The sequence below is a fragment of the Lepisma saccharinum genome, chromosome 2, assembly GCF_977018435.1.
Source record: "Lepisma saccharinum chromosome 2, izLepSacc3.1, whole genome shotgun sequence".
Taxonomy (NCBI): Eukaryota; Metazoa; Arthropoda; class Insecta; order Zygentoma; family Lepismatidae; genus Lepisma; species Lepisma saccharinum.
The window spans coordinates 16,163,967-16,236,055 of record NC_139230.1 but is presented as its reverse complement, the minus strand read 5'-3'; the positions used below and the strand labels follow the sequence as shown (position 1 = coordinate 16,236,055).

General features: G+C 36.6%; 1 protein-coding gene across 1 annotated transcript; it reads left to right on the top strand.

Annotated features, from left to right (window-relative positions):
• The first annotated feature begins 15,096 nt into the window (after positions 1-15,096).
• Positions 15,097-59,248, top strand: MAPk-Ak2 (MAP kinase-activated protein kinase 2). Its single transcript, XM_083117103.1, has 8 exons — positions 15,097-15,444; positions 29,978-30,117; positions 37,083-37,147; positions 37,928-38,035; positions 40,952-41,050; positions 43,807-43,882; positions 44,655-44,865; positions 48,252-59,248. The coding sequence occupies exons 1-8, from the start codon at positions 15,295-15,297 to the stop codon at positions 48,483-48,485; spliced, it is 1,083 nt and encodes a 360-aa protein (XP_082973229.1). The 5' UTR covers positions 15,097-15,294; the 3' UTR covers positions 48,486-59,248.
• The last annotated feature ends 12,841 nt before the right edge of the window (positions 59,249-72,089 follow it).

Below are 72,089 nucleotides of genomic sequence, written 5' to 3'. Positions count from 1 at the left end.
TCAGCAACCAATTTTATAAGCAATATTTTTCGCATGGCCTGAGAACACACACGCAGCTGAACCCTTTAATTTATCTTGCACGGAGCAGCATGGATATTTCATAGAAGAATGATCATTACAAAGCATAGCTTTCCTTTCTCCTATCGCTCCTTCTTCCATTATTTAAATCGGTACAAATTTGTAAAACTGCTGCACGTGTTCGCTCACCGTGGGCTACCCATCCGGAACTGGACGCTCGAAGCAGACGACAAACGAGCTCTCCCTAAGGAGTGACGTAGTAACATGGCGGCGGCGTGTTTTCAGCGCAACGCTAGCCTCGCAACTTTCGAAGTCTCGTTTCTGCCTTAAACTGGACGCAGAGAAACGCAAGAACTTGCAGAGGTCATTTTTCCAAGGTGTACTTTTTAAAATTGTTGTAAAAAAAATTGAGTGGAAATGTCCATTCCACTTTATGCATTGAGGTTAATCGAAACATAACTTTAGACTTTTACATGGAATTGAAACATAGAATGTTGCCTCCTTTGATTGAATCGAACCTGTGACTCCTCTTTGATCACAAAACAATAGTGACGGCCATCTTGCTTATTTTACCTACTCTTTATGCATTTAAGCTAATCGGTACTGGGGCCCCACACGGCAAAACAACAGATTCTAATTTATCTTTATACATTAGCGGTAAAGTCTTGCGTTGTAATCAAAAGGTATTTTGTTTTGATTTTAATATCTGTTCCTGCATAAATACTAATGGGGACACAACACACTTCTTTTTTTTAAAATTTAAAAACAACATCATTATCAGCCAATTTGACATTGTGAATCGAAACCGGGACCTTTTCATTACAGCATAAACATCCTATTTCCAATTAGTTCATTTTCTCTTTGTGCATAAAAAGCTAATCGGAACTTTTAAACAAATACAATTGAATATCCAATTTTCACCAACATTGGGAATCGAACCCTCAACCACTTGGTTAAAACATCTCGCGGAATAAAAAACACCCCCCGCGCCGCGCCGCCCCGCTCCGCCCCGCTCCGCCGCCGCCGCTGAACACAAAACGCGGCCGCCATATTGATTTTATTCAAATACTATTTATGCACAGATGGACTAATCGGGACCTATAATGGCGGGACAAAACAATTGGCCTCATTTAACTACCTAGAAAATCGAACCCGCGACCTCTTCATTACCAGGCGACAACATTAACCACTAACCCAAGGCCGCCATAGTGATTTTATTCAAACACTATTTATGCACAGATGGACTAATCGGGGACCTATAATGGCGGGACTAAACAATGGGCCTAATTTAACTACCTAGAGAATTGAACCCGCGACCTCTTCATTGCCAGGTGACAACATTAACCACTAACCCAACTCGATTTTCGAACTCAACCATTTTGTTGGCTTTATGTACACACAGGCTAATCGAGACCATTCAATATTGACATCGTCGCCTTGTAATCAAAGGGTCCCAGGTTCGATACTCGGTGGAGGCACATAGTGGTCCGAATCACCACTTTTCAACTGTAGGTCCAATCCTGATTAGTTTTACCGTGCATAAAATGGACTTATAAAAACTAACTCAATCTATCAATCAATCAATATTGACTCTACCAGGAATCGAACCCTCGACGCCTCTTGTTTTACAGAGCAATAACCTTAGCCGCTAAGCTTTCGGGGTACAGCAAAATTCGGCGCCATCTTTAAATCATTTCTTCATGTGTTTGCATCATACGCAATGGTTGCGCGCGCATTTCCTCCACAGACACACACACACACACACACAAACATACGCACGTGTTAGGTTAGCATACATCAAGAAACAACGTGACAAATCCATTGACCCCCCTCCCTCACCGTTTCCGATGTCTTCAACGTGATCAGACACGTTCTGCTGACTCAACAATAAAATCGCTCGTACCCCGCTTCGACAGGATGTAACATAACACCAGTCGCATCGAATTTTTGCTGACGCGTAGGAACGAAGTGCTACCTCTCTACTGAGGTACTCCAACAACATGTGCGACTTTTCAGAAGGCGCAGTCGGCTCAGACTTCAACTTCAAGTATGAAAAGATGATAATACATGTGCGCATCGAACCAAATTGGTGGATGACTTTCTTGTAAGTGAATAAATCCACCGCATGGACTGGCCTCCAAGATCTCCAGACATAAATCCTCTAGTGTCTTAAGGAGACGAGTAAGCTAGGGATACTCCACTAAGACATTTCCAGAGCCCCGCACTCCTCTTCATGGGAAAGGGAACCAGCTGCCTGTAAAACTCTTGAACCACCTTGTAAATAGCGTGCTACGTCGTTGCAAGGTTGTGTAGCTGTTAGGGGTAATTTCACCTTGACTTTTCGTCAAGGAAGTATCTTCTATTTTCTTATTTTTTGCATGTGTCTTTGCACTAAAAAACAATTGTTAATTTCATGAATTCTACTCTATTGTATACCATATAACGTTTTGATTAATTTTCAATATGTTTTATGCAGATCTATCACTTTTTTAATAAAACATTTCTCATATCTTAGTTATGCTTAACTTTTGAACACTACTGTAGTTATAAAAATTACAATAATACTTTTCATTTTTCAATTATTAACAGAAACTGAATGTGGAAAATAGAATTCTAAATCAGGATATGGACAGAACCTCCAAGGCGGCCATCTTGGATTTCGGACGTCATGTATGGTTGTGACACATTGTAATACATGATTGTATGCCTCCAAATGAAACATCCTCCATACACATGTCTTCCCTTAGTGTCAAAACCCAACAAACTTACAAATGGTCAAAATTGCTCCTAAAGGAGTTAAGGAGATAGGGTCGTTTTGGTTTGATAATGTCTGCAGAGGATGTATGATGTCACACAGGCAATACGCCACAATAGTAGACATCAACAAAATATCACAGGCAGTAATGTTCTCCCTTTATATGCCAGAATGTCAAGTAAAGTGTAAAATATGCATAGAATCCTTGCAGAAAAGGGCAAGAAATAGTTTTACTAGATATATCTCCATAACAGTGCGAGATATTAAAAAAAACCTGCAGGAATTATTTTTGTTCCTTTTTCAATTCTGAACAAAACATGTATCTATAATTTTTTTTCCAAACCACTATTAAAGGAGTTATGATGGATGTTCTTAGTTAGTGCAGGAAGCGGTAGCCATCTTGGATTTATGACGTCACACAGGCCTTCTGCCACAATTGCGGGCAAAATACCTGGTAGTACGTTATTGTGTACCACACTAGCAACTTATTACCGGTAGTCATATATCCCTTCATTCAAAAACCCACGGACTATAGATTTATTGACATATGCCCCTGGACTATAAAAACCTCTGCATGTATTTAAATTTCATCACGGTCGGGCCACAAGTTTTTCATTTACAGAATTTCAAAGAGAGCGATCGTTTGGAAAACACCAAAAACACTTTTTTTTGTTCTCACGACGATAAAAAATCGAAGGCATACTCGATAAAACATTTGGTTACCATAGCTTAACACACAACTGAATAAGCTAAATTTTGATGCTTTTATGTGGGTCTGCACTAGTTAATTTATAATTGAAGTCCAAGCTCTATGCCTCCCCGATGGCGAAGTGGTATCGTCGTCGCCTTGTAATCAAGGGGTCCCGGGTTCGGTAACCGGTGGAGGCACATAGTGGTTCGGAGTCGACTTTAAACTGTAGGTCCAGTCCCGATTAGCCTTACTGTGCATAAAGTGGACTTAAAATACCAAATCAATCAATCAATCAAATCAGCTCTAGTATCCATAATTTTTAATCCGATAGTAGTGGTTTACATTCGTAAACCAAGTCTAAAAAACTTTATTTTGTTCAGTATTGTCACCCAAAAAACCGCGAGAATACGGCCTTGCAAGTCAGAATAGTTCGGCGCCAGTGTGACCGCTCACATGTATTTACTTTATATTGTTTGTTCTGCCGTTTTCTGCCGTGTACTCGTGTAAAAGTTTGGCGAAACGAGAGGAGGAAAAGTACAAGGAAAAATATATTTTCTATTTTTAGCCAAACAACCGAAGAAGTCAGCTGTAAAGAGCACACGGCATCTACACTTCTGGTATGGAGCATTCGGCCGAAAATAAAATATGGATCGAACCGGCGGTCGGTGAAACACGACCTCGCACGCCAGGTTAGGTTAGTGCGGTACCAATTTATACTATGTACTTGGAAACAAACCATGGCCAGTTAAAGGGTAGTGGGAACTCAAACCCCTCCCCTTCAAACTTCTGACGTGTTGGATTAATACAAAATGGGCAACTCATTTTCAAAAACTTCTTCAGGAAAAAATCAATGGGAAGACCCTTCCTTGAGACAATCGAGCTAGAGTTTTCAAACGTTTGGAATTTCTAAGACTTCTGCGAGATAGGTTCTCCTGAATCACAGCAGATCCGTGACCAGTGCCGGATCTACGCGTACAAGCCGCAAAGCACCGCAGTGCGGGGGGCCCAGTAAGCCTTTAGGGGGCTCTCAGCCATTGACATATTAGAGGGTTCGTATATGCGTATGTAAGAAACAAACTTAGTTACTGAGGGGTACAGAAACAAATATAATATATACAGGTAAATGTAAAGGTCCCTTACATATAGCACCGTGCCAAGAAGGCACATTTAGGGTATGTACGGGTAGGGCCCCACATATTTTCCATGTCGGCCAACTTGAAGGTGATGTGATCAGCACCACGCTGCGGCTGCGTTTATCCCCCTGGGTACCATTTGATTTAAGGCTGGGTGGGCCAGTCACTTTATGCGGGGACAAAGCAGGAAAAATCCGATCTTAGATACCCACCCCGGGTTTCCCGTGTGGCAGTCAGACTAGAATCAAATGAGGCTAGAATTTCACGAGAAATGTAGAAGTGAAGGTTTCTTCAAACTATATTTAATCAGGAAAAAGTTACGACTGCATGATTGTAACAAATGTGTCATTTTCTAAGTGTGAGAAAACAGTGTCAAATATATACCACATTTTTTTTAAAAAATTGAGTTGAATTCAATATGGTGACCACCAATACGGGAGGGGGGGGGGGGCTCTACTTGGAACACACCAATGTGGTTCCCCCTAAGCCAGTGGTTCTCAACCTTTTTCTGTCCGGAATCCACCTTGAAGGATATTACACTTCATGGGGCCCATAAGCATGGGCGCCGGCAGAATTACTTGTAGGGTTGTTTGCTAACATCGAGTACTTTAAGAAGCCCTCTTTTACGCTTGCTTATACAAATTACACATACTTCATTCTAGAAAAGTAAATATGTAATTTAAAAGACTAACCGTGAAAAAAAATCCAGTGAACTCTTAAAACCGCCGCAATCCATTTGTTCATGGGCGATTAGCTTTGTAATCTAAGCAATCTCGATAGGAATGTGAAATGACAACAGTTGACACCTCTAGGCAACCGCATATTTATTATATACGAATATACAACGTGTTTGTGTGTGTATAAAGGTAGGTAGGTAGAGGGGGCCTTTGGCAATATTTTGCGGGGGTGGGGGGGCAGAGAGCTGCACAACGGCCAGAATCGCTTACTAGGCCCGCCTGGTTGGTCGGGCGGGCGAGTAAAACTATATACCTGGGTTTTGACCCGTCAAGCATCGAAAGCCCACGGGTAACTGGAAGGCCTTGCAAGACGAAGCTCGCTTATCTTCAGCGAACGCTGATTCCGGTTTTGCACCGTCTCCAGATACATGAGTCACGCAGTCACCGTTGCCAACTTTTAGATTCTAAACTGTTCTAGGAGCACTTAAAATGTTCATCACTTTTATCAATTTGAAATTGCAGACATTTATTCCTTGCTAGAAAACATTTGTATCGCTCACACCCAGTGGCGGCGATTGGGTTCCAAAACTAGAGGGCCAAAGTGCAAATGTACGGGGGGGGGGCAAGGATAATTAATTTCCCTTGGTACATGAGGTTAGCGTGGTGCAAAAGTAGCAAAAAGTGGGGGGGCAACTGCACTCTCTCGGCCCCACCCCTAATTGCTGCCACTGCTGACACCTGTACAGGAGTACGAACCAAGTTTCGCAAAAAGTGCCATCGTAAATACTTTGGAACTTTGTGTGACTGGTGGTTGTTCTACATTATACTTTTTTCGGGGTGCTCCCCTATGGCGCAGTGGTAGTGTCGTCGCCTTGTAATCAAAGGGTACCAGGTTCGATACCCGGTGGAAGCACATGATGGTTCAGATCCCACTTTAAACTATAGGTCCAGTCCCGATTAGCCTTATTGTGCATAAATTGACCAAATAAATGAATCAATCAATCAAACAGATTTTCTCTCTGGTGTAATTTTGCCAATTCAATATCCGAATTAGTTGCTCAAGATCCCCCCCCCCTGAACACTAAGGCACGATGGTCCATAAAATGGAACATGAAATCAGAATTTGCATTATAAAAGGTTTTTGAATATTGTCATCTCTTTCAACAAATCGTCGTTCGCTAGTGTTGTTGCTAGTTATCTTGTTCTCAGACCGCATTGATAGTAATACGATACAAAATATAATTGTTAGCTTGTATTTTCACACGGGTGCAAATAACAGGCAATGCTATTTACACATTTCAACAAACAAACAACGTAAAAATGAAACCGACAGAAGATTTACGATTTCAAGACCAGAAAGGTGACATAAAATGAACAAGACACACAAACCTATTTCAAGACCATCGAAACAAATTTAGAAAATATGTGGTAGTTGGTTTGACATAATAATGACACTAATTTGAGAAGTTACAAAATCTTAGGTGCAGTGGCTTAGCAACATATCGCGAGGTCCTGGGCGAGATTTGAATGCAAGGCCCCATCGTTCTTTAAGTTTGAAATATCAATGTAAATCGATACACAGTCATCAAGGAAACGTCAGCAAATTATCATATTTATATAATAGCCTACAATAATAATTAATTTCTGACGAAAACTATATTTAATAGTACGCGACAGAGAAATTTACACTTGGCAGAGCTACAGTAACACGCTTCTGGAATTTTCATTAACCAAAGTAGTAGTAATAGTACGTTTTTTAAGATGTTCTTTAGGCAGTAAGATAACTGAAATATCCTTAAGTGTGCTAAATTTTTTTTTAAAAAAAATCAGAAATACAAAGTAAGAATCTTGAAATATAACCTATATATTATTTAATGAGTCGTTCTTTGTTTCCTCATTTCGAAGTTTGTAGGATGTAAATGTCACAAACCATGGCTTAAGTAGAAAATATGGAAGGACGCACATAAAATGTCAGTGCTTGATAGAGCGGGGGGAAGGGAGTGCGCTAAATCACAATCCTGTCTAGGGGCCCAATGTATCTACCTACAAGCTCTTCTACACAATCGGTTTCAACATCAGCAAATCTTAAAACGATAGTCATTTGCACAATAAATGTGAAATGTTTGGTGTAATCAACTGATACAGCTAATTTGACTTTTTTTTAAATTAGCAATTTTGACTTTTTTTAATTAGCAATTTTGACTTTGTTGCACATAAATTGTACCAGTTAACTTTGAATTTTAGGACATAGATGATAATAATAACTGTGAATCTCATTTTGTTGTTACGTCTTAATGTTCTTGTAATATTAAATATTTGACGCAGTGGCGTAATAAAATCGTAAAGTACGCGTCCGCAAGAAATAAACTTGGGTCCCTCAAGTACAGTCAGCTTCTTCCAGGAAATTTACGTAATTACTTAGAATGGCTGGTTGTGGCTGCACTTACATTAATAACTATACAAATCGATGCTCTAACTCTGAATTTTCACATATTACAACATATCTTTCTTTGACATTTATGTATTCAAAAGAAGAAAATACAAATACTTACTTATCCCTTCCCCCAAACAGAAGGCGGTACAGGATACAGAGAACACTGGAAGTTAGTGTAGAGCTATCAAGGAGAAGAAACTTTCCTAAAGCACTTGATTTCAGATTTGAACACATTCCTGAAACATAGAACTTGATCAGGAAATTCGGAAGATAAATCATCTTCGTGCCCGTTACAGAGGGCAATAGCTGCGTCTGAAGTTGTAGGAACGAAGGAAGAACTGCTAATATTATCCATACCTTTCTTGAGTTTAAAATACCAGAAGCATTTAAATGCCCCATACTTTGCTCCGTGGCAGTTTGAGGTGCTTTACCATTAACATATTAAAATCGGGTAGGCTATGCAAGGTCACGACACAGAAGAAAAATGGATAAAATTGTCCAAGCAATTTTTGCGTTGATGTTTCACATGAGAAATTAGAATTATTTTGACTTTTTCGGGGCCCCTTAGGCTTAGAGCTCCCGCCCGCCTCTGATTTGACGTATTCATTCAAATTATAACGTTAAACTAGAATATAAAGCCAGTTAAAAATGTCTTAATTTTATTGCCCACAAAAATTAGCCTTTTCTATCTTTCTCACTTCCATTTATTACGTTTTTCGTATCAACCTCATAGGACGCGAGGCCCCTATATGCGCGAGGCCCAGGTTGGTCGCCCACTTCGCTCACCCCTTGCTACGCCAATGATTCTACAACCTCAAGGCACCTGCGCCTAGCAGAAATTCAAATATTTCCATGCGTAGTGAAATATAATGGCCGTTGGCAACACTGACAGTAGTGCTCGCCGTCTACCTGCAAGAACTACATCGAGTCTCACGGGTCTTCTTAAGACCCGGGTAATAGAAAAACCTGGCAGGCATCGAAGCCTGTGCAACATTGTGACGTGAAGCTCGCTTGCGCGATGTCGAACACCTGGGCTTGATGTGCGTGTTGCATATTATTGTAGGCGCGCCTCCTCGCAGACGGGTTTTCTCCGGGTCTTGTGCAGGCCTGTGGGGGGGGGGGGGGGCAAGATTTATAGATCCGGCACTGCTCGTGACCCCTTGATCTTCCAATGTTTTCGTTTCAAATGAGGCTGGTCATGCAAAGCTAATTGTAGATGGCTGTGTCCTTGTGATTCAGACAGGCAACTGTTCTGTTTTAAAAAATTAATAAATAGTAATACATGGGGAATTCCATGCTATATTATATTAAATTGCACGTTCAATTTTATTTTTACCTGCGCTACGACGCCAGGGGTCCCGGGTTCGAATCCCGGCCTGGGTATGGATGTTTGTGAGTGTCCATTCATCAATTACACTATATCATCACTCATCTCATCTTCGCAAATTAGAAAAAAGTTGCACAAAAAAGGGTAGTAAAATAAAGCAAATCAATCAATCAATTTTATTTTAACCTGAGATTGATTCATTTAGTTTATTTTACTTCGCGTTTTGTGCTTCTTGGCTAATTTGCGAAGATGGGGATGAGTGATGAAATGATGAAATTGATGAATGGACATTCACAAAGAACCAAGTCCGAGCGGGATTTGAACCCGGGACCCTTGACGTCACAGCGCGATGTGATAACCACTTTTTTATATATATATATAAAGGAATACCCCTATTCGGCAGTATTCCCCGTCATTCACACACTTTCACACATGTCAATTTCCACTTTATTCACATTGTTTCTCATTATTCGGATGAACACAAACATCCAAGCCCGAGCGGGATTCGAACCCGGGACCCCTAGCTTTGTAGCGCTATGAGCTAACCACTCGGCCACAGGGTCCGGCTATTTTAACCTGAGAAATTATGTTGGAACATTTATATGTATGAGTAATGAGGTCTTTAAAACTAGGATTGTTGACAACTGAAAAGACATCGGAACTTTAAAAAAAAACGTTAAAATTTGCATTGCATTTATTTACGTCATTTGCGATTTTCACAATTTAAGTGCTTTATTGTTGTGAGTGGGTGCACAATACACAATAATTCCGTACGACTGCACCACTGCTATCAGCATTAGATTTGCCTACGTGGAAATTTCAGCGAGAAATGCAGGCTCTACCAGAACTTAACCGGCGTCTTTGGCATACCGTACCAAACCCGTGCTCCTGTGTGTGTCGGTCGTTGCATGGCAATGTAAAAGTTCGACAGAAACCGGATCCAATGTGACCAGTGATTTATCCTCACACCCCAACACCCCCACCTCAAATTTCATGAACATCCCCTAAAGTTTTCAGGAAGGCCGAATTTATGGAAATTTTGGCTCTAAATGTACACTTATACCCGCTAGTATAGACTTATCCCCCCCCCCCCGATGGAAAATTCTGAATAAACCCTTGATATATCCGAAAGGTCAAAAAAAAAAAAAAAAAAAAAACTTGAAGTGCGGTCTTGTTGGACGTGATGTAACTACTATCCGTGACAAAAATATTGAGCCCTCGGTTTGTGTGCTTGTAAAACTGTACTCCTTGGGAGGAAAATAGTCAAATATACCTAATTGGAAAGCTACAAGTATCTGCTTTTAGACAAAAGCAAGACAAAGTGATTTTAACTCTGTCTGTTTTCTATTCAGACAAAAATGTTTGTAAAAGTGTAGTTTTTCGTGTAATTTTTACATTAGTCGAATTCAATTGTGTGTAGCTTCGTGTAAAACCGTCGTAAAAATATGATTTTTTTGTGATTGAAGCTTGGTTATGTGGAAATATCTCAGCCAAATATACTACTATCAGCTGTAGAACAGCCACAATTAATTATTAATTATGATGTTGCAATCTCGGAAATGGTCAGTGCAATGGTCATGAAATGCATATCAAAATGATGGCCGTGGAATAAAAATCAAATTTCCATATCTCATTCTTTCACACTGTGCGAATTGAAAACAACAGAGCGAATCGTTTTTCTTGGCAACCGGTTCCCGCGCGATTCACATCGTTGCTAAGAACGCATGTAGAGCAAGTGAGCTTTGTTGCCAAGCGTTTCCGCTTGCCCTTTAAACCCCGCGTCCAAGCAGCTTTGACACGGGAAATGAGCCGAACCAATGTGTTGCGCAAAGGAAAGTATTGTAGAGATGCCGAAAGTTTATTTTGTCACTTCTGTGTTTACGTTTCTGCCATGAATTATTGCCTGAACACCCACATAGCCATAATAATTCTTAATTGCATTCTGTCCAGGCAGTCGGTCTCTCACAACTTCGCGCGTTTGTTCGTACGCACAGTATTGAGTGATAGCGGTTCTGCGAAGTTATTTTTTTGTTGCATGAAAATGGCAAGACGGTAATATCATAGTGGTGCAAAAGAAATTATAGTCAATGCCAAGAGATATTTCTACCAGGAGAAACGAATGGGTGCATCTCACGACATAAGCCACGTGCACGGCGGAGTTTTTGGGGGTTACGTCAGCACAGTGAAAAATGTATGTGAAGAAAAAGGGAAGTACAAAAATTTGCATCGACCCAATATTTTATTGGGCGAGTTTTTGCAAGATGTGGTGAGAAGGAAGAAACACGACTTTTATTATAATTATCCAGTTCAACAGAACAGCATTTTATACTTTTACCTTTCATTCACTCATTATATTTATTTAAAATGTATTAGTTTTTAGTCCTTCTGTTTCTCTAAATGAACCCACAACTCCTTGCTTATTACAACATTTGCAGCTGTGTAAGAGACCAAAATATAATAGCAATATTTCACGTGGAATGTATAGCAACGCGTTAGATGCTAAAAACCAGCACCACTACTCGATACAATGCTTAAGTGAATTTTGCGAGATAAACACAATTTACATGTGTTTTTGCTCGAAATATATTTTAAAATGTTATTAGGCGTGAAGGCTTCAAATGCGTATTATTTTTAATATAATTTTTATGCGTTGCTATCCCTATTACGCACCTCGCTCTGTTTCCCTTGCTTATGAAATCGCTGTGCGTTATTATTGTATACAGAGAAGACTGGATCTCTCATCGACTTCATTCAAATCGTCCTCATTGAACATCTTTGCACTAAATATACCTGTTTAAATGTGAGACATAAAATAATACTCTGAAAACGACGTTCATATATAGCTGAGTGGAGTTGTTTTCTCTCTCTTTTTTTAAGTTCACTTTATGCACAGGTAAGCTAATCGGGACTGGGATCCGAAGTACCTCCACCGGGTATCGAAGGAGACGACGTTCATATGCAGTACAGCAGTACTCCATTTGCAATATGAGAAATATTTCATTCATTATTTTATGCTGCAACAATACTTTGGATCGGCTAGACGGAAAGCACTTGCGCGATTCTCGAAGCGAAGTGCAGCTAAACGGCAACGCTGTGGAAGTCGCCCACAGCCCGCGGAGTCTGAGATTGGCCGCACCAGGGCATACGTCATGCACCAGGGCATACGTCATGCACCCGTGCGGAAGAATAATTAATATCTGGAACCATATTTGAGGTACACACGCCAAACTTCTGGAATTTGATCATATGCGTTATATCAACAGTTTTTTTGCAATTTCATTGAATTTGTAATTATGCATTTCAAGTTTGCACGTTTCCCTAAAACGCCAATTTTTTAAGCATCTAGTAAAAATATGCATTTGATTTTTTCTACAGAGGTGCAAAAATAATCAAACTTCAAGTACACAAAATCTTAAAATTATATGTACAGTCGATTATGAACTGTATGGTGTTAAGTTCCCCGTTCGTGAAAATTGGAAGAAAAAACTACACTTTTCAGTATTTTTTTTTTATTATTGTAAGATAACAAAATTAAGATTATTTTTCAAATAACGCTTATTAAAAAGAAGATACTTGAAGCTTTCCAATGATGTATATTTGAATTTTTTCCTCCCACGGAGTATAATTTTACAAGCGCGTAAACCGAGGGCTCAATATTTTTGTCACGGATAGCAGTGCAGTCGAAAACGCCAAATAAACGAGCAATCGAGACTAGCATGGAGCACGCATCGTTGCAGGCTTGAATACTTGCGAAGTGCACTTGTTCATTTGTTTGAAATCACAGAAGTCGAAAGTCAGCCAGATGTTGAGTGAAGTTCTTCTAATGTGTTGAAATGTAATTTCCAGGGGTGCCCACAGGGTGGTATTATGGCGCAGACTGCGCAATCGAAATTTGGGGGGGGGTTCCTTATTGTAATATAAAATTCAACATTTATATATTTTTCCAAAATAAATGTAAACACCTTGGGTACACCATATTTAATCCATCAGATGAAGAAAAGTAAGTATTTTGAGGTAGCAATGACCACAGGTGGGTCTGTGGACTCTCGTTATGTCCAAGCAACTTATTCTTTTGGGGGGACAATTTTTTGTGATGAAAATTTGATGTGAAACAGTACAGCATTTGGCACAAGTTGAATTACGTTATTAACTATCCATTGCTGTTACATAAATACCAAATTATAGACTGCCAAGAAATTGTAACGGGTAATGTTATTATTAAATAAATCCAATTCTTACACACTGGGTCTTAAATCGACACGTGGATTCTGGTGGGGGATTGAGGATTAAACGTTGGGAGAGGGAGGCAATTTCCGACTATTGAATATCTTAGATTATCCTGGGAATTTTAGTTAGGGGGGCTGAGCATTAAATTTGGGGGGAATATCCAACTCTTGTGTATTAATATTACGTCTGATATTGTAGCGGAAAATGTGGTTTGTCGACAGAGATTTTATTTTTATTTTGGAAGGGCTAATAACTAAGTATTCTTCAATATAAACAGTAAGTCCAAAATTTTGGTTGGAGGATTGAATATTAAATTTGAGGGGAGGAGATATGGAGTTCTTAATAAAGTGTAAAATCTTAGATTGTCAAGGGATTTCTTTAGGGTTCGAACATTATATTTGGGAACTATATTTAGCGATGTGGTATGCGCACGTTTCGACGCCGAACATGGGAAAAGAGTAAATATCGAGGGATCCTATGAAAGTATTGACGTCCCATTAAATTAATATTCTTGCAAGCCTGCAAAGAAATGGATATAAAAATTTTCTTGCTCGCTTCGCTCGCAATATTGCGTTACACAAATGTGTGGCTGGCATTTTCATGAGACGATTGTGAAGAATTATACTGTACCTGCATTACAAGACAAACAATACTCTCGATATTTATTAATACTATAATTACTTAAAATATAATGTTTAGTGTCGGTATACTGCTTCATTTAAAACAGGTGAGTCATTTTGATGGTATGGTTCTATTAGCAATATTATTGTATTATTGATTCCCTGCAGGCTATGCTGCAATAGTTGTACTAACTGTGTATTTCGTAGTAACGTCTTGCACATTACTCGATAAAACAGGAAAATAAATAGTGTCAAATTCGCATTTCTAACTTATAGTTGCAGGGTAATTTTGCTTTAGCAAGTTAAATTTGCACTGAAGATGAAATCAATGTAATTATTGCTATGGATTACTAAAAATATTGTAGTTACCCCAAGCAGAGGAGGTGAGTTCTTTGAAGCAGGTAGTGTTGCCCACGAGACGAGACTTTGGCCTGTCTCGTCTCTCGTCTCGTGGAAATGCTGTGAAATGCTGTCTCGTCTCGAATTTTTAAAAGCCTGTCCCGTCTCGTCCCGTGGGCAACACGAGAAGCAGGCACCTTATTATATTTTCATCCCGGCCTTAGGAATTTCTAGCTAGGGTTCTGTAATTCTCGATCTTAAGTTGTGTAAGACCTTGTGTTAAATACCCAAATTGTGGGCTATTAAAATCTTGTCCTCCAACCACAAACACTGTTTAAATACATATTTATATAATTATGACACTTGAGATTGCTAGCTTTCAGTTATTTCGAAAATTCGAACCATTAAAAAATATGGACAGTTTAACAGGCTACTGTATTCAAATAAAAAGAATTATTACGTATTCACCCAAAATATTTTGAGGGGTAATGCATCCACGGTCTAGCTGGGGGATGGAAACCTCTGTTTAAGGAGGAAGGGCAGATCAAGGGCACCCTTGGTAAGTGCTATGTGATTTCTATGGTGAAAGCAAGTATTTATAACGCGGGAAAAGCAATGTGTTCTTACTCTTGCTAGTGATCGTATTTGGAGCTGCAGTAGAAGTGCAATTCGAAAAGCTTTCACTTCCAGTGTAAGGCTTCAAGACCGCACTGCGAGACCATTCTCGAATGATGTTGGCTTCAAATACGGTCTTGCACCGTCCGGACACGGCCTGCTTCATTGCAGGCTACCTGAATCGTTTAGCTTCATTTCAAGCGTGATTTTGTTGTTTTCTACTAACTCGTTTCGGCAACACTGAATTTTTCAAGGTGGCTGCCGTGCGAGTGCGAGAGGTTACGAAAGAGTTGCAAATGTGAACTTCATTGACACATACAATTTTGTGTTTACGATTGTGTGGTTAAAGTGAATGGAGACGATCTTCGAATGTATTTTACAAATAATTAATTCTGAGTGCTCCGTTCGTAAGATATTTATTGTGCGGCGTTTCACGTGAAAAAAAGAAATCTTCAGCAATGAATGAACTAGGACCCAAAACAAGAACACCTAAGACAACCCCTATAACTGAAGACTACGAGATATCAAACACAGTTTTAGGGCTGGGAATAAATGGGAAAGTTGTGCAGTGCTATAGTAAAAAAAATAAAGAGAAATATGCGTTAAAGGTAAGGGCTTGAATATACCCTGTCAATATAAGTTGAGGGTGTGGATAGAATTTTTAGCCTAGAAATGATGTTGGTTAAGAAACCAGTGTATTACGTATTGTTGACTGAGTACCTGTTTGGATGAAGACCTGAGTTACGGTCTGAGTCACTCAGCAAGCAGTGTTGCAAGTGTAAGGTGAATGACTCATTTGTGTACAAATTTAGCTTATGCTGTATCGACATACCTAGACATATTCTTAACTACTGGACTATTCGAACAGTTTTAAACATCCCTATTAAAAATATATATATCCATGCTTACCCTTCCTGATACATATATGTCCAACTACAAGAAAAAATCAATTTTTAATGTAGCCAGTTGTATATTGGGGAGTAGAAGTAATGTAATATTTTATTTTCATCATAAAATTGAAAAACCAGCCCAAATGTTGGCACAGGTTCAGATTGTGTAATACTGATATACTGTACAGGAATACTCGCTACGTTTTTTGTGCAAATGACTTTCGGCCCAAGTTCCTTTTGTTTTATTGTGATTTCATCATGCTATAAATGCAATTTTGGTAAAATTTTCGGTAAAAATTCAGTAACCACCAAACGTCTGAAATACCGGACCACTCTCCAATTTCTATGAAATTTCGCCTACTCACTAATTCTGAACTCCTAATCACGAATCTGCATGTAATAATTAGCGGTCGAGTATGGAAATCGAGAAAAAAAGCAAAGGAACTATGTTTTCTTTACATTACGTTACCCTACCATAAGAACAGTAGCTCCACGGAAGACGCCATTTTCCCAACATGAAATCAACGTGCAATACACTGTTGCCAAACTTACCAAATGACACGAGTACGCACTCCACATTGTCTTCTCCCTCACTGTCACTTTTAATTTAATCAAACGAGTCCACACTCCACATGGTCTTCTCCCTCACTGTCACTTTCAATTTCTTGGTTATCGTCAGGGGATTGTAGAGCATTCCGACGAGCCTGAAGAATTCTACTGTGCGATCCAAATTTGAATGTAGGCACCTCTTTAAGAATATATATTTCGCTAGATATCCTGAATAAAATACTTTTTTTGTCCCTGAAGAATTCAAAGTGTCCTTTGCATGCCTCCAAGTCGACTCTATGCTATTGGTGTGAGCGCCGGTATCTGCATCGACGAAGTTGATACTATGGTTAACTGTGAAGTGCTTGACATCCTTCCTTTTGTAGGTGATCGTAAGCTTTCCAGCAATCGGAAATGATTGTAGTACCCGGGAGAATCCACTGCTTAATTAAATATATCAAAGTTCCCGTGTCCCTTCACTCGACGGGAACAAGAAAACACCGCCTCCTTCCTCTTTCAATCCCACCAAAAACCCATTGTCCCTCAACACGGTGACCGCGATGGTATTTTCTGCGGCCAAACTTGGACTCGTCTGTTTCTACAACTTTGCCTTCACCTCCAATCTTATCCCCATTATCGTAGAACGCATGTTCCAAAACCTCCCGACAAAAGGAAGCGCAATCAATACCTGTCTTATGTGAAATCTCTGCCTCCTCACAAGTAATGTTCAGTGCACAATTGGAGAACCACAGTTTGATGAACACACATATCTGTAGCATAGACAATTTAGATCTAGCGAAGAAAGTTCCTTTTCGAACCGAAACGGAGTAATTGCACGCCAGACTTTTTTTTTTTCGACAATACAAACCGTTTCTTACACTTCTACGTGTAATTGTCAACCGACGCACGATCCTTGCACAATTGTAAAACGTGCCCGCGTGGACACATGTAATCGCCTTCCTGCGGCAAAACACCTAAATCCATTAACTTGTTAATGAGGCCACGTCCATCCTCCTCCACACTCCATCGAAAGAACTGCAGCACATTAATGTTCTTCTGTCCCGCCATTCTTGCACAACTAAGAATGCAACAGTGTGGCAACGCTGTAGAGAACGTAATGAATATGTGTCATTTATCGCACAACACTTTAGCAACATTGTGTTCTGATGTCACGGAATAGTTTTTGATGTTAGGCAAGACAAGGTATAGTTCTGTTAGCAAAAATATTAATTTTTCTTTGTATTTATGCTAATGGAACCTAACCTAACCTCGTAGGCATTCCTTGTCTGACGTCCATACACATGGTAGCAAGATTGTTGTGCGTGAAGGAAGACCATTAACGAATTAGGAGAGAAAGATGGTTCCGAATTGCTTTGTATAGACAATCACCGTGGTAAATCGCATGGTTATTTTACAAGTTCTACACGTAAATGTACAATTTTAAGAAGTTACCGCCAAATATGAACTACAGATACGTCATCAGGACACCGAAATTAGTAAGTAGGCAAAATTTTATAGAAATTGGAGAGTGGTCCGGTATTGTAAACTCATGCCGAAATTCCTTTATTTTCTTCTTTTTCACATTGGTACTTACGTATTCTGCATTCCTAAGGATTCTTCAAGGTGGCATTTTGTTTTTTTCACGCAAATAATCTCAACTTTCGACATATTGAGTAATTCTTGCTTGTTCATTTTCGTTTGTGTTACATGCAATATGGCGGAGAAATCTTGACTAGCGTTGTCGATGATCAGTGGTTATGCAGTGTTGCAACCTCCTTCATCGAAAAATACCTACTTTCGTGTTACTGATTTTGTATTTTTTTCCAGGTTCGTAAACCCCACGAACCATTCATAAATAGCCCCACAAACCATGCACGGATAGCCCCACAAACCATTTCCGGTAAGGTTAGGTTAGGTTAGGTAGGGTCACGTATAGGTTACAATAGTTAAAAATTGGTTTTGAAAAAAATATGTGTAGCCCCACACACAATTCTCGCATAGCCCCATGAACCATTGATACACAGCACCACAAACCATTTGCGGAAACGTACCTTCTTCAGTTACAAAAACAAGTACCACCTGTAAGTAAATGGATGCAAGTTCTTTCGTGCATCGGTCACACATTTATATCGAAAAATAGATGATTTACCGGCAAAATTCAATGAACGATGCGAGAAAACACTTCCCCAAACTTCCACAATTATAAATAAACTGCATTCGGTAAGTAATTTCTCCTGTAAAATTGAAGAAATACGTTTTGCGGATACGAAAATTTGGTCCCATTAGCACTCACATACAAACATGAATTAACGGTGAAATAACTTGACCGATGAGAGAGAACACTTGTACGACCTATCACAAGTCTACAGAAACCCAATTACGTAAGTACTTTCTCGTGTATAAAGAAATCAGTTTCCCGGCTTTCAAAAATTTTACCGCTTTTGGTACTGATTTACTTCTACATTCATTCCCACTAGTCTACGATACTTACTTTTGCTTTTCAACGGAAAACCCATTGTCCATGGGAAGCGTGCATGCTTGCGTAACGTAATTTTCAAGTTATGTTTTTCAACATAAATAACTTTTTTCGAAATCCAAACAGTGCTCATTACTTTAAGGAAGGTTCATATTTTGTGTGACAATGATAGCCAAAATTCAATGATATTTAGTCTTCCTGCTAGGGGAATTTGGAAAAAAAAAAAACAATCTGGTCTTCCATGAATTTATATAGTGACGTTTTTTTTTCACACTTGCAGGTGCAACTTGCTTTTCACAAGGGACATGTGGTATGGAAAGTTTTTGAGGGTGGGAAATTGCTTCAATCCCACCATTCAGGATGGGAAAATATTGTTATTTCCTCATTGTGGAATTTTTCGGAACAGTAAATGCTCGAATTTTCCCAACATGTCAAATTATCGGGCCCGAGTTCATTTTGTTTTCTTGCGATTTCATCATGCTACATATGCATTTTTTACATGGTTCGATTTTGATTTATGCCTGTTAACACACACTGGTTTTTCACTTGTATATACTTCTATGCAATTCTGTACTTGCCAACAATCATTTGTTTACTATAGTCTTAGTTACGAACTGCCCCTCCTACAGGGTGGCAGGAAAGTCCCTTTACATTAAACTTGAATTATGTGGTTATGTACACAGCTTGCCTCCTGTGGATCCAAGACGTCCGTTTGGATGTTCATAGCATATCCTTATGTATAGCCTTATGTACCTCTATGTCCGATTATTCATCCACAACAGCATATCGCGGGTGACATTTTGAAACGATGCAGGAACTGCATCTTTCAGCTGGTCATTGTCGGAGTTTCAGCATTTCCTCACCTCTTCTTTCACAAGACCCCAGAGTGCATTGTCAAGTGTGCTTGATATCAGGGCCAATGCAATAAAAAAGGTAAAGTGTTCCCCTGTGCTTAGCACCATGCCATGAAGGGCTGTGGGGCTGACGCCCCACACTTTCTTGATCCGGTCGTGAGTGGGGGTGATGTGATCAGCACCACACCCCTGACCGCTTTTACCCCCCAGGCTTCCCCCCGGGTACCCATGTTATTCGACACTGGGTGGATGCCGGGGCCGCTTCCAACGTTAGAAAAGTTCCCGGATTTGAACCAGACGGGGATCGAACCCGGGACCTTTAGCATGGTAGTCAGACGTGTTACCGACTGAGCCACCGTGGCCAATGCAATGGAGTGACTTTCTGCTGACCCACGTCTGATGCAGCGATTTGCAAAAATTTCATCCAGGTGTCTGTGGACATTCAAAGCTAAATGCGTTGGATGTTCATAGCATATCCTTATGTATAGCCTTATGTACCTCTATGTCCGATTATTCATCCACAACAGCATATCGCGGGTGACATTTTGAAACGATGCAGGAACTGCATCTTTCAGCTGGCCATTTTAATTATAGCATTAATGCTTTCATTGTTAGTTGAGGCAGATCAGGTTCAGTTCTCTTAGCATTAAAATTATATCGCTAAATGCTTACGTAGTTAGGTTAGGTGGGTCAGGTTTAGTTCCCTTGGCATTGAAATAAGATCCCAAAATGCTTTCTACTACTAGTCTCTAACACGAAACCCCTTTGAGCCTCCTGTAAACATTCAGGAAGAGGGGAATATCGGTAGTAGTCTGTGGAATGTGTGTGAAACTGGTAGCTTTGCACAAGGTACCTCTAACATCTTATTTTTTTTGCCCATAAATTGGGCTTTTCGAAATGAAAACTGTACTGATTAGTTTCAGGAAGGTTGAAATTTACTTCTACATTCAATCCCACTACTCTATGATACTTACTGTCGCTTCTATCAACGGAGAATGACTTGTCCATGGGAAGTGTGCATTCTTGCGTAAGGTAATTTTAAGTTGTTTTTTTTTTTCAACTTAAATAACTTCTTTTTTTTTTCCTTTTGCAAAATCCAAACAGTGCTTTTTTTACGTTAGGGAAGGTTCAAATTTTGTGTGACAATGATTCCCAAAATTCTATGTTAATTAGTCTTTCGTCTAGGAAAAAATTGAAAAAAATCATAAAACAATCTGAATGATTACCAATTCTTGAATGCTACACACTATTTCCCACTCAAGTTCTTGTTTTTACATTTCTGGAATATATTCAAGAAATTTCAGATGCTTTTGAAATATGATAATTTAGAATTTTCCTACTGTTCAGCAGGTCTGTAGGGAGGGACAAGCTATAGTGGAACCACAAGCAAAGAAACCTGCGCAGACCCGCAACTCCTGTCCACCGTACTCCCATGTGGAGGGGAGGGGCAGAGTGGAGCATGCTTCCTTATGTCTCGAGTTTAACGGAGGAAGGGAAAGGTGCGCGAAGACTTTTCATCGAAGGTTCTTTTCAGTGTGGTTGCTCTACAGGGTGCTGAATTCTAGAGCACCATTCAAAGATTTAAAATAATAGACAAGAAAGTTAAAATTTATGATGGAGAAATTTACACTTGGAATTTTCTGTTCCCAAAGTAGTAGTAATAGTAAGTTTTTCAGATGCTAAGACATATTTTAAATATGCTAAACTTTTTGTTTTAATCAGAATGCAAACTACGAATCTTTAAATATAACCTATATTATTTTTTTAAGGAGTTTTTTCCTTTGTTTCCTTATTTCAAAATATGCCAGTGCCTGTGACGGAGTGGTTTGTGTATCGTGCTATGAATACAGGGGACCCGTGTTCGAATCCTGGCCTGGGCATGGGTGTTTGCGAGTGTCCATTCATCAATTTCATCACATCATCATTCAACCCCATCTTTGCGTGGCACAAGAGCGAAGTAAAATAATTCAAATTAAAAAAAATATATTTCAAAATATATAGAATGTAAATATCAAAGGATGTACATAAAATGTTGGTGCTTCATAGAATGGAGGTGTGTCGAACAGGGTTGGCATTTCAAACAAACCCAACCCGGGTGGGGTTTTCAGATAAAACCTGGGCAAAACTTGGTTTTATTGGTTTTTTTCATGTTATGTTTATAAATATATATATTTTAAAAATGAAATACATTTTCCCCTGATATTAATATATTGGAACATTCAATTTGTATTGTTTTAGTTCACTGAATCAAAAACTATTTCATATTTTCTGTTAACATAGTTAAGAATTGACAATCAAGGTCTCGCACCTTGAAATGATTAAACTAAAAACATGCATAACCCATGCCGCAATAGACCATTGAGAGTCCAGGCATACCTACTGACTGCCGGCCACACTCCCACCTGTTCCTACTCCGAGGTGGGAGATCATACAACCAATTACGGTGTGATGTGTGGTCAGCACGACAGACCCCCAGTCGTCGTCGTAGGTTTTCATGACCGGGTTACGCTACTCATTCATAGCTCCCCAATTTAAACATGATGGTGAGTGTTCACCAGTCTCATACACAGGCCGAAATCTCAGGAGAAAGGCTGTTGCTTTTCCCCAAGGAGAGACAATCCCGCACGCATCCCATAGCATAGCCACACAGCCACAGTGTGGGACAAATGATTAAATTATCTAAAATATTATTCATAATTGGGAAAAGAGAGACACGGTAGTACAGTAGACTCACGATTATCCAGGCTAATTGGGACAGAGATATGGAAAAACTCGGATAATACGGAGATAATGTGCTAATAGGTTGTAAATGATGAAACAACACTTAAAACTGCATAGTAATTATTTATTACTAGTACAACATAAATGAGAAGATTACTTTTCCCGCTTAGAATAGGCCTACACAGACTTAAACACCACCGTAACAATCGGATACACCAACAATGTATCGAACACGTGCAGCATGGACGGTGACTTGACTCCATAAACAAACAGGGGGTTGCATTATGAAGCACGATGTATTCCAACAACTCCCTTGGTTAACCCGGAGCCTCCGTTAATCGTGAGTCTACTTTATATAAATACGGAGAAACTAGTACTCACTTTTATCTAGTGAGTACTAGTTTCTCCGTATTGAAAATACTATGTTCTGAAATATTTGACCAACAATTTGATTCTGTTCTTGCTGGATGGCGTAACAGTTAATAGATCTGTGATCAGTTCCCAGGACTGCGCATTGCAATACTATACTAATACTTGATAGCTGTGGTGGTTTAGTCACCCTCCGTGGCAGAGTGGTTAGCACAGCATGCTGCAATGCCAGGGGTCCTGGGTTCGAATCCTGATTCAGACATGGATATTTGTGTTTGTCCCAATGATAATACAGAGAAAATTGATAGAAAAAGGGAGATACTACTGCTTAGCAGTATTACTTTTATTACGTAAAAAAAAAGTAGACAGGCTGGCTGACTACCATGCAGAAGACCCAGGTTCGAATCTTGGGGTGGGTGATCTAAGGTCGGAATTTTTCCAGTCTTGTCCCTGCATAAAGCAGCTCTGGAACTCACCCAACCTCAAATCAATGGTTTCTGGGGGGTAAAGACAGCTGAAGTTTGGTTGTGATCACATCACCTCCAGAATGGCCGAGATCAAGAATATGTCGGGCCCTACCCACATATCCTCTGAATGTTTCTTCATGGTGCGGTGATATATCAGGGTGGCCACTCTAGGACCATGATAAAATTCAAGTATAATTCCTAGTTTTGAAGGTGAACTTTCCAAAAAATCAAGGTCATCAGAAGATGTTTTCTCTTCTTCAACCTTACGTATTACCGCTTCTCACCACCCACACACATACACACACAAATATATTAACAATATAAAGTTTGTGTGATTCCAATGTATCCAAAAATTCTAAATCAATTCAAATAAATGGCACATATGTATATTTCAAATATTAAATTTAAAGTGCGGGGTTTACATTTGAATTTCAGATATTCACTCAAAATACATCTACAAACATAAGTTACTAATGTTACGGGATAAACTAATGTACAAAAAATTGTTAATTATATAAGAATTTTAAGCTGAAATTTACCTATTCAACTTCGGGATATATTATCTTGCAATAATCTTCCATCTATCAGATAGATTGTTCTACAAAGGACAATAAACGGATCAAGAGAATTCAATTTTACTTTTCACATAGCTTTCTTTTCCTTCCTCAATAAAAATAAAATTGGTTAAAAACTTGCCTCAGAGCATTTATAAATTCAATGGGATATGGTTTGATTGATTGAGTTGGTGTTGTAAGTCCACTTTATGCACAGAAAGCCTAATTAGGACTGAAGCTACAGTTAAAAGCTGGATCCAAACCACCATGTGTCTCCACTGGGTATCGAACCCAGGACCCCTTGATTACAAGGCAACGATGTTACCACTGCACCATCGGGGATGCCCTTAATGGGATGTGAATTTAATAAATGTTGTAATTTTTTAACATTTACTGAGCAAAATTCACGGAGCCAATTGTTCACGCATAATTCAAGGAATTACCGGTGAGTAGCCACCCAGGATATGCCAGAGGAACTTTACCTTTACCTACTATACAACATGGATAGCTACACACACACTTTTAAATCTGCTTCAATACAGTTTGTTCACAGTTGTGTTTTCTCATTATTTTTGTGGATGTTTCAAGTTTAAATATCTCCTCCGTGAATTAACCATGCCAAAATTTTGGTTGACATATTTAATTGTCTAGACTGATTTTATCCAAATGCAATATCGTATCCATCCTCCAAAATATCTGGTTGCTATGAAACTAACAGTTCCCATGGACAAAACATTAGTGGCCCTTATTTGGATCCCAACATACATATGCACTATATTGTTAAAAAAAAATATTTGTCACACCATAGCTTAAGAAATTCCCTAAAATATTTATCTTTTCTTAATGTCCAAAAATGTAGTTTAGGCAGTTATTTGAAAGTGGCATCAGAATTTGGGAGCTACCTCAGAATATGAAAAATCAATTTTTCATCCACCATCTTGAAATACTTTCAACAAATGCAAATGCAAAATAAAATCATTCCCTGGGTGTATCTATTTGCGACATAAATTTCAGCTTAAAAAAACTAAAATTGCTAGATACTGTGGTCTCAAAATTGGTGGCCCATCCAAAACCCCACACTATATTAGTTTTTTTTATTAAAAACTTCAAGCTCAAGTAATGTCCTAATGTAGCTGAGACTTGGTTTCCTTAATCTACGAAAATCTAACCTCAAATATTTGCATAACTTAAAGCTCTCGCAAGGCATGTTAAATCAGTCTGTCGTCCACCATCTTTAAACATGGTGACAAATTTTTCTCAAATACAATATAACACCAATCCTTTAACTTATCTTGTAACTCTAAAAATTGCAACTCAAAAGGTTTACATTTATGGCAAAATGTATGTTACCACCACTCCTCTCCTAAACTATGAAATATAATTTTAAATGATTTACTGCAAAATTTCGGGCTGACAGATTATCTACAATGACTAAGTTTAGTTCCTTATACTCCAAAAATGCATTGTAGACAGTTTGGGCAAAATAGAGAGCATGGTATAGAGCATGTGTGTAACATGAGGAAAATCAGTTTTTCATTCACCATCTTCAAACACATTGTTCAATTTCACTCACATGTAATACCATTGCAGTTCTATTTGCAGAAATGTGTTATCATGGTCACTAAATAGATGACTTGTCTTTCTTTGCCCATCCAAGGCACCCATGTACCTCCTAAATCGTGCATTATGTTTTGATAATTTTATTGTGAATTTACAGTGCAAGTAATGTCGCACACAATGCTCCTGAAGGTTTTATGCACAAGCTCGAAATTGTAGTCTCTAAAAAGGTTTAAAAATGTCAAAAATGGCCAAAATATGAAAGTATACGTATGCATTGTATTTACTCAAGTAAGTACCCCACACCCTCTATATTTAAGATTGTTACTATCCTGCCCCCCACACTTTACCTCCGCACTCGAGGTTCGGTGCACTTCGTACTCTGCTCAGATTTGTCTAGGGGTATCTTTCTTTGTACGACAATGCACGTGGGTTGCTACAAGTCAACATAATTATATAATTAACTACAAGAGACAACGGAAAACCTTTTGCGAAACCTTTATGATCAGGGGGATAAATTACCTTGTCCAGCTTGTGTGAAATTAAAAACGGAAATTTTTGGTATTTTCTATAAGTTTAATTAACGTAAAATTTGAAGTATATACAAGTCGTTTCCGAACGTTCATTTCTCTAATTAATTATCGGGCCAAAACTCTAATTTTGATGTTGGAATCTCTATTGTTTGTACCTGGATGCTTTACATTTCATGAATTACATCTGAAGTACGCTTGTCACAAGGTAGACTCGCGTTACTCCAAGAAACGTCTTAACAGGCGCTAGGCCGCTCGACGTGTACATTTCTCAACCTCCACGGTGACAAGGCACTAGGCTGCCCAGCGCACCGTAATTACTTCAAAATAACATCCAGTACAAACTACCTTTTTACCTGTAAATCGGACACCAAGGCACTAGCTTGCCCGGCAATCCAATTTCTACAGCATCCGTTTCGGGAGATCTGTCCTCCGGTCCTAGCTAACCGAAGCAAAAACAGCCTCTCCCTTCCAAGTCTCAGTTCCAACAGCCGACCTCCCCTACTCTCATCTGGGAGTTTATATACGTTTGGTTGGCGTCTGTTGCCAACCGCCCTTCTTTCAAAATTTTTAATCTTTAACAGCTAAACTGCCCGCCTTTCTTTTGAACGCTCGAAACACGAAGCAAGAACAGAGAGCTACATGGTATTTATACATGGAATAATACGAACCTAAAAATGCATAATAAATTGATTTACACTAATCACACATATATATGTTTATACACTTGATTACCCAATTAATTAACATATTAATAAATATTTCAATAAGGAAAAAAAACACGGGGGCAGGGTAACAAGATAAAAAAATTGTGGTAGATTATGAGAGTGCTAGACTTCTTGGGTATAGATCTCCTAAGCACAAATAAAATTTATCCTACATAGGCAAGCAACCCATTACATTCAATCAATGCACTGAACTGGAGGGTGGGAGGGGTCACTGTCTCAATGGAAGTCATTAGAAAGATAACAGAACATTTGCACACACTAAATTTTGAGAAATGAAATGAATCATTTGAAAAGTGTTTGGATTAATTATACCACAATTAACTTTATTCTACTTTCATGACATTTCAATAACATGCACTCAATTCTTCTTTGTAATGTTTTATTCATGGGAAATATTATTGTAAAAGTTGATCGTCACAGGTGAAACTATGTGGCTTGCGCACATAAGGATGTGACTGATATCTAAAGTGCTACCACATTTCAAAATTGTAAGCTCTGTTCGTTCAATGTCTTATCTAAATATTTCAGACCTTTTGATTTTTTTGTTTCTTGGATGTAAGTTCGTATTATTTCTGTTAAAAGTCCATTTCTAGCATGATGTGAGAGCAATAAAAGCAATAATTTACAACATTTTCTGAAAAAACCTGCATGGGGAAAACTGGGCAGGGCCAACCCTGGTGTCAAACCACTATTCTGTCTAGGGGGCTGCTGTTCGGGATTCTGAAAAGTTGGAAAATCATTTCCGTAACTCAGGATTTGATTTTTTTTTCCTGATCACAGTACCAGCTTTTTCAGGATTGAGCACACCCCTACTTTTCATGTTAATAGATTTATTTATGAGCTTATGGTAATGTGTGAAATATGTAAACATGTACAAGTGTCCACACAGATACTTTTCATAATGCCTTTTAAAACACCAAATCTTTCCAAGGAAAAATCATCAAATATTGGAAGAGGAATGTTTTTTCTATTTCATGAAATAATGATGTATACATATACGCATAGAGAAAAAAAGATGCAGGAATGCTAAAGCACCTGGCGCCTAATAATAAATCTCCAAGAGCTTATGAAAACATACATGCAACCATGAAAAAATAGGCACTTGTAATATGCAGAATGCATAATTACTATGCATATAACCATGTAGCATATTATTTTAGCATAGGATGGGAACATATAAATGTTTAATATATTATGATGTAACATGTATAACTTAAACCAAAGAGATATGATGTACAAAAACATTGCAGACAGGCAACCATACCCTGTAGATATTCCCCTCCCCTCGAAACAGAAATGTTCACTCTAATGCTGAAAGGAATGAACAGATTTCCTGGTGATGTGCCATTGGGTGAAGAAATAAGAAATAAGAAACAGTCACAAAATCTCTTGTTTGAAGAAGGCCAATAAAACCAAACTTACATATAAATGGTTTGTGTTTCCCACACCTCAAATTAAAACTCCAAAAATGGGGGGAAGTAATTTTCACCACCATCTTCCATGCCAGAATCTCTCTAGAACCAGTACAAACACGAATTACAATGTAATCAGAAATTTCCATCCGGGAAAGTCTGGACTAGCAGAACATTAAATTAACGAGGGCCAAAGACCAGATTTCAGCAACACAGAAATTATAGCCAAATCTTTAAACTACTGGGACCGCATCATAAAAGAAGCAATAGCTATTCATGGGGAAATGGAGAATCTCAATCTCGACAAGGGGCTCGAACTGGACCCAGCTTGGCTAGCACGATAGTCGACCAGCAGCGCGGATGTAGCAGAAGTGGTATCCGATTGGTCTGCCACCATCACCCTCCACGAATGTATATACACCGGGTTGACGCTCAGGACTGCACTTCTACCCTGAAGATGAAAATGATGTTAGCTCTCAAAAGCTTGGAATCTTTTCCACAACTCACCTGGTCAATAGCCCGAGAGAATCTTTTCATCATTCATCACCAGGAAAGCTTCAAGACTTGCACCAATTATAAAGTCCATAAAAGATTTTTAAAAATTGGTATAATTATATGGTTTATTTCCATGTAATGAATCATACACCAAGTGAAAGACAAACTTTCCAAGATTTTTTTTAATGCCCTCATAAGTTAAGTGTTCAGTATGTCCAATCTTTGTCACACGACACAGTTCTAGTTCCTTGTCCATTTCTGCCCACACCCAATCCGCCATATCAGGAGTGACTGTGTTAGTGGTGGTAGTGATTCAGTGTCAGATCATAGAGGTCCTGTGGTATGGGTGGTACATAGATGGAACACCTCAAGAAGGACTCACATGGGGTTAGGTCCACTGACCTTAGTGGCCTGCAGAATAGTGCCTTCATAACTGGCAATCAATTTGTTTCTGAACCCATCACCTTCCTTTGCATTTTGATCCAGAACTGCTCTCAAATGACTATCATCTGGAATTATGGCTTGCAGGAGCTGCAATTTGTCCAGCTTCATTAAATGTTTTCAAAGGATTTTCTATATTGTTGGCTGCAGGGTGTTTAGCACCTGATTTAGGTCAATATGTGGTGGACTTCCTCAGACTATGCCAAATTAGTCTCTCTCTCACAACCCACCCCCCTCTTCTGACATGCCAGGTGGTCACAAACAACCATCCTTCTCAAATTTTCAGTACTCCATTATGCTGTTGTGCACTGGTGGATTCTTCTGGTACTTTGCACAGAAAGCTCTTTGCAATCAACTGGCTGTGGGCAAACTGAAGCTCATGAATACATTCTCCACCTGGTTTGCCACCATGGCTGCACCTGTGGCAGTGGTGCGTCTGTTGGTTGTTTTCCTAACTATGCCGGCGTAACATTAAAAAAACTGAGTTTTTCTGTTTGGTGTATTATTTATTGCATGTCCCAATTTTTAAAAACCTTTCATGGACTTTATAATTACTGTCAGTGTTTAAAGAAAGTAATTTTGATCCAGGTAATTTTAGATTTTCCTATTTTTATAAGAAAAAATAACTAAAGTTATATTTTGCAGCAAGCCACATGAAAAATCACGTGAGTGCTGTAAAAGTAATTCTAAGTAAATGTAATTTTTAGAATTTGTAACATTATTGCGATTTTTCAAAAGCAGAGGTATGTTTGAAAATGTTGTGGCTGTGTGTCATTCTCTTCACTGGGATAGTAATGGTATTGACGTAGGACATACAGTGAGATAAATGCACACTGTACATACGTGGCTGTGATTGACAGGCATGTTGCACTTTTTTCCCCCAGAGAGTTTAGTATTTTGCCAGCAGTAAATTTCAAATTCATCCTTGATTTCTTACACTTTCAACAGGGAAAACCATTATGATAGACAAACAAGTATTGCAGGACATAATATTATTCTAAGGTAAGTCTGAAGAACAATTCTATATGTAATCCAAAACCATGTATATGTGCTTTTTATGACTTTATAATGTTCTCACGCAACTTTCTCTCTTTGCTATAGGTATTGCATGATTCAACTAAGGCACGTAGGGAAGTGGATCTCCATTGGCGAGCAAGTGGATGTCTGAATATTGTTAATGTAATTGATGTTTATGAAAATACGTATAATGGAAACAAGTGCCTGCTAGTTATAATGGAATGGCAAGTTCTCATTTATTTCCTCATTTCACAGCTAGTTATTATTTAACTTAGTGCATGACTGATTGTGCATGATGCTGGTGGGATTGTGCTCGTATAGAATTAATGAAATCCTGCTAGTAACAAGACTTACTTTTTCTCTCATATTTTCAGATGTAAGTCTATTTACCAATAGAAATGAAACCTCAAATAAGTCTTTTGGTTTAGAAAAAATCATGTCCTATAAAAACATATGTGAATAAGAGTATACATAATTAAGTGCTTGAGATTAATTTTCTTTTGTGTTTCATGTGTTGTTACTTGAAAGAAAGGCCTTGAAATTTGTTCTTCACTGTTGTGAAGATGCCTTGGCGATGTAATATTTTAATAAATTTAGCCTTGGTGATGTAATATTTTAATAAATTCATGTAAATAGTTTTATCCCTAATCAATCTACCTCACTTCCACAGTCTGCTAGGTAAATAAAGGATAACTGAGAATGAATTTATGATATTCCAGGGGAAAGAAAAGAAATAACTAATATGTAGGTAATAGACATGATGGTGTTTCAACCATTGACAGTTTGCCCTACAGGGCAAATTATCAGTAAACCCCAGCAATAAATGCTTATTAGAATGCAATTTTTTGATTTTCAAAACATGGTTCTTTTATTAATGTGGGATAGACATAGACATGCCCCCTCTTAAATGGTGGTCATATTGAAAATGGCACCAAAAAGGTGTTATGTTGAAATGCACCTGGTGATGGGTTTTTAAATAGGTTGAGCCAATGCCATTTTCCAATACCAGTGGTATTGCCATCAGGGTATCAATTAGATTTACCAATACTGGCTGATACTTTTTCAGCATTTTAATTGTTTGCAGGGTCTGCAAAAATGCTGCACAACACTTTTGCAGAGACAATTTTCCTGGAGGTCATGCAAAATTGAAAGTTTGCATTAATTTTTTACCAATATTATGTGAGAAAACTGTATTTTGTGATTGCATAGCAGGTATTTTGTATTCTGATGTATTTTTTTACTATTTTAAAGCAATACTCTGGTAAATTGATGCACTAATGATAATCACTATTTTGAACAACTTTAATTATTGCAATTTTCAAGCATCAGTATTTGTTGGAAACTGTGGCGAGTATTGGTATCGGTTCAAAGATGTATCAGCTTAGCCCTAATTTTATACCTTAGTTAATTGGCCATGAATGGTAGGCAAGATAGAAAACTGAAAAGTTAGTAGTTATCAGTTTGCAGTATGTATTAGTCACCATATTAAAAATGGTGGCCAATAGTTCCTATCCTTAAGGTCTACTTCAGTCTGTCCTAGGAGTGTGTGTGGAGCAACATAGAAGAGAGGGAAGAAAGCGAGTTGACAGAGCAAAGCAGTGATGCTGCTGCAAATGGCTGATAACTCATGTAGTCTCTTTCCCTCTCGCCTGTTCATTGATCAAGCCCTCTCAAGTCACTACTTGCAGGGAGGGCTGTTTTTTTTGTGTTTTTTTTTGGTTGCTCTACAAATTCCTGGACAGAGTATAACATATTTACGGATTGAATGCTGCAACAAAGACTAAAAACATCAACTAAGGAAGACTGGAGTTTCCAGTGCTTAGCTCATTTGAGTCTTGAGAGTTTTCTCCCACTGTAGTAATAATGAAACATACAGTCTAAGAATATATTTTGTTAGGTGGTTCTTTTTTATGGGGTTAACATAAAATGCAATGCTTCTTAAAGCCACCATGTAAACTACTTTGGTCTCAACTTAGGAGGATATTTTAAATTATTTAATGCTCGTGCTTCATCCATTTTATATCAATAGTCACAGAATAACCTTGGATTGGGGGAGTTACCATTCAGTTACTAGTTTTTTACTTTATATTTATTAATTATGAAAGATTTATTGTGTTTCCACAGTTGAAATTATTTCTGGTGTTCCATGCAAATAAACAGTTGCTAACAAAATTGGTATTTCTAACTGCTAGAATGAAGGCAGATAGATGAATATAAGATGTATTCTATTTATTCAAACACAAGTGGCCCATTAACACAAATATAGTATTTTGTATGTGTATACTTTTGTGTATAATACAGCATTGTGAGAACAAACTGGCAGTGAAACTTGAGCTAGCTGTTTTCTGTGAGGTCATTGTCTTCTTTGCCAGTGATAAAAATTCCCACACTGTCATGACCAAGTAAATTACAAAGATGTGGGTGGTCCCTTCACTTTTCATCAGACAACTGTTTCATTTTTCTAACATACAGTATGTATAAGAAAGGAATAGTATAATGTAAAACAGCATTCTGTACAGTCCAGTGGCTATCCTACTTTACTGTAAATATAGTAGTCTAATCTTGGACCAAATATGAGAATTTGTGAATGATGTTCTTTCATATACTCATCAATAGGGAGCAGATTTATATGCAGTAAATATTTTCAAAACAACCTATTTTAAGGTTCTGTACACCTTGCATGCAAAGTAAATGTATCAGTAACTCACTGAACGCAATTATAGAAATGAAAGTGTGATAATTATGCTTTTTAGGATTACCAAAAAATACTAATTTACAAATTTTTTTAGTTTCTTGGAACGAAATTATATTACACTCATTCCTTTGTCTGGAGGCTCACTCACTATAAAAACTGCAATAATGCAATTATAATAATATACATTATCTTCTTGGAAACACTATGCTCTTTTCGTTGCATTAATCAATATCTTATTCTTTTACATTAGCATTTCAATACACTAGACATTATTTATTGATGTTTTCAGGTAGCAGACTGCTGCCATTGTCAGAAAGTAAGTCTTTGTATTTTGAAAATGTTCTTTCCATTTCACAAGATGCCACTGGACAGTATTTGTTAGTTTCATTTCTTGTGTTGATATCCTGATGTAAAATGGATTTTTCTGTATACAGAAATTTCAGTTGTGGAATACCCAGGCAAATCCTGGACAGGTCCCCCCTGTAACACTGAATTCACCCATCCCAGGAACTGCAAACCTAGCTATTGCTAACTGCTTCCCCAATTCAGATTTCTCAACTTCTCCCGGTACTATTTTCTTTTGAGCAATATCAAAAAGAGATTAAATGGACAAAGGAAGAAAAAATCTAATATTTGTCCATTCAAAACTATCAACGAAATTTTACCATATTTTTAATACTTCATTTAAGATTCAGATTAACTACATTTTGATTCAAATTAACAACACAATCATAAATTGCACATGGTAAAACTACAGACATACCACAATTGTCTGGATGGCCTAGTGCAGGGATTCAACCTGCAAACACTACGAAAGTGAATCCATCACCTTAACCATCAATTCAAAGGAAGCAATGCTGGATTGCTACATTTTGCGGTTCTGGTGGCGATCGAGTTCACACAGAGATAAATGTATTATAGGCAGATATTGAACTCGGGCAGCAAATCGTCTGCACTATGAATCTGTGGTTCACACCTACCATAACATGGGAGTCGAACAAATGCTATTTGTCACATGAGATTTAATGGGAAAATAATGCACAGCAACATTCAGTCTTTGTCCGCATAACAGCAGCTTTAGACCAAAGAATAAGAAAAGCATATTTTTTTAAACATAAATTGTGCTGCATGTTATATACGAGATATAATTGTGACAATTTTCCTTATCAAAACCGGGGACCATGTTATACACCCACAAAAATGGCTTTAAATATATCAGTAAGGGCACAAATCCCAAGGACGCTATCTCAGTTTCTATCAGACTGCCATCTTTCTCGTTCCAGTTACTTTAATAGTAAAATTAGTACTTCACTACTACTTTCGTGAAGAAAATCACCCAAAAATCATGTTTAATCCTCACCAGTATGTTGTTTGAAGATTTAGCTGCAATCCATCGAGAGACATAATCGCAAAAAGTTATTGTATTTTTATTATGTCTAATGTAAGAATAAAATATGCTCATAGTGCATATCTTCATCATCTGACCATCATTCACTTAGTTTCTACTTTCTTCTTATTTTGTACTCTAATAACAGAATGATCCTTCACTAGGTTATACAGCAGCATTGTCTGCAAAAGTTAACATAAGTTTATAAAAATCAGTGTCCAGACCTACGCAGGCAAAAAATGTTTTCTGTTACTAAAAATGAAAGCTCTGTTTGAGCATGGTAAATTTGCATTTTGGCAAATTTCCATTCAACCTGCAAAAACCACTCTAAATACCTGAAATGTATTACATGTTTAGAGCATACTTGACAATAAATAACTCTGCCAGCAGTGGTGAACGCATCGTTACCTTCTACACCCTGCTTTAGCTATACAGTATGCTGTTACTTCTCTCCTGCATTTATTGCCACTTCTGCAGCACACACACACTCACAGATTTATCAAGAATTCACATTAACAGATAAGCCTCAAATAACGCGACCCCAGTGTTGTCGTTGGAATTTGAAAATGTGACTCGCATATGTGAAAAGTCATTGGTTGAAGAGAGTGGGTTTTTCTACATTTGCAACCAGACCACCTGCAATGCTATGAGATGAGTTTTGGAATGTCCTTGCCCCAACTAGTTCCCAAGACCAGACGAAGTAGGCTATTTTTTAATGCTGACACAAGGAACAGGGAAAATTAAGCAGACAAACTTGAAACAAACGATTACATGAAAATTACTCCCAATCAGTGGCGTACGCAAGGGGGGGTTACCGGGTTTAAACCCCCCCCTTGAGCTCTTGAAATATTATGGAAAATGCTGTAGAAAAAATTAAAAATGGCTAATTTGTCACAGTCAAAGATCTGCGACAGCAATAATAATAATAATAATGATGATAATAATAATAATGATAATAATAATAATAATTTGGATTATTATTCCCATGCAGCATGAAGAAAAACACAACATTCCAAACACAATCTAAGCGGCCGCAAAGTTCAATTTTGCAATTTTCTTTTGCAAAAAGTCGCGCAGTGACTCTTGCGAGAATTGTGAAAATTCCTTGCTTCGTCCTTATTGCAAACGTTCTTCCCGGTACTGATTTCACATCCCCTTGTGAACTCTCAAGTGATGCTGAGTCTACATCCACATCATTAAATAATGTCGAAGAAGTCTTTTGTGAATCACCTAGAAGGGATAAATGTGTTGGAATGTCTATAAACTTACTTTACAACGAAAACATAGACTCAGTGGAATTTAGCAACATGTATTCTCGCGCTTCATCACCACCCTGGGTGAGTTCCATAGGTAAAGGTGATGTAAATTCCCCCGTGTATATACCACCGTGCCATGAAGTCACACATAGTGGTGTGGTGGGCCCCAAAGATTCTTGATCTCGAACTATTTTGCAGGTGATGTGATCAGCACCATGCTCCGGCAGCCTTCATCCCCCAAGGTTGCTCTCAGATACCCATAGGCTGGGTGCGGAGACAAGGCTGGATAAATTCCAACCAATTCCGGGAATCGAACCCGGATATCCCACGAAGTTGTCAGACTAGACCAGCGCGGCTCCTTGAATGAGTTTCATATTTCGATTATTTCAATAAATTTAATATATTTGCTTGTTTTTATGGATTTTCTTCACACTTAAAATGTCTCACTTATCATATACAAATAACCGTTGACTAGACAATTATTTTGAAACAAAAGAATTGTAATTTTGTTCTATTTCTTTCATAAATAGCAGCTGCATTAGTAGTAATTAAACTAATTAATTAATTATAAGAATTATTAATTAATTTATTATTATTATTAATTAATTAAAGTATAATAAAACAATGGTAATGTGAATTTGTAGAAAGTTTTCGAGATAACACCCCCCTTGATGAAATCCTGTGTACGCTACTGCTCCCAATATATGCAAGTTATATGCACTAACGTTCCAAATATGCATTTATGTGCACTATAAAACTTTTCCAGTGTAATCCACATCAAGTGAAATGGATAAATCTGTTGAGAGTATATGAATTTTCCTTAAGGGAAAAAACATGAAAATATGCAAAAATCCACCCCGTACTCATCACTACCATCACTTATCCCCATTGCCACTAGGAACTACAAAAAAAAAAAAAAGTCTGCACATGCACAATATTTTGACATTACCCACTTGGTGCATGATAAGATTTCAGAACACAGAAAATTAGCAGGAAACAGGTTTATGTGAAAGCACCTTGGGGGTATTGGTGATGGCCTTTCAAACAGCACTCATCCTTATTGAACAGCTCTCTCTTATTGAAAAGGTACTAGCCATGCAGTTAAGGTTGCAGTCCATAATAAAAGGCTGTACATGTAATTAAGTTTGCCACAATACGCATTTTGACTCCAATTTAACCCAAAGACAGTTATTGTTTTCTACATGTTATAGACACTAAAGTTGCTGACCAAGGCAGTTTATTAAGAATTAAAAGCACTTTACATGTAATGTTTCTACCCTTTATCAGGGTCTTCCTCAGACGAAGAGGAAGTTTAGTTCTTTGTCTGAGGAAGACACTGATAGAGGGTAGAAATGTTACATGTAAAGTGCTTTTAATTCTTAATAAACTGCCTTGGTCAGCAACTTTAGTGTTTTAATATGGAAACATGCTTTTATACTGCAGCTATGGAAATTAGTCTTATCATGCAACACATTTGATTATGTCCACATATTGTACATGTCATGCTGTATTACAATACTACTGCTTGGAATTGATTGCTTTCCTCTTAAATGTAGTACAATAGAATAATTTCTTTGTTTCCTATGGTCCTAGTCATATATTAACTGGAAGCAACTGATGATTGGCTTGGCATAATTTTGAATTTTCTTTGTCAGCACAGTAAGTAAGGCAGTATTCTGATTTTTTTTAAAAAAATTAATAAGCTTGATTACTTCTATAGTAAAATCAGATAACTGATCATTTTGACCTCTAGCAATTAGTTGCAAGTAACTATCAATTCCTTCACATGATCAAGAACTAGTAGATAACATTTTATGGTTATGTAGTTGACATGTTACTATTCTATTACAGTATGGAAGGAGGTGAATTGTTTCAGCGGATAGAATCTAGGCAAGATGGAGCATTCACTGAAAGAGGTGAGAGTATGTGTGTGTGTGTGTGTGTATATATATATATATTTATTTGTATACAGTGAAGGTCCCTTCTGACCAGGCTATAGAGTAGTAATGCTTTAGCAATTCAGTAAATTTTAACATCGCAAGGTGTGGCTTTGCTTTTACTGAAATTATTGTGTTTGAGTGTGACACATTTGCTTTCAGAGTTGTAATGGAATACGTATTAATGAATGCAACAGACAATTTAATGCTGTCCTCAAAGGAGAATTGACCTGTCTCTTCATAATAAGTGTAAGGGGGTGTATTGAAAATGAACATTACAGTACTATTAAATATTAATTGACTGTTTGTCAATGCATATTCTGCCACTTTCAGCTACTTGTGATGAAGGTTATTAGATGAAATTAATGAAGGACATGCATGTAGAAGTACCTGTGTTGAGGCCAGGATTCAAACCCAGAACCTTTGGTGACGAGATCATGAGTCAACCCACTTGGTGCACCCTGCCACCAAAGCAGTGTAGGCATTTTTTCTGGTTCTGGAAAATAACCAATAATTCTTGTTTTCCTTTGCAAGTGAACTATACAGCCCTCTACTGTATAATCTCCCTAATAAACTGTCTACTAGCAGATTTTGTCTTAGAAAAGAGGAAATCATATATTTAATAATACACTGCACTTGAATTTTTGCTTTGATAAGTCTTCAGGGTAAAAATGGTTCTGTTCTCTATTGAATGACACTTGTACTGATTAATGTTTGTTGCCAAAATATATATATTAATACTAAGAAATTTAATTTCAGAGGCTGCTCAAATTATGAGGGACATTTGTCTTGCAGTCAAATATCTCCATGAATTGAATATAGCTCATCGAGACTTAAAGCCAGAAAATCTTCTATATACACAACTAGGTAAGAGTTTCTTTACATTAAAACATTTGATAAATTGCATAATAAGTAAATAGATTATAGTCATCCATGTAAACCATTCACATTATTCCTTAGAAATGAAAGAAGTGCAATAATACATGTAGATTGTAGCATCTATTTAACTGTAAATGAACTACTGTACTCCAAAATTTTAGTGTTGACATTGTATTGTGTAGGGGGGGGTTGCATCTCGAAAGGAGAGTTGGATGGACTCCTGGTGGAGAAAGCAAAGTAGTAGCGGCAATGGGGCTGCACACAATAGAAGCTGCTATGCAGGCATTGGTGTTCGAAGGCTTGTTGCACCATAGACCGGAGTCATGCTTTTGGTAGGTTGATTCATTGAAAAACTTTGGGTACAAGAGTTCTGGTATCCTACATGGGATATTCTAGGGATGTGACGAAGCTGAAAATTTACCGATGCCGATGTACTCACCGATAATTTTTTGAACCGATACCGATGCCGATATTTAACCGATTCCGATACATAAGATTATTAAACAGAAATGGGATGTTATTTTCAGCATGACAAAAATAAATTTGCTATGTACATTTCTATTGCATATCATATGTATGTACATATATATTCTCAAGAGTTGCGAATGTACATTTGCATCTACAAAATGTTATGTGAACCTTTAAGAAGAACATGGATTCTCAAGAGATTTAACATTAGTACACAAGCAGTTCTTTGAAATGCAAAATGAATTCCTGTTCTGCCAGATTCAACTTCAGAAATACAAGATTTGGAAGCACTTCAGGAAGTATCCTACTTCTTCTCTTATCGCAAATCTGTTCAGCAACACTGAACACTCAAAATCACTGAATACTGATGCAGCAGGTATGCCCAAGTATTTTCTCAACACTTGCTTCAGGTTTGAATATTCATTTTTGAATTTCCAATACAACAGCAGATCCTGGTTCAGCAATGTACTGTTTTATTTCCGATTTATAGTTAGCTTGATCCTCTGAATGAGAGTTTGCAATAATTTTATTACAAAAACTCAACAATAATGATGAATCATAACCAAATTTTCAATAAATCTTACAAAACTAGAGTATAAAACTTATTAGAAGGTAAAAACTCTAGTATAATCTGTACCGGTTTAAATAACGGATTTTTGCCGATACCGATTCCGATATGTCAATTTCTGCCAATTTTCATACATCTGTAATCGGTAGAGGCACATATTTTTGGTAAATAAAAAAGCAAAATTTCTGTATAAAAACTGAGTCAATTTCAGGTTCAAAAGCGGTAAATGAAATAAAATATCGGTGTTATAGCGGTGAATAATCACATAAAAAATGTTATATAAAATGACATTTTGGTTTTAAAATTGTGAATATAATCCTAAATTTGATTTAAAAACTACACTTATTCCACAGAATTAACATTTCACTTCTAATAGCCCATTTATGTAGTTATCAGAGTATTAAGTTTATTTCTGTGTAAAGGAGTCAATTTTTGTTTCTCCAATATTAACAGGAGAATTAATCAATTTTCCGGGAATTGCATAACTCTCAGGATAATTCAGACCTTAGAAAAGTGTCGCGTCAGTGAATAAACCCTAAATTTCGTGTTTAAGAGTTAATTTCGCTTTTTGCAGTTCATTTCGCATTATTTCGTGACAAAACATGGTCACAAAATGCATCTCACACCTTTCAAAAACATTAAAAATTAACACTACAATGTTTTTTCAAATTTCGTTTTTTCGTCAAAAACGAAATATTCATGCCCCTGGTAATCGGCTTCGGCACATCCCTAGGATATTCCCACTGGGAGAACCACATACTGACCACAGTGTACAAGAGGATGAAGAAAACATTTGGAAATGAATGAGACATGTTCGCAGTTAAGAAGAACTTGAATCTGCTGTTTAAGGCTAAGCTGGACCTTTGGTTGATGCCAGGGCAACTGTTTCCGAAACACCACTATGATATTCCAAAATCTGTAAAATTACGTGCGCTTAGAATTCTTCTATACCATTCACATGAAATGAAATGTGGTGTGCTTTCACTGTTGCGTAGATATTATTAATAGTTTTGTGACTACATAGGTCTATTAAACTACTGATATTATCTAGACAAAAGCATCATTGTTTGAAGCTGGAACTTAACACTCATTTGGTTCCTAATGTATTCAACGTAGCTGCAAAGTTGAAAACAGTCACCAAATTACACCTCAATTAAAGAAGAAAATTACTAATGTATGATTTGGCACACACACATTAAAAAAAATGGTTGTGATTAAAAATTCTTTTGGTTGTAATTTACTGAGCTCCATGACCAAGGCGGAGCTCCATCTGGGTCTCCCTGATAGTATAGTGGTTAAGGCTGTCACTTTGTAACCAAAGGATCCCAGCTTTGATTCTGAGTGGAAGCATGGTGGTTTACATCCCACTTTAAACTATAGATCCAGTCCCAATTAGCATAAACTAACTCCATGGTGGAACAGCCCTCTGAGGGTCAGGGCCTGCCAAGTGGCTTTTTGTTGGGTTACACATGGTCAATGCAATGTCATAATAGTATCGAATAACCTAATACATAGCTATAAATTTCAGCTTATTTTTCAGATTATTGCCATATTCTTTGCTACGAATTCATAAAAGGTGGTTAAATTTGCAAGGAACACTAAAAATCATGTAAAAGATCAGATTCACATATTTTTGCCAGTTACTATGCATAATAAAATGTGTTTAGCAGATTATAATTGCTGGAAATTCAGCCTATGTTTCAAGAAATGTAAAAATACTCAATTTCTCAAGGGAAAATGGATATATATATATATATGTCATTAATATACGTGCATGTGATTGGCATTTTAGTTTTCCTATACCTTATCATTAATCTATTTGTTGTACATAATTAACTAAATATTTGTTGTTTTTTTTTTCTATATAGGTGAAGCAGGTATTTTAAAATTGACTGACTTTGGATTTGCCAAAGAAACATTTTCCGTAGAGGCATTACAAACTCCTTGTTACACACCATATTATGTGGGTGAGTTTTATCATTTAATGTGTTTCTAAATACAAGAGTAATAGTTATTTGAAACACACATGAGAGAACAACAAGTGATTTTAGGTTCATCTAATAGTAATTTTTATTTTAAAATAATGGAATTTCATAAACTCTCAATGAGTAAGGAATGTTCGTGGTTAAATTATGTGACTAAAGGTTGTCTACTGATGAGAAATCCTTGAATTGTGCAAACATTATTAATAGAGATTCTGCATGAATTTCATTCAAGAACATTGATAGTTGCATTAGGATGTCATTCTATGAATGACATACATGAAACAATAAATGGTGTCACATTTACAGATTTGATCTTTCACATCAAATCTATGAGACTATGAACATATAATGTCACACAATACAGTCAGTATTTCATTATGCATTGTGTAGTTCAACTACACCAATTGCTTTCAAATTCGGCATACTCACTAATTTTGGCCTCGTAATCACGAATCTGCAGTTAAAATTTGGCGGTCATGTCTAGAAATTGCAAAATTACCTTGTCAATTACCACTATGATTCTCCATACACTAACATGGAAACCATGTTTTCTGATATGAAGACACACACACACACAACATACCTTTCTGCACAACGGTGTTGCTACCTTGTGTTCTGACGTAGTCATAACACAACGTTGCTCAAGTGTTGTGCAATAAGTGAGATTCGTTGCATGGAGCATTGATTTGCATGTGAGAAAATGGCATCTTGCGTAAAGGTGGAAAACATGTTTGCCCCATGAACCATTCACGGTAAGGTTAGTTTAGGTTAGGTTAGGCAAGCATAGTTAAAATTAAGGGTTAGGGTAAACATAGTTTTGAAATGCTACTCATTGCAAAAAATAGTTGTTTTCTTCATAAATGAAGGGTGTTTACTCCATTCACGGACCCACTTTTTTCGACTTATTTTGCAATTTCTAGACGTGACTGCCAAATTTTAACTGTAGATTCGTGATTACGAGGCCAAAATTAGTGAGTATGCCGAATTTGAAAGGAATTGAAGATACTTCCGGTATTGTAAATTTGCTCCATTTTTTCAATAGGTGGTATCAGAATTTAGAAATGTTCTGAAAAAATAAAGGGAAAGGACAGTATATACCAGTTGTTGCCAGTCAGCCAAGATCTGGAAACTCCTTTCATTTTTCAAATCCATGTCACAGCACCCCCTTTACTTTTGAAAAGGTTTACATAATAATTTGGTACATACCTATGTTGATATGTGAAGCACTTTTAGAGGAACTCCAGAACACAACTGCATGCAAGATATCCTTAATAATGTGTTGGAAAACCTAAAAATATGAAAGTGTGTTTATATTAAAAGTATTTAGGAAGACCCCAAAACTAGTGCATATTTTTAAAAATGTTGTAAAGTTACTTCAACCATACAGTAAATATTAAATTTTCAAATAAAATAAGATTTGAAAATGATTTTTATTTTGCAAGAGCTCAAATAGAACCCTAAATGGGTTAAATGAACCACGAAGTACAGACTACGTGTGTAAAAAATTCAGCCTTGAAATTTGGGAAAATCCTGGAATTGCACTTGAATCATGTGTTGTCCTTAGATAGCCACTCTTGACTGTACAAACAAAAAATATTATGCATTTTGAAGTGTTATGTGATCTTAGTTGTTTATATTTTCTATGATACATTTAATACATTTTTTAAACAAATCTGTCAAATACACGTTTTGGTATATATTAGGGATGGGACGATATGAAATTTTGGCCGATACCGATAAAGTACCGATATAAAATTTACCGATACCGATAACCGATATTCTACCGATCCGATATAAAATTAGAAATGGTCCTGGAAGAACCTGAAAGGTTCATTGACCTCCTTAAAAAATGTGTGTTTCAAAGTGACTGCAGTTCAAGAGAAATTGCATATTTAGACATTTACTTTTTTAAAAAGTAGGGCATGGAGATTATCCATAAAAATTACAAGAAAATGGCAGAATATTGCACTAAACTATCAGATATTTATCAATATATCAGATCGGTAAAATAATCGGTAATTTTACCGATACACCGATATGCCTATATCGGCCGATACCGATAGAGTACCGATTAATCGGTCCCATCCCTAGTATATATACAGTGGAACCTCGATTTTACATTTTTCAGGGGACTAAGCTGTAAAAACTTAAAATGCGGGAAAATGTAAAATTGAGGAAACTTTTATAACATTTTGCTACGTTAGCATCATCAAAATTGAATGTATAATGCCGAAAAATGTAAAATTGGGGTTTCACTGTATTTCTTGTGAACTCTCGCATGTGGTATACAATGTTTGCTTGCATATATGTTCAGAATACAAGGCTTTGGAGTTTGAATACTAAAGAGAGTTATTTATATTTATGGGAGCAACATTTCTGTGTCACCACAGAACATAAGTGAATTAACCGTTCAGTTCATTCTTGTAAACTGTTCATGCAAAGTAAGAGTTTCAAACTGTATAACTTAAATTCATTTTGATGCTACGTTTCACTACCATTGTAAATATGGCTTGATAATGATTCTTACACACACACACACATGCTTAATAATGAATCTTCCTGTGGATGTGCATTGGGCTGAGAATTTGTGTTTACACACATTAGTGTAACACAATTGTGCATTTTATGCTATTTTGCTAACGCCTTTTTACATGTATGGAATTCTAAGAAGCAAATCTCTCTTCTAAACAACATAAGATTATGCAAATAACTGTACTTTGTCTTTTTTTTTTACCTAGCACCTGAAGTATTGGGGCCAGAAAAATATGACAAGAGCTGTGATATATGGTCTTTGGGAGTGATAATGTACATTTTGTAAGTACATTTGTATTACCTCTTTATATTACTAATCATGTATATTTTTATTTGTGCAGTCACAGTTTATTCATAATTGCATGCTGATTTAAATGACATGGAGACATAGATATTCTAGTTGCTGGTGTTGATTGCTTTCAGTGTTGCTGTAAAAATTATAGTTTGTCTCTTACAAGCATCCTTAGATATGTTGCACTGGTACATAAAATGCTTTCACATGTTCAAAAACTACACACGTTAAGATTTTTTCAGGAAAACAGTGTAACACTATACTGCATTAAGCTTGCCAAAACTATACAGATATGTCCTCTATGATCAAGATTTTGAGTAAGAAATTAAATATTGGAATCAATTTAATATACAACTAACCCCAATACCAGTTCTCATGTCATTTCTGATTCGTATTCATACATTTGAAATCAGATTCATCCCATCCCTCCATGCCCATTGCCCTTAAGTAATAACATAAGATTTAGTACATGTTTCATAATTATTCACATTTATATATAATTCTTAATCCAGCTTCTCGCACTACATTTGTCAATTCATGCAATGTCCTTTCTCCATGAATATACATGTGAATAAAAAGTTAATTTGAAATAAGGACAGCCCTGGTTGCTATATAAAGCTAATTATAACTTGCCCAAGAGAAAGTGTATTTCTCTCTGCATCCGAAACTGCAGTCACTAAATTGAGATTTTTGCCATAGCATTGTATGTAATAGATTGGCTTTACATCAGTAATGCCTATGTACTTATCTTTCATTTTTCAGATTATGTGGATTTCCACCATTTTATAGTAACCATGGATTAGCAATTTCCCCTGGTATGAAGAAAAGAATTCGAACAGGACAATATGACTTTCCAAATCCTGAGTGGAAAAATGTGTCGCAGGATGCCAAGGAACTAATAAAAGGAATGCTGTGTATTGACCCGACAAAACGACTTACTATTGAACAAGTTATGCGCAACAAATGGATTGCAGTAAGTGTTGTTTACATGTGTTTTCCACTCTGTGAAAAAATGGCGAAACTTGCTCAGATATGGTTTTCACAAGATTCATTAACCAAAATGATTTTGTACATGAATTCCTGATAACTGTACAATGCATATTAACTACCTTAACTACATACGCCACAGCTCAGCTTATTGACATGACTATAATGAATTTATATGCATATATAACTAGCTGTGTGTGTGTTTTTATAAAAAAAAGCCTTTGTAAAGAGTAATACATAAAAGTCAAAGAAACAATAAGAATAGCACAAAACAAAAAAATAGAATATCTTAAGGGTAAGACATGTTGTGTACGAACATTGAGAGAACAACACAGCAAACTAGTATTTTGTATGGCCACCATGGGCCTTCTGCAGTGCAGCCAATCCTCGAGGCATGCTGGTTACAAGGTTATGGCAAAGTGTAACCTTGATTTCATGGAACCAAATTCGAATTATCTGTTCCATGAGTTCCCTCCTATTCAAGAATGTCTTGTTATGCAGTTTTCTGCTCATAATGGCCCACAAATTTTCAATGGGATTCCTGTAAGGTGAGTTTGGAGGCCACGGGAGTCTCAAAATACTCATGTCCTTGAACCACGTATTGACGATTTTTGCTCTGTGACATGAAGTATTATCGTTAGGGGCATGCATATTTCGTTTTTGATGAAAAAACAAAATGTGAAAAAACACATTGTAGTGTTAATTTTTCATGTTTTTGAAAGGTGTGAGATGCATTTTATGACCATGTTTTGTCACGAAATAATGCGAAATGAACTGCAAAAAACGAAATTAACTCTTAAACACGAAATTTAGGGTTTATTCACCGACGCGACACCTTCTGAGGTCTGAATTATCCTGAGAGTTATGCAATTCCCGGAAAATTGATTAATTCTGCTATTAATATTGGAGAAGCAAAAATGGACTCTGTTACACAGAAATAAACTTAATACTCTCATAACTACATAAATGTGCTATTAGAAGTGAAATGTTAATTCACTGGAGTAAGTGTAGTTTTTAAATCAAATTTAGGATTATATTCACAATTTTAAAACCAAAATGTCTTTTTATATACCACTTTTCATCCAATTTTTCACCGCTATAACACCGATATTTTATTTTATTTACCACTTTTGAACCTGAAATTGACGCCGTTTTTGTACCGAAATTTTGCTTTTTTATTTACCAAAAATATGTTCCTCTAATTATCGTCCTGGAAAACAAAATAGTCCATATTTTCTCCAGAAAAGTAGTCTCTAGCTGTTGTGAGAACTTTACGTTCCAGAATTTGAAGATATTTTCATGCATCAACCGACCCTTCATATATCTCCATCCTTCCGACACCTTAAGCAGTAAAGCAAGCCCACGTCAATCTCTTTTCGTCGGAAAAAATTGTGTGCTTCTACTAGTCTTCAGTCCAAGTTGAATATCGCCTCACAAACTCACGTCTTGCTCTCCTGTGTGCTTGTGTCAGCTTCGGCTTCTTACGCAGTTTCTTCTTCCCAATACCCACTTCGTGCAATCGAGACAACACAGTTGCATGGCTGAGTGCAATTCCAAGATCATTTCTAATTACAGAAGTGAGTTGGCGGGAACTCATTCCTCGATTCTGCAGTGCTGTTGTTTTCATTTGCCGATCTACTCTGGGTGATGTTTTCATTTTTCTACCACACTGTTGCTGAATTGACGATTTGTTATGCTGGTTTTGCTTGTGAATTACTCTCCTTGCTGTTGAATGGTGGATTTTGAGTATTCCACCGATCTCCCCGAGAGATTTACCTTCACTGTGCAAAGTAAGAATTTTGCCTTGCTTACGTGGTGACAAGTCACATTTCTTACCCATTTTACTTGTTTAGAGTCCACACACAGCAACAAAGCTACACAACAACAATACTGCCACTAACTCCTGTTTACCTTGGCCTACACATCACAACTGCAGCGCAGAATTCTCACGACAATAACTGACAAGGTGCTTTCAGTGCCATCTGGTGGGAATATTACTGATACACAAACATTTGACTAGCGCCGTTTGTGACCACAGGTGTCACAGATAATACAACGAAACTATCCTACTCTTCCTTTCCTTTTATTTCATTTCTAGCAGGCGGATACTATGGTTTTCTGTGTAAGTTACTGTGAGAATTGAGGTGTTGCTATTTTTTCTTTACAGAGTGTAATAATTGTGTTGCACTATTTTTCATGTGTGTTTCTCTGCATAATCGAAAACTTGTGGTACCAGACATATATTGAACATCATTAACAAAGACAGTCCAAATTTTTCTTAGTGAATGCTATTATGTTAACAGCATGTGATGTGCAATATTGATTTTTTGTGTAGGTATTGAATATGTTATGATGTTATTTAATGGGAACTTATTTTTTTTCTGAAATAAAAGAAAAAGGTAAAGTGCTCCCCTGTGCATAGCACCATGCCATGAAGGCATATAGGGGGTGTGGGGGTGATGTGATCAGCATCACGCCCCTGACCACCTTTACCCCCCAGGGTTTCCCCCAGGTACCCATGTTATTCGACACTGGGTGGGCGCCGGGGCCTCTTCCATCGTTAGAAAAGTTCCCGGATTTGAACTGGCCGGGGATCGAACCCGGGACCTTTAGCATGGTAGTCAGACGCGTTACCGACTGAGCCACCACTTTAAACTGTAGGTCCAGTCCCAGTTAACCTATATTTTTTCTGAAATATAATATGAAATTGTAGTATAAGTTTGTTTTTTATCCATATTCAACATGGCTGACTGGGAGTAGCCTATAGGGGCAGTCAAAAAGCAGGCCTGCCCTCTTGTTTGACGTTTCCTTTGTTATTTGAGAGTTCTTTTTGGTTACTCTCAGCTGAAGCCATTAAACATAGTAAGTCAAATAGAATCCATAGTTGAATGTTTTATTTTTACCTACAATTTACCTATGTGATACAAATTTGTCTTATCATATGATTGCTGGTATCAGGGTGTAAGGGGTGACCCTTTCCTAAGACACCTGAATGTCAACCTGCCGTCCACGTAGTCCATCCAGTACTGCATTTTTCAGACTAGCAAGGCTCTGGCATCTGGACTCACAGTCAGTATAATCCTCTGTGGGTATCAGGTTTGATACCTGGTGAAGGCATATAACACAGTGGTTTGGATCCCACTTTAAACTGTAGGTCCAGTCCCAGTTAGCCTATTTGTGCATAAAAGTGAACTTAAAGCAACAAATCAAACCAAAAAACCTCTGTGGGGCTCATGTTTGTCATTGTCCCTTCATGCATCTCATTTTATCCCTGTTCATCCTCTTCTTCGCCAAAAGTGGCAGAAAAGCAAAGCAAAATAGCTTCAATCAACCAGTTTATACATTTCATTGACAAATGTTTTCCCTTTTTAGCAATACACAGATGTTCCTCAAACGCCTCTTCATACTGGTCGTATGTTGCGTGAAGGGGAAGACATATGGCCAGAAGTGCAAGAAGAAATGACTCGCTCCCTTGCAACAATGAGAGTGGACTATGACCAGGTCCACATTAAGAACCTTGATAATTCGAATAATCCTCTGCTGAACAAGAGGCGCAAGAGGGTGGGTTCAGGAACAACAGCTTCTGGAGTTAAGGCTGAGAAGTGATAGTGATAGCCAGCAATTACTGATGTATTATATGATGGGAGATGCAACCAGAATGAGTATGGGTGCAGAAAGAGTTTTACAGGTTTAACAGAAATACATTTACTAGGTAAAATTTTTACTGGAGGAATTAAATGTTAAGTGGCATTTTATGTTCCATGATTGATAATTGTTTGCATTAAAATTCTGAATGTTTTTTTATGTAGCTGTATAGTGTTTTCACCATTTTTACTTAACTTTCATTTCAAAAGTATTTAGTCAGGCTAATTAATATTGATATTATATTTTGAAAAGTCTTGCACTGAGAGACTGGCCGTTTCGTGTTGTTTCTTTTCAGAAGTGCAATAAATGGGAAGTGCATGCATGTACTTACTTGCCTATTACATGGCTATTGAAAGTTGGCTATAATAAGCTTGATATGTATCTGATTAATTAATTTGTAGAGAAATACTTATTTTACACCATGTGGCTGTAGTACAACTGACTTTTCTAGAACATTTTTGGAAAGTTTTTGTTTACACTGTAAACAAGTGTCTATTGTCTATTAATCACTTTGCTTAGTTTATGTTTGTTTGCCTTAATATGCATAGATTTGATTAAGTGTTTGTGCAATAATGTGCTGATGATTGATTTTGTTTTGATTCAGAACTTTTCTGTTTGATGTACTCTAATTTTAGGGCTGTTCTAGTGAAGCACATAATGAAGCACATCTGTTTTCACAGTACATGGTACTTCAAGAATATGCCATTATTTGCACTCTGAGGTTAACAAACTACTTCTGTAATGTGTTGTTCCCTAACACGGTTTTAATTTTGTCAACAAATAGTTTTACTTGTTGATAGCTATTTTATTTTTCTGTTCATATTTTAAAAATAATTACCTTAAAAATACCCGCCTCTCATTTTGTTAACATTTCACATTGTTAAGATTGCTGAAGTACAAAATGACCCTGTGTGCTTTGTAGTCCAGATATGCAAAAACCAATAAAACATATCCTTCAAAATTATGACAGTCAGTAGCTAGTCTTCCATATTTATTTTGTTGAAGCACATAAAAGATGTTTTATTTCTGCTTGTGGAATAAAAAAGGCAGTATTTGAAGGTGATATATTTTGTTATTTATATAATGACAAGACATACGAAGCCAGGTTGTGGTTTGAATTTTCAGAACAAATCTAGTGTGATAACTCTGAAATATAAGCAGTACCCATTACCATTTACAAAAACCAATTTTATTTTATTTTTGTTGTAATTCATATTCCATTAAAATACATGTTAATTATAGTTATGAATATATTAATGATCATCTAACATTGTTTTATAATGCAAAGACATTATTTGTTCACTAAAAAAAGGAATAAATATATTCTTGCCAACTGTAGATTAGAGCGAGAATTTATAATAGTGCATGATTTGCATTTGCTATGAACAACACCCATTGCTGGAATAAGAGGGTAATGTACATTGCAATACTGGTTGCATATATTTTGGATTTAAGAGAATTGTGTATTTCATATGAGGGACAAAACAATATTAATTTTGCTGATTTTTACTTTGTTGAAAGGTAGGAATGGAGAAAAGAAAACTTACCTTACATTCAGAACAATTTGGACAAGAAATTTCTGTATTAAACATTAAACTGTAGGTGATTCTGTAATGCAAATAGTGCCTTTTATGTCTGGAGAGGTATCATTTTTTAAAAAGAATTGGTGTACATATTTATAGTGTTATTTTAAAATATATACATATTTGTACTAAAAGTATTTATCTCAATAAAATTCCATTTCATCGATTGTGTCTTGAAATTTCCTTTTCAGTTTTAAAACAAAAAGTTCATCCAAATTTGTTGGAAATGAACTGATCTTTGTTGTAACTTACTATGGAAGGTCGTAAATAGCAAATATTTTAAGAAAGAAAAATATATTATATCGGAAAGTTACATCTAAGCAAATGTTAATTTAGTTTTACCAGCATACACCTACCAACATCAATTAACAAGAAATTTGCTAACATATTTTATTCATTTTTGGTGTAAGTGTTCAAAAAAGGTTACTTTTTTAAAATTTTTACCAGAATTTTTAGTTGCAGTTCTTTATCTCTGAAATAAGAAATTCTCAGACAAGTTCAGGTGCTATGGTATAAGGTTACAACACAACAGTGAATATTTCCCCTTAATTCATCAGTTTATGGAAATATTCATTTCAGTGTTCTGGAATTTAATGAAGTTTCTTCAGGTTCTTGTACAAAATATGTACTTGTTGAGAGAGTATATTGCAAATGCTATTAAAGAAAACAGAACCATGCAAGCAAATTTATTTTGAGTTAGGGGAGGGGTCAAACTCTCACTTCATTATGAATGAAATATGTTTAATTGGTTTCATATCATGCACACATTTAAACTGAATATATCAAGTAAAGTATATATCATGAATTGCAACAGTGCTCTCGATCTTAAAAATGACTACAAACTGCTTCAACCTTAACATTGGTAGTGCCATTATAATTTTTAAAAAATTAAAAATGAATGTGATAAAAATAGCATAACATTTAACTAAATTTAGTTTAGCAAGATGTAATAGATGTTTCATGAATACAGACTACAGTCCCATGAATTAATGGAATCATCAAATACATTCATACTTGAATTATATCATTTGGTGTGCAAACCTGATTTACACAAGTTGAGATAAAGTATATATTCAACAAGTTTTTTTTAACTCCAATCTGATGCAAATATCAAAAGAAACAAATATATTTAAAGAGTGATACCTATAGTTTAGAATTCTCTGACAATAACAGTATTGGAATTTGAAAGAAAAAAGTCAAAATTTATAGTTGATGTTGTACAATTGCATTATATGACATGCCTATGTAACTTGCCAGGTACACAAAATACCATAATGCTAAATATATGACAATCACATATCAAAATATACTAAATTCAAACTATAGTTTTATCAATGATTTGATTATTTTATAAATTAAACTCTGTTGAGATTAAGTTGGGATCACATGGGGTTTTAGCATTTACATAATGATTCAAAGAAGTTGAAAATTGACAAAAGTCTCCATCTGTCATCAGGAATCAATAAATGTATCTTTAACATTTTACTTAATATAAATTGTTGTATGTGTGTTCTTTTTAAAAAATTGCAACTGTAAGTGGCAAAGAACAAGAAAATACATATATGTAATGCCTATTATGGGGCATGACAAATGTCAGTAGTCTAAGTAAATTTATCATAGATGATGAAATAAAAGACACGTGGATGGTATACATTCATGAAAAGTTGTGGCAGATGTGGTGTGCAGCACCCAAACACTACAGTATATAAGAAAGGGGAAGTTTCAATGTAAAAATAATACCTACCAATTTAACCCTTTCAACTCTGACATTTTGAAATTTATCACCCAAAAATATTTTTTTGCCAACACTACAATTTCAAGGGTGCAAGATAAACAAATTTGAGATATGTATTTTTGTGTATAGGACCCAAAAAGCCATCCAAACAGGTGAAAAACAGGAACAGACCAGACTTACTTGTATAATTTACAAGTGTGCCATGTACTTAAATAACATAAATTAGACAGTCATGAAAAAATTAACAATTTGCTGGTCATAGGTGGCTTCAACTATTCAGAAACATGTGGTTTGTAAGGAACCCCTGTAGATGAGATGTTGTTATGTTGTATCTGTTACAGTCGTTCAGCACTTGCCACATCAAAGCTATTTGAAGGATCTTGACATATTCACATTGGGAATTAAGTATATACAGTGACTTATGTTGAAACATTTAGGGCATAAAACCATATTACTTTCAGAGGAAATTTAATTTTCCGTAGGCACTATACATGTTATGTCCATTACAAGTTATATATTGTTTTCATAGTGCCTTATTTAAACTGTAACCGCATATCTTTCCAAAAATGAACACCCTGTCATGGTCTGCAATTGAGTAAATTTTTATATTTCAAAATTTACATTAAGTGTGTGGAGACCAACAACAAAAGTGTAAGAGTGCTACTTGAATGTTATGTCCATTATGCTGGAATGTACCACGCACACACATACGTACAGAGAGGAAGGGTAGATGTGTAGGTAGGTTATATCAATGTAACAAACATATGTTAAACTCTTATGAAGCACATGGTCAGTCTTATTTGCATGTACCAATAAAAACAAGAATTGCAGTCCATTCATGAGATAGTAACATGTAATGATTAGCTAGAACTACTCCACTTGCATGTATATAGAATAACACCAAAATTGTTTTGCGAGAAAGGCTGGGAGGTGACAAGTTTATTTTAAGTCAAATTTATGCTTACATAGGCTAATCAGGATTGGATGTACAGTTTAAAGTGGAATCTCATCCACTGTGCAATGTACCTCCACCAGCAATTGAACCTGAGACTCCTTGATTACAATGCTTTCAGGGAGAGTTGGAGGCCAAATGGGTTAAAAGTGGATATAAAGGAAAGCAGTTGGATTATTGAGTGATACATTAAGGGCTCAGGTTCGTGCTACTGGTTACTTGGCCACACCTTTGCAGATTTCCACCCTGAGGCACATGTAGGTTGTTCCTGTGATTGCTAGAAGACTGCATTATGTAGCAAAGGCACATCTAGGATTTTAGAGAAGTTACATGGGTATGACAGATCATATTCTTTATTTTTCAAGTTTCATTGGAGTATTTTGTAAACTGTTCCAAATTAATGTTAAGGCTCGGCTGGACCTTTGGCCGATGCCAAGGTAGTTGTTTTCGAATTTTCCTCTCCTTTCAAAAAACTGCTATGATATTCCAAAATCTGAAAAATTACCTGTGCTTATTTCCTTCTACAAGCCTCTGAATCTTCATGTGGTTTGCTTTCACTGTTGTCTTAGATATTATGAATAGTAATACGTAGCCACAAAACTATTGAGAATATCTAGACATCAGGGAAAGCAAACCACATACTCCAGAAGGAATTCCAAGCATGTGTAATTTTTCAGATTTTGGAATATCATAGCAGTTTTTTGAAAGGAGAGGAAAATTCGAAAACAACTACCTTGGCATCGGCCAAAGGTCCAGCCGAGCCTTATCCTGTGAGCACATCATATTGAAACCATATTTGTTTATTGCATTTGTAACCTAAAAGAATTAAATTTGGCTAACAGAATATGTAGAAATAGCAGAAATGTGTAGAAACGCACACAAAATTGTGTGTATGAGACACCATTTTGTCACAACTTGTATGTGCATATTTGTGTAAGAATCATCTTGTGCCAAATTGCAACATCATTTGCCATTTGTCAACAGTAGCTTGCCATTGCTCATTCCATTGTAATTGCTCATGTAATGTCAAACATGCATAATATCTAATGTGTGACCTAACTATTTGGTTTTGTGTGTTTTTCCTATGGGTGTTGATGCGTTTGTTTTCAAGATCTATTTTATCTTATACTACAAATTTGTCTATGGCAGTTATTCACCCTGCACATTATTGTGGGCTTTCATAAAATAGTTCAAAGACAGATTTGCAAAAGTAATAGCAATGATCATAAAGAGAAGCATATCTGAAATTGCCCTTTTCATTGAATTATTTAATATGGTACCAGAAACAGTAGTTAGAGGCATAGATATAACTAAGTAGGGAACACTTATTAATAAAATTTTGGAGATTTTTATCATATATTTTAAAGAGGCATAGTTAAATTGAAAATGTAGAAACAATTATTGAAGAGAAAATAATTTAAACACCCCATGTCATAAATAATAATAAATTGTGCAGGTAAATTCAAAGATAGGCGAGAGCTGCTAATAGATATTACTTTTGTTGTATGAAGTTACTGAGGTCTTCCAGGGTATCATAGAGAGTAGGAAAAGAATATTCATTACTGTTCTAAGGCCAATTATTATGGAAAGTGAGGATCTAAGTTTGGTAACTAGATCCATCTTTAATGTAAACTACTTTCCTTCAAAATAGTATTTATCAAAGATGTACGATAAATTTTCCATCTTGACAATAATGTTTGGACAATTTCAATGTAGTGTTTATTCGTAGCACATTTTTCATCATGATCATCTTTTTAATGGAAATATGAGTTTTCATTGCAAAGATGATACTAAAGGCTGAAAATGAATGTATATTTGGTTTGCCAAATGGGAAGAGTGGACTGGATAATGGCAGAGAAATTGCATTGCAATTTATAAAGTATAATGAAGCATATTTCAGTGTGAAGAAAAATATCCCATAGATGTGATTCAAAACATTGAAAAGAAAGTATTTTGTGCTCCTCTTACATTTAATAAATTAAAATTGATTGTTTTTTCTTTGTTTGGTATTTGGAGACTAGGAGATTGTAAGACAAAGGGCAGTAAAATTAGAAAAGTTAGTGTGCATTTGAATGGCAGAATATGAATTTCTAAGTATATAAAACAATTAATGCACAGTTATATGTAAAGGATATATATGTTGATGTACATGGGGAAAATGTAAAGATACAGAATTAATTGTAATTATTGTACATATATATTTTTCCTTGCACAAATACCTTTCGATGATAGACTACTGCATTCATGCATCAAAATTATTTTTTTAATAGTTTAGTTATTTTTCCTAGCTACTATATATAGATAGTGACTGTGGTAATGAAAGTAACACAAAAAATATTCAAAGATTGATGCATGGATGCAAATAAATGTTTTGCTTATTATACTATACTTTTTGCATTTTTGAGACTTGCAACATGAAAAGTATTTTGTTTTGATTTCTCTTTCATGTTGAAATATTGAAATGTTTGGTATTACATGCAATGCATGAAGCATTCACCATCATGAAATTATTATCTGAAATGTCTAGTCTTTTACTGAATTCAGATATATATAGTACATAAGCACAATGAATGACAATGTAGGATTCTTGAGTTTTATAAATAAGAAGTGACAAGATAAATATATAAACATACATACAGATTAAGTAAATTAAATTTAGTAATAGCGTAATTCAATTGCCAGATTTTCAGCAGTATTATTGATAGATGAAATAAATGTTGACTCCATTGAAATATGTTGTTATTGTTACAGAGTCATGTAAAATTGTTATAGCTGTTATGAATAAAATGCCAGCTATTTTCGTAAGAATGTTCATGGAGTCCTTCCTTCCTAAATCTTGTGTTTCAAGCAACTGTTCAAATAATATCTATGTTACTATAGAAATTACTGCATGTTAAGGTTTTATAATTCTATAAGATTTTACAGTTGTGAAGATGATAGTTGTTACAATGTCATGATTGTGCCTAAATTTTGTATGTGAAGGGTTGACTTTTAAAAGTTTATGCATTACAGTACAAGAGTTGTTAACTGTTGAAGCCTCTGTATTAATATGCCATTAAATAAGCAAAAAATTTGGTAAATATTTGCTGTTTTGCTGTGTATCCATCTTCTTAACTTACAGTGAACAACAGTTATATGTGAAACTATTATCCCTAGAATAGTTGTTTGTCATAATAGTGTATGCATTAACAATAATTTTATATTCTAAACTGATGCTGATTGTCTCAATATGAGGCATTGAAATGCTCGGTTTATACAGAAGAAAGTGAAGTGTTTTTTACTGTAAAATGATTTCAACATATTACTTTTTTCTATGCAGAATAGAGTTGGATCTCTATATATATACACTGCACTTGGATTATCATTGTATGTGACATATTTGTATTGATTGCACAAATAACATTATTCGTTAGGTTTGTATTCACTGGATTTAGTTATTTTATTTCATAAACACAGAAAAGGAATAAACAAGTGGCACAGCACTTTTAAAATTGTAAGTTAGAGCAACTAAAAATACACTGATAATTTTCCCACAAATCTTCTAATGTGTAGTGTGTTCTTAGAAGCTTTACCTAACTACACCAATAAAACACAAACAAGATCGAAGTCCTGAGTGTCTTCAATATTTTGGCTTATATATGTGTTCCATCAAAATCAATTCAAAATATTAAAAATGCATCAAATTTTTTGGGAAAACTGTAGTTTGTGTTGCTGAATTTTCCAATTTATTATACGGCGTACGTTTTTAGAAGTGATATCGGTCAGGGCCATGCAAGCATGTCCTTCGTGATCAGCCAATGGCAGGAGTGGAACATTGTACAGTTAGGAGACTGCAGCGTGCAAGTTAAATGCAGTGCTCTGTATTTTTCTTGCGCACAAAACGTTTTTATCAAACTTGCCACTTTAAGATTCATCAGAAGATGGGGGGCCGACATTTTGAACCTGACTGTCCAAGTCCCATGAATTATTGTTTCTTCAAGAAAACGGGAAACAGCATGCCTCGACACACACAACAACCCGCTCATTTTCTGTTGGTCTGTTTCTGAGAAATATGGGAAACAGCACGCCTCTATACCCTCACACACACAATAACCCTCTCATTTTCTGTCTGTCTGTTTCTTGGTTGCCACCGTGTTGATGCCGCTGAGTTGTTGTGTCTTTCGCAAGCTATGGGTGTTAAATTCGGCTGAATATACACAATTTTATTTTTAAAGTGTATTATTACTTCAAGGAATTGGCGTCGGATCAGTGCATGCATGCTGGATCAGTGTTTTCTCAGTCGGGAACTTACGGCTAAAGCATGTGGTGTAGGTGTCCATACTGTGTTGCATATAATAAAACAGTGTAAAATATCTACCACAGAAATCGGTGAACCCATATTCAAATCTCCTGGCGCAAATGCTAGAAAACAGAAAGGAGAGCGATGACCTTGCAGTTCCTCTACAATAAATACCTTCAAACTTCTTTCAGGTACAAGTTTCTCCTATATGCTGCATTGATATGATATTATAATCCTGTGTAGAAATGTTCACTATATTATTTCACTGTATTCAAATATAATGTGCATGTATTATATATAAAAAAGCTGAAAAATGGTACACAGTGAATTCTCTCTGTTTCCCTTCCGCTAGCAGTTAGTTTGGCAACAGTGCAATAACACTGGCTGCATATTGGCTGAACTCATGTTCCTTCTAAAAGCGTATGCCGTATAATCATGGTTGTAGTAAATGGAGTTGAACAAAAATAGTAATATTATGTTACTAACTTACATTTAATACAGTTTTGTTTTTCAAATAGCAATTTTCTATGACCTATGAAAAAATAGGGTTGTTGGATAAGTAGTAGATTAAATAGTTTAAAATATAATTTATATGCATTTGTGAACACATAAGTATACATATTTCTTGTCTAATTTTCTAAATCTCTGTTGATGTAACCAGACTTAACTCTCCGGTATCCGCATCCTCATTGAAGCACTCAGTGCCGCCTCATCAAGACAAACGTTATTTACTTAAATTATTGATGCAAATCGAGGTTGAATTACACTAGCACATACTGGAAATCAGGCGAAATATACATGAACACAAACGTGTCCATTTCGGACATTTTTATCAGCTATTAAAAGAAATGTAAATAAGAATGAATGAGTCCTATAGAATTACAAGCTTAGACTGTTGAAGCAAATGCACCAAAATATTATCCTCAAAGTAATTAAAACTTTGCCATATAATGAAGCACTAAAAAATTAACTCACCATTCACAAAATTATCAAAGTATTTTCCAAAAATGTTCAACGTATTTTTTAAATTGAATTGAAATCATGCAACTTGTATGGACGTAGAAAGGAACTATTTGTTCCAAAACTCTGTAAAAATCTTACCGACTCTCAGAGAAAGCAATCAAATGTAGAAAATACACCTCTAAGAAACTTGCAAAATATTTTTAAAATGTTCAAATCTCAATTTGTTTCTCGTACTCTTACGAGGTATACATAAGAAAATACATACTGACTCAAATATAAGGAACTGAATGTTTTCACTTTTCAATATCGTTATTTTGACAACTCCAGCATTTTGTATGATACTGGCATGGTTTCTGCATACAAATAATTTGCATCCAAATCAACATACCATTGTTTTATTCTTATTTCCCCCAAATTCATGGCTGGCGTGCTGTGATTTAAGATATGAAACGTTCCCGCGTGGTACCGAGTGCCGCCAAAGGGGGACTGGTCACTTCAGAAGTGTGTAAGCAACTGAAAGAATTACACAAAATGTGCACCAACGCCTCTATGTTTTTGTGGGAATAGTGTAGATAAGTTACTTAGTAGTGCTTTCCCGACCATTATTGCGGTGGTAAGGAAAATAATTCAAAAATTTAAAGAAGGCAGCACCGAGTGCCGCCATGCAGGTTACGGAGGGTTAAGCAACATAGAGATTAATGAATTCAGCAACTGGAATAATTGAGAACTTTCCAGTGTAAAGTGGTTTCCCTTTGTAACTTTAACCCCTTCCCCTTTCCACACACAAACGTGCACACGCATTCTTTTTAGCATATCCTACTTTTCCATATTCTCGTTTTCAGAAATTGCTTAGGCACTACATTGCATGCTAGACATGTAGCTTGCTGGTCATATCCAAGATTGAAATGGTACTAATTATGTATTTATATTAAATGCAAACTTTCTTCAGTTACGCGTACTTATTTTGTGGAGTCGTGTTTTAGATGATCAGTGAGTGAGATACCAGGAAGTAAAGTTACACCAACTAGGCTGTAAATCAGCATCCTCCCTTTTCACAGTTTGCCAGATGCAATTAATGTGGCTTCATGTATCATTCTGTTTTCCTGGCTGCTGAATAGAATGAACTATTGTGATGTTGCATGTGCTTGTTGTGTTCACACATTGAAACATAGGTTAAGTTGCTAGAGACTTGATCATGCCTCTGCTGAATAACAGATGCAAGTGCATTGGCAACATTGTTCAAATGATGTTGCACTCCTTCGTGCAAACATATACTACACATGGTATAAAAAAAAGAGGAAGGGTGAGTAGGCACCAAAGAAAAACAGAATTTCAGAAACTCTTGTCACATCCCTGAGGCCTGCACTTGTTGACAAAGCCACAAAGAAACCACACACAAAATTAGTGCAACACAATGAAACACATTGTAACAGCTTTTGCTTGATTCGTTAGTTTCGTCAGATTAATGTTACTTTAAGCAGTTATAAATACAGTCCATAAAAGTGCCAAAGAACAATTATGAAGTTCATTAGTATAATGTGTGCCATTACAATTAAGCATTTTAAGAATTGTTTAAGAATAATTAAAACTTGACAAATGTTGGGAAACTATCTATATTGTTCCCAGTGTAGAATCATGTGGGCAAAAATGTATTTCCATTATTTATAAATGTAGTAACAATGTAAAATTAATGCAAAGCTATTGTACTTCAATATTATCCAATGCCATATATATATTAAATTGATGTGATTCTTACAGAAACATTTGTATTAAAAGCTGCAGAGTGAACAAGTAATTTCTGTATATATAGGCAAGAGTTTTAATCTAATAGAGCACCAACACTGAGCATTACTTTTTTTTTTTTTTGCACCCATTCAGCACCCACTTGTCTCAGTGGCCAGGCTGACTTTCTCACTCTCCCCTCTCTACCCATAACGAATTGATTATTAATACAAAAGAGCAATACTATCTAATCAAACAATTAGTTTAAAGCTAAAATTGATTCATAGCATTGAGGTTAAAATTCAGTTCTGTTGTCTGTTCCTTGTATGTTGTGCCTTTGTGATAGTACGGTGGTTGGAGGGTCCAGTTTTTTGTGTATTTCAGGTTAGTTATGCCTTTAAGGTAGCCACTCATCTAGGGGTCCATGCTTTGCTTCTATTCATATAGTGGTTAGGTGCCATGCAGACAATGTAGTAGTGTTGTGGGTGCTTGATTAGCTAGTTGTACAAAAAGCAGGCTGTTTACCACATTGCCTTTTTTATGATAGAATTTGGAACTTGTATGCAAATTCTGCTCTCTCTCTCTCTATCTGATTTTCTGCAATAAATTAAATCATCTGTCAAACAGGACCTTGCCTTTTGACAGTTACCACTATTCAGTGGTCCAAGTGGAAATTGTTAGCGGGGTGAAAGTTTGCTCGAGCCTTGAGGCTAGCTGGGGGAAATGCTTTACGTAATTCATCATATGAGAACCAGAGGAACGTTCAGTTTTCAATTTTGTTTAACGTATCTTCTGTTTGGAGTCAGATCAACATAATATTATCTTCCCTTCTAATCATTAGCAGTAAGGTGGAGTCTCATATCTCCAATTTACCGACTAAGAATACATTATTTCCCCTCTCCTGTAAATTTGATAAATTGGAGTTATGTTCCTCTGGTTCTCAAATGGCAAATTGTTCCTTGCTGGGGGATACAATACTCCTCAAATTCAGGCACTGCCACTATTGAACCTGTCGCATGTTGCCACTAATTACAGAGTCAAGATGAATGGGGGGGGGGTGCAACACATAAAAATATCTAGGTGTAGGTTTAGTTAATCTGATAAGGGTGTGCTGGAATAGAACAAGAAGTAATGGGGGAAAAAATTGGGACTGAAGAAAAGAAAAGAGTAAATGAATGGATAGGTAGAAAGTGAGGAAAATAATCATCTGCAAATCACACTTGTGGACATTGACAAAGAAACTTTTTCTCTGGAAAAGACCAGCCAGAAAACCTCGACCTCGAAAGTAGGATGGGGCTTGTTTTCACTGCCATAAATCACTTCAGAAAACAGATGCAAAAAAATTGTGCAGATCAAAGAAAATAAGTGACAACTGATGCCATAGTGCACCCTCCTTACAAGAATAGGTATCATCGGTGCCTTGAGTGGAGGCCACATACCACTTCAGGTTTAAACAAGATTGGGAGGAAGATAAAGGCCTAGTTTCCTGATGCTCGTAACAGTAATGAAATTACAACTGCTCTTTTCATCTAATTTTCTACCAGTAGTTTCACTGATTGTATTGTATTCAGAAAATTCTTGACTAATTGCTACTAATGTCTAATTTCATGAGTAAAAATTGCCCCATTTCCAATTCATTTTATAACCACCACACTACCTTGAATTTTCAACATAAGTAAGTTTATTTGTGCTTGTAATGGTATTATACTTAATTTTTGTACATATATTTTAACAAATGTCACAGTATCAAAATTGCCAGATTTACAATAAGGCATTTTTTGTTCTCATACCATACATTTAGAGCTCTTTGAAAACTAGCATTTGGTATCAACTTTTAACTAATTATAATACTGACATTATGTTGGGCATTTTAATATTTTGTGTGAATTAATGAAAGACAAACAAACTTGGAACTACAAGGTAGTAGATAAGTTTAGTGATAGTAACAGTTCTGTGGAAAATATATACACAAGACTGATTTTTTTTTGTGCATAAATTGTCATATGTAGGCAAAGTTACATGTGTCAATCAGAATAATATCAACATATTTGTTTAAGTACAAGATGCTTCCAGGTCTTTAGGTTACTCACAGTGCAGCAAGGCATAGAGTAGGTATATCTCACCATGGAAGCTAATGCGGATTTCTGAGAGTGCAAGACGTAACTGTAGCTGTATTAGTAACATGTTTTTACAGTAAACAAGCAATATAATCCAAGAGTAATATTTTTTTTCTGTAGTATAATCAGAGGGGATGGTTACAATGAGTACCTGCACATTGTATGCCACTGGAATATGACACTAATGAAGAATAATAAATTGTGACAAATACATACTGTGTACATTCACCTGAAATGACATTTCAATAAAGTGAAATACAGTGTCTAGAATAGCTAGAGCCTCCAATAACCATGTCAAATAAAATCAACTATACTTGTCTTGCTGGAAGTTAGATTTTTATGTGAACTCAAAAGAATTTCAAACTTGAAATGTGAAAGAGTACAATTTTTTTCTTAAATTTTGGTATTTATTTACTTCCATCTTTTTTCTAAAAAATGCTATCATGAAAAGTAAGTTTCATTGTTGTACTTTTGTTCAGAATGTATGTTCACTGCTGTGATTGTGTTACAATATTCATTGACTAAACAATGTAATGCAGGCTTATTTTATGTATAGATTATTGCATGAAATGTATCATTTGTCATCATTGTAAAATATGTAACAATGTCCAGTAAACCTTGATTCAATGGTCCATGTTCGAAAATATCATCATGTCTGAAATATATTCACTATAGCTTAAACAAGATGTTTTGTTCTTCTTTCTCCTCAAACAAACATCCCTTGCATTGGAGATGAGTGAGATCAATAAAAATTATAAGGCAAATTATCCATTTGTAATTTCATTAATTTTCTCTCTTACATCCTACACATTTGTAAGAAATGGAATTATACTCATGCTGACCTACAAGTTGTTATCTGCATCATTGGAGTTTTGTTTCAATTTTTTGAACCTTGCATTGTGTAAAGCAGAGTGAATGAATGTAGTGAATGCAGGCCCGTAGCTAGAGAGGGGCAGGGGGGGGGGAACTGCCCTTCCCTGAGAGCCTGCCTTGCACCCCCTGTGAAAAATACAGAACATATTCCTACCTGGAATTCTCACTAATCTTTACAATTATATTCTGTATTACTCTAGCAACATAACAAAAACATTTATTGATTTTGTGATTTATGAAGGTGGATTCCGTATAATGTCGTATCAGGATTGGGGAGAAAGAATTCCCTTCCAGTTTCAGACTTCGAGAAATGATTTCACAATTTTCAGTATATAGAACAGTTGTGACAATTTGAGTAGTCTTGTATTAAAGGTGCCTAATGTGTTTGGATGTTTTTCTTGGATGTGTTGCTATGAGGTTTGAACTGCATAATTTTTTGTTTCCCAAGTCCACCTTTTGGTAATAGCGATTCATGTGATAGAGAGAAGGAGCGGATATTTGATTTTTGTTACTTAGCGTTGCTTTTCTGCCACATCTAGCTAATCGTGACAATGAGTGATGACGTGAAATTGATGAAGAGACACTCACAAACAGTGTTGCAACCACAGGGTGGCAGGGGCATTGTCCCCCCCAATCTTGGATGGAAGTCCAATCTAGGAGGGGGCAAACATTGAAGTAATTAAACATGACTAGCAGAATCTAAGAACAGCAGGACAAATGGATACTCGAGATGGAATTAATTTTCAAGTCTTTCTTGCACTTTTCTTCCAGACGGCTAAAGGCACTTGCAGGGGGCACAGAGGGGCAATTGCACCTTCGATTTCAAATTTTATACAAATAAAAGTACATTTCGTAAAATTTTCTTGCTCGCTTCGCTTGCAAACAAAATACCTACTGTTCATATAGTCCAAGTTCAGAGCCATTAGCTAGGGGGTGGCGGAAGTCAGCCTTGGGAGCCAAAACCATCTGAATGAAGTGTACATGGAAGTTATACTGTACGTGTCATATGTACAAAAAGAATAATGTCCGTCATGCATATTCTGTCATTGAAAAATACAGTTTGCGTGCTTGTTTTCCATTACTAGCTAATATGAAATTGAACGTGTTGGACTAATATTTCACATAATTTGTTGAAACGCAAATGCTTTAGCACCGACTTCTACCCCCTTTTGCATGATTTACGACGATAATAACGTATTTTAATGCTACTATTATTACTACCACTACCACCACTATATTAATATTATTATTATTGGCACGTTTGTCATGGTACTTGACCCCCTCTCCAGATAAAAATTTGTGGTTTCGCGTCTGCTCACAAAGAACACTCATGCCCAGGCTCGAACCTGGAACCCCCTGTGTTATGATGAAGGTCGGCTAATGAAAGATGTGGGACAGCTTACTGGCTCAAATTATTATCAAACATGATGAAAATGTGATAGTGTTTCACATTTATTATTTCGGTTAGAAAACTATAAAATTTGTAGTTTGATAAGAGTTACACTAAGCATCTTATGGAGTGTAAATATCAATTTCAAATCTTATGAATCATTTCTCTATGCAAACGCATCAAATATGATAAGCAACATAGGTGTGTGTTATGATATCCATTTTATAAAGGAAAATTTAAGTTTCAACCCTTACTGTTTGCATGATATCGTTTCCATATTATGTTATATATTGCTCTCAGAATTTTAAACGGCAGTAAAAATTAATGCCATTTGCAACTGCGAAGCTATCAATGGGATTGCATACATTAAGAACAGAAGATGCCATATTTCGATTGCTTGTAACATCGAAAGTAGAATTAGACAAGTAAATAGAAATAAACTGATGTTTGGGGTTTGTACGCTTCTGCTCAAAAAGTGGTGACGATAAGCGGCCAAGAGACCTCGTGCCGCGGAAATGGGGTAAGGCGAAGGAGGCCTCATATCGTTCGGTTTCGTACCATAGTCATTAAGGAAGGTATTTTTCATAATGTAAAGAGGATACAAAATTTCCCTCTATAAAACTTGATATGAAATATTAATTATGACACTGTAATCCAAGAAGTCATTGATCAATCAATGGATTCCTATTTGTTTGTCGGGTGTCAAACACAAGGGTCCCGGGTTCGAATCCCGCTCGGGCTTGGTTGTTTGTGAATGTCCATTCATCAATTCATCATTTCATCACTCATCCCCATCTTCGCAAATTAGCCAAGAGGCACAAAATGCGAAGTAAAATAAACTAAATCAATCAATCGGGTGTCAAACACATGTATTTCAACAACACAATATTTTGCAAAATGGTTAACGTAACCAGTAGGCAAACATTGTCTGTAGTGATGCAAGAGTCTTTCATTTGAAGCAAATAGCATCCGTGGTGGAGTAAGAGACCCATGTTTCAATGTTTTAGCAAGTAGGCCTACAAAAAATGTATTACAATTTTTTTACACAATTCATCAAAATCTAGATAATATGTAACCATTCTTATTTAATTAATTCGATTTTTCTTGCATAACACAACACAATGGTGTTGTTGGATTCTCGTTAGATTCCTTTGTGCGTAAAAATCTTGCATACTGGAAACTAGTGGGAAACATTATGAAGCACGATTTATAAATGACTTCCTTAATCAGTTCTGCAGAGAAGGCCAAAGTTGTTGGTACATATTAATCATCTGTTAACATTATTGACCTGTGAATATAAAGTAGATACAGTCCCGATTAGCCTATTTATATTAAACTTTATCTTTGTATTCTTTGTTAGTCCGAAAGGTTATAATCGAAATATTGCTATTTGATGTTGCTTGAACTTTTATTGTTCATTGGAGTTTCGAGATAACATCCCTTTCCTGTTACTTATTACTTTTGGAGGAGGGGGGGCAAGTGCCTCTCTGTACCTTGCTATATCTGTCAATGCAACACAATATATTAAAAATTTGCCCCCTCTAGGATTGACTTCGCGCCCCCCCCCCCCCTACTAAGAATTCCTGGCTACGGGCCTGAGTGAATGATAATTTGTTTGCCTTGATAATAATTATGCCTTCCACTGTAGCATGATGTACATCTAAAATTCTTCATAGGACCAGTGCTCAAAGTAGAGGGCGGGGATGTATTCCCCCAGTTTTTTCATAAAGCATCCTCTAGCTAGGATAATTTGCATAAGCATCCCTACTGAACTCCTACCAGAATCTGGGCCCATTTGAAGTCCTCAAAGCTTGATTGAACAGTAACCTGATTTTCAGTATTCAAAATAGGACAACATAATTCACTCCAACAATACTTTTATTCATACAGATAATTTGCTTAAATACATTGTCTGGGTTCAACATTTACTTCAGATCCTAATTTACACGAGAACACCTTTAGTGAGAGCACTCACATGAGAGAAAGAGAGTGGTTCCTTTCTTTTTTTGATGAATGTGGTAATTTAAAAATTCAACTAAATTAACCTTCTTTAGAATGATCAACTAATCAATTCACATGTTATCAATATTATGCTCACAAAATAAAGATCAAACCAATAATTTAAATACTTAACTGAAAACTGAGGATTGAAGGCGACTCTCTCTCTCTCTCCCATGGCTGCCAATAGACCAGGCTCATTTTCATCCTGCCTCCTGGATGGTGCAGTGGTAGCGTCGTCGCCTTGTAATCAAGGGGTCCCAGGTTTGATACCCAGTGGAGGCACATAGTGGTTTGGATCACATTTTAAACTGTAGGTCCAGTTCCAATTAGCCTTATTGTGCATAAAGTGGACTTAAAACACTAAATCAGCCAACCAACCATTTTCATCCTGCACGTGCACCTGCACTCGTCCACCAATCAGTGCCCTTTAGTGATGTCCACTCACTGTTGCCAAATTTATTCTATAAGACCGCACACCTCAACAAACCAACATTTACAGCTGTGATCGAGGAGTTATAATCCCCCACACCTACTGTATTGTCTCCACATATTTTCTGTTCTTAGTACATTCCAATGTAAAATGGCTAATGCTGTATTTGGAGTCCTCTGTTAAATAAACAAACTCCCAGCTAGGAATTTCCACTTTGAGCACTGTATATTGGATTACAACAGCATAAAACTGAATGATGTAATGTAAATTTTAGTTGTAGTAGTATAAGTTTGTACATGTTAAATATATCTGAATTTTTATACATGGAAATTAATTGCGTTCATCACAATGTTTATTCTCTGTGTTTTATGCAATTATAGTTTTAAGGAATTCAAACCAGTGCTCGAAGTGAGGGTGGGGATTTTCACAAAGCGTACCCCCAGTTGTCTAACAGTCACCATGTTAAATCATAGGAGCATCCCCCCCAGCTATAACCAGGGCTCCACTGAACACCCCCCCCCCTTTCAGCTAGCAATTTCCACTTCAGGTGCTGATTCAAACAAGACATCAGACAAGCCGCTGACAGCTTCTGCACTGGCATTAAGTGAAAATCCATTCCTTAAAAACACACAGGATGCAAGAGAAAAACTAATAAAATTAGACATGGACAATTTGACAAGCAATAATTGTGCATTTTATCAGTGGCCTTCTATATACCCAGGGGTAGTACATGCTACCCCTATCTAGGGGGTGAATGGTCAGTTGGTGAATTAAACACTCAACGGCAGTGGCGGCAATTGGGTTCCAAAAGTAGGGGGGGCAAGGACAGTTTAATTTCCCTTGGTGCATAAGGTTAGCCTGGTGCAGGGGCAAAGTGACAAAAGGGGGAGCAACTTGTCCCCCTAATCTCGCCTCCACTGCTCAACAGACATGTCTGTTATCACCATATGTATATGGAAAATTAGGAGGTGGTTGAGTGCAAGCTTCTGCTACCCCTCTCTAAAAATACAGTGGTAAACACTGTACCTTAATAAAGTTTACAGTATGATTATATATATATATATATATATATATATATATATATATATATATATATATATATATACTAGAGCTGAGCCGATGCCAATGTATCGGTATCAGCTGATACCAGTGGTATCAGTATCAGGAAGTATCGGTTGGCATTCATTTACCAACACCTTTCCGACATATTGGTCTTTCACGGGGCCTGCAAAAATGGTGCTCGATGCTTTCGTGGAGTATCTTGGAAACGTAGAAAATCCAATCTTCCTTTCTATTTTGCACAAATTATGTAAGAAAAACTTTTCTGATTACATAACATCTATTTTAGTATTCTTATGTAATTCTTGAATATTCTAAAGCAAATTTATTGGTAAATTCATGCATATAATTGGAGAAGTTTATGTACACACCAATATTGATCAATATTTTGAACAAATTTTAATTATTGCAATTTTCAAGTATTGGTATCGGTGGGAATCGGTAAGTGTATTGGCATTGGTATCAGTTCAAACTGGTATTGGCTCAGCCCTAATACACACACACTTGAATGAGGGCCTCCTGGATGGCATAGTGGTAACGTTGTTGCCTTGTAATCAAGGGGTCCCAGGTTCAATACCTGGTGGAGGGACATAGTGGTTCAGGTCCCACTTTAAACTGTAAGTCCAGTCCAAATTAGCCTATCTGTGCATAAAGTGGACTTAAAACAACAAATCAAACCAAACACTTGAAATGAAAACTTGCCATTTTCTCAAAGAGTCATGAAGTGTGCATCAGCTTAGCAATTTTCACATTGGATATTTTCCATTCACCTGTTTCAAAATACCTCTTTGGTTTTAATGTTCTCCTGAACAGGTGGGGCTTGTAAAATTTGATGAAGATGTATAAGAACTACAGAAGTTTGTAATTTGTTCCAAACTCTGGGTGAAAGACGGATCTTTTTCATAAAAACAGGTATGCATATCTGAACGGTAGTATCCTCTAATGAATATATAATGCCACAACCCAACACATTTGCAGTTCCTCACATAAGAGAATATGTATTTTTCGTGTTGGTAAGTTTATATCACACAACATGACATTTTACTTCTGCCCCTTTCTTATGGATAAAGTTAAAGTACACTTGATACATACCAGAAAGCATCACTATTGCAAAGATATAACTGCCATGTTCTCCTGATACCACCTGCTAAATTGACGAGAGTTCATACAGCCCACAGATTGATACAGCCAGCTAACTGCAAATATAATAATGGGCAAAGTGTCCACCATCATGTTCCTTCACAAAGTTTTCCAAAAAGTGAGATTGAAGAATTAAAACAAGAAAGATGAGTAACCGGACGACAGTCTCTACTCTAATATCAGTGTAATTTAATTCCTTTAAACAAAGCGTAGTACGTAAAAGAATGAAAATAGCGATGGTCAATTTGCTCCCCATTAATTTTGCCGCCGATTGTGAAGGTAGTTCTCTTGACAGCCACCAGATGACACAAGTGTGTTGGGAAAGGTTTCTGAAGAAAAAAATAGTACAGTATGCAAAGTTCAAAGACTTGAGTCAAAAATTTATTAGATTTAATCTCAAACAAGACAGATTAATATCTCAATTAACAACTAACATGAGAAACAATTTATCATGTACATACCCACTTTAACTTCCTTAAAAATCATTCCAATTATAGCTTCGACAAATCATTCTTTTAATCTACAATCTGTCATTTGACATATTAGGAATATATTACAAATCTAAACGGTAACAAGAACGTGAATGTAATTCCAATTAAATCCTTTCAATTGCACACTTCATAAATCTATTAGTACACGAGATCAAATACTCACAATTGATTAACAAGTGATCCACTTTTGCCTCTTTTCTCTTTCTTACAATAAATTATACAACCCTTCTATCTTTACTTTGATGCTCCCAGTACTTTAATTTAATTTGTGCCACCCTCGCGTTAATTACTTTAGTGATTAAACATTCGCAATGGTGAATGGTAATTTGTCACGTGTAAGCCTTGCTTAATTTTAACATCACGTAAACACCGCAAGTTCCTTTTTTCCCCTTTCGTTGTAACGCAATGGATCTAACAACTCGTTGTTCATTAATTAGTTAATGTGTGATTAGTTTGCGATTTTTGAATAGGTTATACTTTTGTCGCCCTTTCTTTCCCTTTTTTTACTTATTTAAACTTTTGACTCAGTCATAATAAATGTACACGGATCTGTCACAATTCACGATTTGCACTTCGCAGAAACAAGGGGAGAGTTGACACTGTACATACCTCCATTAAACTGCTCAAAAATGTTCCAAGGACCAATACAACTCTGCTATGGGCGATACGTCAAGCGAAACTCTGGCTTCCTTCTCGTTCTGACATCTGAGCGTGGGGGTCAACGTCTGGAAACGTCCATCGGCTTATTCCTCAATCACAATCCTGTATACTGGTCCGCGTTGTTGGAGACTGGACTAATCTGACAAGGCTCTGGTAATGTTCTCACTCCAGTCAAATGCGACTCCATTACGCGTGCAAAGTTCGTCTAGAAAAATGCAGTTCTGCCCCATGTTAATTTGTAAGCGGCAAAAAGTGTGAGAGGCGAAGGCACTTATAACACTTGGCGTTGAATTGAGAGAGAGTATCCAGTAACGTTGCGTGCAAACAAAATCAAAAAAGGTAAAGTCTCGACCCGCGAGGCAACTTGCACACTTAAACACGCCTCATACTCTCTCTATCTTCCTCTCGTGACCCGAGTCACGCTGGCTGTTTTGCGAAGCTCTACGAAGTCGGAACTGAACGTGTTTGCCTGCTCGAGAAGCGAGCGCCGAGCAAAAGGTCAGTGGAGACCTCTAGCGGGGACTAGTATAACCAACAAAAGACAAAAGTGACGCAAGGCGTACGAAGAATGAGGAAGTGTGAAGCTTTTCCACGCGGAATTATTACGTAATGCTTTTTATTACGAAAAGCGTAGGAAAAACGTCACAGTGTTCCACTTTTATTGCCGGTGACTGTACATTTAATTTTAAAAATATCTTCGGTTGGGCGAAGTGACTACCATTCACGATTTCCGTCTGTTTTTTAAAGTGAAGAAAATTTGAGAAGGCTGTGTCCAACGTATTATACAGGGTGATTCAGAATTCCTATTACACACTTCTAGGGGTTGTAGAGGGGACTTAGTAGATCAAGTTTTGATAAGAAACTCATGTCAGGAAACGTACCATTTTGGTACTACACAGATGACAAGATCACTTAATTTCACATCTCCATCATCATCTAATTGGTCAAAAATGGTATGTGATGGAGCGACACGATGCGAAAAACGCTCTGCATACAGACGTTGCGCAGCTCTACCATTACGCCCAGCTTCGCCGTAAATTAACAACGTGTCGGTGTTCTCGGCAAACGTATATTCAACTGTACTGTCCTCCGCAACGACTGAATAACAACTGACGTGAAGGTCGAAGCACACCGGATCAGCGTTGACAACCCCTCAGCTAAGAAAAGTGCTGTTCAAACTGTGAAATTATGCTAGAATGCCACCCAATTGTGCTAGGGCACTATTATTATTATTATTATTATTATTATTATTATTATTATTATTATTATTATTATTATTATTATAGTAGTGGGGTTTGTGGTATTACTGGGACGAGAAAGTATGAGCCCGCCTCAGGCAGATTTGGCTACACTTAAAACTAGCTCAACATGCCCATATGAGCTTTTTGCTCAAGTGTGGAACTCTGTCTAATCCAAGATTTTTGTAAAAATGCCTTCGGGAATTTCCCGGGAAAGTATGACCCCCCTCAGATTGATTTGTCTACACTTACAAAAGCTACATCTGTGAGATTGTTGTCCATAAGTTTGTTAAAAATATGCCCCTCTTGATATTTTTTTTGGCTACACTTAAAACTAAGCCAAACGTATTAACACACCCACACCCACACCCACACACACACACACACACACACACACCCACACCCACCCACACACACACACACACACACCCCACCCACCCCCACACACACACACACCCACACCCACCCACATACACACCCACACCCACCCACACCCACCAACATACACACCCACACACACCCACACCCACCCACACATACTTACTTCCGGTCCACTTGTGGCCTATTTCTGGTTTATTTATATTGCATCAGGTTTGGAACAAATTATTAGCCAATATTATGCAATAAATTATTAGACATGTGTTGTTTTCTGATTGGTTGGTTATGACATAATGTGATGATGTGTTATATTCTGATTGGCTTATTGTTTCAGATGTTTTCAATGCGGTCTGTGCTTAGGCTATATAAAGAGATTTTGCATTGCATATCAGCCAGTATTGTGAGAGTTGTTGAAGAGTAAGGGTGTGTTGTTGCAGTGCTGCTCATATTTTTTAAACACAAAAATATTGCAGATTTGTATAAATTGAATTACAAATCTATTTGATTTAATATACAGAATTTTTTATTATCCATATCAAACATATTTGTAATAT

Bases quoted from the DNA above. Each gene is read 5' to 3' on its own strand.
- MAPk-Ak2 (XM_083117103.1), top strand. From the start codon at position 15,295: ATGAATGAACTAGGACCCAAAACAAGAACACCTAAGACAACCCCTATA. The intron at 30,118-37,082 runs GCAAGTTCTCAT...ATTCTATTACAG, and splicing joins CTGCTAGTTATAATGGAATG to TATGGAAGGAGGTGAATTGT. The intron at 43,883-44,654 runs GTAAGTACATTT...TTCATTTTTCAG, and splicing joins GGAGTGATAATGTACATTTT to ATTATGTGGATTTCCACCAT.